Here is a 72089-nt window from a genome sequence, read left to right as displayed (position 1 = left end):
CATGCTGGAGAAGAGATACTCATCAAGACAGTGGCTCAAGCAGTTCCTACATATACAATGAGTGTTTTCAAGCTACCAAACGCTTTATGTGATGAGATGACAGCCATGGTTTGGAAGTTTTAGTAGGGCCAATCAAACTAAAGGAACAAGATGGTTTGGTTTAGTTAGGATAAGATGTGCCTTCCAAAAGTGGAGGGGGGTCTTGGTTTTAGGGACTTAATGGCTTTTAATTTAGCTTTGCTGGCAAAACAAGATTGGCAACTACAAAAATGTAAAAATACCCTTCTTTATAAGGTCTATAAAGCTTGTTATTTCCCTCGTGGAGACTTCCTTACAGCTGAACTTGGGAATAATCCATCTTTGCATGGCGAAGCATCTTTTCAGCTCAAAGCATAATACGAAAGGATATTGATGGTAGGTTAGGAATGGAGCTTCAACTGACATCAGAGGGTATATATTGCTGCCTAGCTCGGACACTTTCAAACTCATCAGTCCTCCAGTGGCCTTACCAGCAGGAATGACAGTTAGCAACTTATTTGACCCACACCATGGCACTTGTCAAGGAGATATGATCAGACACACTTTCTCCCCAAATGATGCACGGTTAATCATGAGCATCCCCTTAAGCTCTAGGCTGCCACTAGATCAACTAATATGGGCATACACTTCCAAAGGCAATTTTACTGTTCGAAGTGCTTACAAGATTGCCTTTTTATCTTCTTCAGATTCGAGACCTGAAATTCCAGCAATGGAAATCATAGTCAGTTCTGGAAAAATCTCTGGAGATTAAATGTCCCGAATAAAATCAAGTCATTTGCTTGGCAAGCGAGTCGTACATGATCCAGTCTATGAAGCTTGTGGGTTAGACGCTGAATCCAGTGGTCACCTATTCCAGAGTTGTGACCAAGCGCGGGAAGTATGGAAGCTATCAGGATTTCCGTTTGATAACCGTGGGGTACACTTTCGAGACTTCATTGATCTCTTGTGGCACCTACAATTCGTTCAGCGGGTGGGTAATGATTTGTTGGAACTTGTAATTATAGTTGCTTGGAGTATGTGGTTTAACAGGAATACGGTACGACAAGGGAAAGCAAGACAACAAGCAGTAACAATTCTGCAGAAGGCACGACTGTTGCTTGATGAGTTTTAGATAGCCTACTTCCAACCTTCGAAGCCGGTGATGCATGACAGTGGCCAGTGGACCAATCCTTCTCTGCCATGGTACAAGGTCAACGTGGATGGTGCAGTATTTGAGTCCCAACAGGCCTCGGGTGTGGGGGTCCTTATCAGGGATCACGGTGGCCTGGTAGCAGCGGCCGTGAGCAAGAAGGTGTACTGCCCTTTGGGTCCATTAGAGGCCGAAGCCAAAGCTTTGGGGGCGGCCGTGGACTTCGCTTGGGACGTTGGTATAAGGGATGTTCATTTTGAATGTGATTCAAAACTGATTGTAGACATCGTGCTTGGTGTTAGGCTGTTAGCAGTCCTCAAGTGTCCATCTATAACATTATCGCAGGCTTTTGTTAGAAGTTACAAGCATTCAGGACTTCACAGGTCTCACATGTTAAGCGAACAGGGAACCAGCCAACTCACATCTTGGCTCAGCATGCCAAGAGTATTGAGCATTATGTAACTTGGATTGAAGAAAATCTAGCTTTTATTGAGTCCGTTTTGTGTCAAAATTTATTGAATTTATCTTCTTCTTAATAAAATTGTTGTCTTTTCATAAAAAATTAAAAAAATAAAATAAAAAATCTATGCATGACAAGCATTTTGAATTTCAAATTATCACTTGGTCAACCTCAAACTTAAAAGTAATGAATAAAAGATGATAAAACACCGGTCTCATAGATATTTATATATACATCTATATATACACACCTTAACTTGCACTGCAAGCTTGACGTAGCCAAACTAGATACAAAAATTTCTTCATTCATAAAATGTTACTATACGTCCAAAGTTGATACTTTGAGATAATTGGATAGCATTCCAGATTCTCTAGTTGTTAGATGGAAATACTTGTAATTTTTGGGGTGTGTCAATTTGAATCTTCTTCAATGTGTCAATTTGAGCGTTCTTCAAGCTCAACATATACTTTTTTTAAGTTATGGTTTTTTTTTTTTTTTTTTTTAAGCATTCATTGTGAAAAATTTTATTGTTTGTGCAGAGTTTTTTATTTTTTTATATAGTTCCAGTTGATATAATGCCTTATTGTTTGCTTTGGTTGCAACAATAACTTATTTAAGAAAGGGGTTTAGAAAGAAAAAAAAATAAAAAGGAAAAACATTAAAGAATTTAGTGATTCCTTGAAACAAAAGGCAAGAACTAGGCTGCGCAGTGCCTAGATAACCAGGAAGAAAAAGCATGGCTTGGCATAGCCATTGGCCATTGGCTGCAAAATAAAGGACAAGCATGGCTTAGCTTAGTTTGTTTATTTTTATTTTTTATAATAATTCAATATTTATAATATAAGAGAGGAAATTTGAACCCTAAATATCTCTATTAAAAACACTAAAAGAATTTAATTAAACTATAAGACTCTTGGCTAGTTTGTTTATTATTATTACAAAAAATATTTTATTTTATGTTAATGTGATCCCTTTCTAGGCCTTGTCCACCGGTTGCCTATCAATTTCTAAATTTCGTGCTAAAATGGGTGCGACCTTTTCTCATGGTTTAAAATGTACCCATTTTCTTTTTTCTTTTGCTGAGTATGGCTTAAAATGCATAGGTCCTATACAGGCATTCTATTTTTATTTTTATATATATTTTTAATTTAATCAAAACATGCATCTCAATTCTCAACCCATTCTTTTAGGCTTTTTCAGATAGTAAATACAGAATTAAGAAGAAAAAATTCGAAACCGTGTTTCGTGGGGAAACAAAAATAATGAAAAAATTGGGTGACAATGTCAAATATTTTGGTTAATGCTGACAATAAATATTTATCTCTATTATTCCCTCTTATTATTCTCTCTAATATTACATTGTACAACCGTTCAAGACCTATATAATCTGGTTAAATATTGAAGTCTAAATAAAGACGTGCGGCTTTTAAAATTGCCCATCACTGTTAAGCCTCTAACATTGACATTTACAAATTATGAGAAGAGAATTATATAGCATAAAGTATAACATACATAGACCTGGAATATTTCAAGATAACTAGAATACGCGTTTCTTTTTTTTTTCTTTTTTTTTTAAAAAAAAAAAAACTAGAATACGCGTATAACCAAAAAAGAAAAAGAAAAAAATTTAATCAAAAAGGATAAGGGATAAAAGATTCCAATACTTGGAATCTCCCGAGATACAGAAAGAATATATTGACATGCAACCTCGAGGTTTTTGCCTTGGCTTGTCTTTTATCACATTTATAACTAAAATAATAAGTGTAGGGATATAATTTTCTAGAAACATTTTTCATGAATGTTACTGTGATCATGATCCGTTGTGATTTGCGATTGATGCATAATAGAAACAATATCAATAATAAACTTGTGTGTTACACTAATCACAACTTATCACTTTAGTATGTTATGAAATGTGTACACCTCTCTCATTGTGACTCTGTTTTGTACGGATGATCTCTCAAGAGCTATCACGCGAAGATGAAGCTGAGCTACGGCATAGCACCAAGAAAGTCAAGGAGTATCATTCCTTGGAATCAAGACAAGAGACAGTTCCTCACGGGAATGATCTCTTTGCTCTAGCTGGCTCCGATAGAGTGCCTCCATCCTTTAAAGACAAGCTCTCATAGGGGAGATTCCTAGGGCCTATGTTCAAGCTTTTGATTTCTCGGAGTATATAGAAAATGAAATGGAAGCAGAGCCAGTGGTAGAAACACTCAGGGAAGGTTTTGCTGCTGTTAAGATTTTGAAAGAGCTCAAGCAAAACATCAGAGCTCCTAGGTCAAATGCCCTTATCATTAAGGTGTATGGTAGGACAGTGGGTTTCAACTACCTAAGTTCTAAGATTTTGGCCCTATGGAAACCGAAAGGAAAAATCATTTGTGTTAATTTGGGATTTGATTTCTTTTTGGTTAGGTTCTGAATGAAAGATGACCATGATTTGGTGTTAAAAAAAGGCCCTTGGTTTATTGGAGAACACTTCCTCTCCATTAGGCCATGGGAGCCAAATTTTAGGCCAGATACTGCCAACATTGCCTCTGTAACTATTTGGGTCAGATTACCACTCCTGCCTATTAAGTATTATCATCCTGAAGCACTCAAAGAAATTGGCCAAGCCATTGGAACTGTCCTCCAGATTGATACCCATACAACATCGGAAGCAAGAGGTTGCTTTGCTGGATTGTGTGTGCAGGTGGACATCAACAAGCCACTAATATACACCATTCTTATAGGAGGTTTCCAACAACTGGTCACCTATGAAGGGATAAGTAAGCTCTGCTTCTCATGTGGCCGCGTCGGACATCGGAGAGAGGCATGCCATTATACAATCAGTCAGCCAGCAACGGATAAGCCACGCATAGACAGTACAACACGAGAAAACAATGGGAATGTGCAGGTGGAGGATATAAACGACAAGGCCTATAATGTGGATGAAGACAAAAATACTACTAGCCAAACTAACGAGGACACATATGGTCCGTGGATTGTAGTGGCACGTAAAAAGAATGCAGCTAGGAATGGCAGGAAAGATAGTGGTGTCCCCTAAAGCAAATACGGATGTTGTACATTGGCAGTCCAGTGAGGTGGCTTTTAAAACCGACGTGGGCCAAGTAAAGGAGGGGAAAAGGAAGTCTAGTGGGATGGAAGAGCCCACAAAGGAGAAACTAGTACAAGGTGGGCTATCTAAAAGCCCAATCCATAAACCCCATGACATGAGATCTAACTACGGACAGAAGGGAAAAGCAATAAAGGGCCAAGCAAAGTCTACTTTTGGACAAAAGGGTAAAACAAATAAAGGTCAAGCTAGGGATTCAGCACTTTCAAAGCATTACGCCTCCTCATCCAAAAATCCTTTTGACACAGACACAACAAACTCTAGCTTTATCACTTCGCCAATGAACTTCACTGATCGAAGTTTCAAATTCACCAGTGAACCGATTATAGAAGAAAGAGGATATCAGAGCACACAGCAGGTACAAATTGGGTTGGTTCAGTCCCATCCTAATAAAAGCTTGGAAAATCATCCTTCCATCATTGGAGAGCAGTGTAAGGGTGGGAACACAATCACGGTCAGGATTGGTGTGGCAATTAATGGCGCTAACTTGGAGGAGGTTCAAGTCAGAGAGGAAAGGGAAAACTGTGACAGTATGGAAGAGTGTGCCACAGCTTTCGTCGGTGCCAATCTTAGACAAATTCAACCAAGGTCCAACTCTAACGAAAGGGAGGATGAAGGAATGCAGCTCAAGGGAGATGATGATGGGGGTAATCCTGCAGTGGGTTACTCTGATGCTGGGGAGAGGCACCTCCAAGGAGAGGATGCAACAGTCCAGATGGAACTTGAGGGAGGTGGCGTGGTCCATCCATCATGTTAATGAGCTCCCACCTCCTCAATAATATCTCATGATGAATGCAATAATATGGAACTGCAGGGGAGCTTTGAAGCCCTCCTTTAAATCCCATGTGCAAGATTTGGCTGCTGATCACGACCCGACAATTCTCGTCATCAAGGAGACTCATATAGGGGGAGTCAGAGCAAAAGAAATTTCTGACACTCTTCCTTTCCAAGGAGCAATCCACACAGATACCGTGGGTTACGCTGGAGGTCTATGGTTGCTTTGGAACACATATAGGATTGAAGTTACAAATCTCGCTAGCACAGAACAGGAGATCCATGTCGTTGTTAAGGTAAGGTCTTCTAATCTTAATTGGATATTTACTGCCATATATGGCAATCCTAGGCATAGAGAAAGATGTATGCTTTGGGACAATTTGTCTGTTGTTGCAAATTTACATAATTTACCTTGGGTCATTGCTGGAGATTTTAATGAATTATTGTCTAATGATGATAAGTTTGGTGGTATACCTGTTAACCTTTCTAGAACTCTTTCTTTCAAAGAATGTATAGATGCTTGTAATATGGCTGATCTCGGATTTCAAGGGCCAAGATTCACCTGGTCAAATGGTTATGGTGTCAGTTCTCTCATCCAAGAAAGGCTTGACAGGTTCTTTGCAAATCCTAATTGGTGTATGCTGTATCCGGAAGCCCAAGTTTCTCACCTTACGAGATGCTTTTCAGACCACTACCTAGTGTTGCTTGATTTTCATCCTCAATCAACCTACAGACTAGACAAACCATTCAGATTTCAAAGCTTCTGGCTCTCGGATAACTCTTTCCCGGATTTAGTGAGGAATGCTTGGGCTAACCATGCTGGGTTATATGATTCCATAAATAAGTTCACAACAGAGGTCAAGCTCTGGAATCGTGATCACTTTGGAAACATATTTGCAAAGAAGAAAAGACTCTTCGCTCGACTGAGTGGTATTCAAAGAGCCATGGAAGTTAGGCCTACTTACTTTCTTGTCAACTTAGAAAAAGAGCTTCGAATAGAGCTCAATTCTATCTTGGAACAAGAACAGGAGCTCTGGGCTCTCAAGTCCCGTATCAATTGGATGATTCAGGGGGATCGTAATACTTCTTTCTACCATGTGTCCACTTTGATAAGAAGGAAGTGTAATAAAATTCTAAATCTCAAAAACAGCCAAGGAGATTGGATAAATGACACTGCAGAAGTCATGGAGTTTGTTCGTGATCATTTTATTAAGCTTTTTTCCTCAGAGCTCACCTTTTCAGCAAGGACCACACTTTTAAGTGATCCAGTTTGGCCCCACATTTCTGAAGAGGAGGCAACTACATCAACATCCCTGTGTTTGATGAGGAAATCAGACATGCTCTTTGGTCCTTGAAGCCTTTCAAATCCCCTAGTCTTGATAGGCTACATGTTGGGTTCTTTCAAAGATTCTGGCTGGTAGTTGGTCACTCTGTCTCAGAAGAAATTAAAAAAATCTTCCAAGATAAAAGGATCCCAACTTCCCTAAATCAAACCCACATCGCTCTTATTCCTAAGATCAAAGGCCCGGAAACAGTGGGAAACTTTAGGCCCATAAGTCTCTGTAATACTGCTTATAAAATCATAACTGAGATTATAGTGGCAAGAATCAGGCCACTCATGGAGAAGCTAGTTTCCCCATTTCAATCAGCCTTTGTACCGAGGCAAAAAGGTGTGGATAATGCTATAATTGCCCAAGAGATAATATACACTGTCAGCAGAAAAAATGGAAGATTGGTCACATGATAATCAAAGTTGATCTCGAAAAAGCATATGATAGGCTTGAATGGTCCTTTATAAGGGAAGTTCTTCAAGAGGTCAGATTTCCTTCTGATTTAATTCAGGTGATTATGAGTTGTGTTTCCACTACCTCCAGTTCTATATTTTTTAATGGTGGAGTTTTAGATCCTTTTTTCCCGTCAAGGGGGATCCAGCAAGGCGATCCACTATCGCCTTATTTATTCATCCTTTGCATGGAAGTTTTGGGCAAAATTATTGAGGAAAAAAGTGCAAATGGAAGCTGGAGTCTGGTTAAAGCTTCAAAAAGTGGGCCAGCTTTCACCCATCTTTTCTTTGCCGATGACCTCCTCATTTTTGCCAAAGCGGATGCTGCAAATTGCAATAGTGTGAGGGAAGCTTTTGATGAGTTTTGCACAAGGTCCAGAAAGAAGATAAATTATAGCAAGACCAAGGTGTTTTTCTATCCAAATGTTAATAGTGATCAAAGAGAAGAGTTTTGTGATATTCTTGGGTTTCAACCTACATTTAATCTGAAATCCTATTTAGGCTTTCCGCTAAGACATGCTGGAGCCTCTAATCAAGACGTAAACTTTCTGCTTTGCCTAGTTCCCGTACTTGGAAAGCAATGAGGAAGGGGTTAGATATTTTTGCAAAAGGCACTAGATGGAGTCTAGGCCGTGACAGTAACATCAACTTTTGGTTCGATAATTGGACGTCAAATGGACCTTTGAGAGCTACTATGCAGGGGCCTCTCATGAGAGGGGAAGAGGATTTTAAAGTCAAGGACTTAGTCTCAGACTTGGGTTGGGATTGGGGGAAGATTTCTATTACCTTGCCAAGTCAGATTGTCATGGAAATTTGAGCTATGCCTCACTCATGTATTGCGTCAACAGAGGACAGGTTGATATGGGCAACAACCTCCAATGGTCAGTTCAACCTCAGTAGTGCCTACCTTTTTGTCCTTACAGCAACCCGAACCTCTCCACTCCTTCAATGGCATTTGGGTTTGGAAATTAAATATTCTTCCAAGGGTCCAATTCTTCATCTGGATGTGCTTACACAACAGCATTGCCACCCGTGAATGCCATGCAGCTAGAGGAATCCCTATGAACATCTCTTGCCCAATATGTCATCAAGCTCCAGAAACTATTATTCACCTCTTAAGGGACTGTTCTTTTGTTTTAAACTGCTGGCAAAACCTTGGAGCAAATAGTAGAGTTGATTCTTTCAGTATGAACCTTCAAGATTGGTTGAAGTTTAATTATAAGGTAAATACAAAATCTGGGAGTATGGGGTTGCCTTGGAACGTGGTTTTTGCTTTTGGTGTTTGGATCATTTGGCAACATCAAATCAGAGTAGTTTTCCAGAATCACAGTCCAAACTATGATATTCACGCCGAAGTCATTCATAGAACAACTGAGTTTGTTTTTTGTGCTCAAGGAAACTCTTCCAAGAGTCCTCATGTCGAGAGAAGCATCAGATAGGATAGACCGTACTGCAACTGGTTCAAGCTGAATACAGATGGTTTAGCTCTTGGAAACCCGGGTACAGCAGGTGGAGGGGGCATTCTTCGATCAGATTATGGAGTGTGGATTCAAGATTTCTCCAGAAGCATAGGAAAAACCACCAGTTTCCTAGCAGAGCTTTGGGCTTTAAGGGATGGGTTAATTATGTGTTTGAACTTGAGAATTAGTGCTCTTGAAGTAGAGATAGATGCACAAGCTATTGTTGAATTGATGAACAATGACAAACCTCCAATGCTACTAACTCATCCCTTGTGGCTGATTGTAGACTTCTTATTTCTCAAGTTTCGCAAATTAAAGTGAGCCATTGCTATAGAGAAGCAAACGCTTGTGCAAATGCTCTTGCTAGAATAGGATCTCTTCAAGATTCAGATATGTTGTATTATGATTCCCCTCCATCTAATCTGTTGGAGTTTTATCTTGCTGACCTATATGGTCTTTTTCATTTCAGGTTTTGTCCTGATTCTGATGTAATTGTTTCTGTTTCTTAGTTCCTTGAATAAAAGTCCTTTTTTACCCAAAAAAAAAATTTATATATATATATATATTATGAAATGTGTTGCGAAAAAAAAAAAAAAAAAAAAAAGCTGCTCCTAAAATCATTACCATCAAGTGTGCCAAATGCCAAATATTCGGCATTTGGCACACCAAATACCAGAAAACTCTTCCATGAAGTGTTCTAAATCCTATCAATTTTGACGCATATGAACAGTACCGTTCTATCTTTGAAACAGTACAGACAGATGTACTAAAAAAAAATATTATTCATTTCCTCTCTCTTCTTTTATTACTTCTCTTTCTTCTCTCTCTTACTTTTTTCTTCTTTCTTCCTCTGCCGGTTCCTTATCTCCTGTCACTCCCTCTTCCCTTTTTTCTTCTTCTTTCTTCTCCAGCATCTTCACCGCATGGCTTTGAGTTCTTTTTTCTTTTTTCCTTTTTCTGTTCACTCTCTGCGCCTCTTTCTCTCTCTTTTTTTTTTTTTTCCCCAGTCACTATCTCTCTCTTTCTTGTCCACAGCCTTCGCCGCCGACCTCCACAGCCCTCATCCAATCCCATTTATGATGACTCACCTAGTAATGACCGAGTATTCTTCCGCATTGACAATAACCCCATCTCCGTCTTTGCCACCTCCGACGAGTACGAAGAAGAAGGCAATTCTGATTCGATATTCGCAGATGTGCTGGAGGGACTCCGACAGCAGGGTCAAGGAAACCATTGCTAAAGAGCGTGAGGAAGGAGATTTTGGAGCTAGATTGTGGATTTGTTTGATTTGGGATAGGTTTTGAGGCTTGTGAATGTAGTAAGTTGTTGTGAATTTTTTTTTCTTTTTCCTTTTTTTTTTTTTTCTTTTAGGCAACATTGGTGAATGTAGGTTTTTGTCGGTGATTGCTATCGATGTTGTTACAGCAGCGGTTGTTAGCAGCCGTTGTTGTGGCAATGTTGGTTGTGCCATTGTTGTTGTTGATGGCGGTGGGAAGAGTTAATATATTATTCTAATATGTTGTAAATATTATTTTAAAGGATATAATTGAAAGATAAAACATGTGATAAATGAGATATTGTAAACTGATGTACTAAAATAATAAAGCTTTTAGTGTGTCAAAATGACATTTTTTACAAAAGAGCTGATTGGAATGCTCTAACATGAACCAGAAAGTAGAAGAAAGAACAGATTGGGTCGCTGGACCTGAAATGATGACAGAAGATATCATGATAACAAGGGTAGCCAATCACCGATTGCAATTACATCAAAAGATCCTACCCATACACCTGCAGAAACCTACATAATTAGCCTACAAATCAGATCTACCTCATAAGAAAATGTATAATCCTAGTTGGAAGTTCAGTACCTTTACCCTACTTCCTCTTACAATAATCAATATCATTTGAAGACAATTTTAGTTATTCGAAGCAATACTTCATACATATAGAGAAACAAGATCAGGGAACAATATAGTCAGCAAGACTTTTGAGATAATAATCGATTGCAGCTTATCATGTTAACCTCCAGGTAAAGATATATTGATATCAGTTCCAGACTTTCTAGAGTCCTGCATGTGCATGGCCACCCAATTTTCTCTTCGGAAGGATGATGAAGAAGCAAGGTTTGGTCTTGGTGTGCTTGAATTTTGATGTCCGTTTCCTCCCAGTCCCTCGTCATCTTCAGCACCAGAAAAAGGTATTACAGCCATGGTAGTAGATGGTGTAAAAATAGCAGGGGTGGACTCATTTTTCAGCTTCTTTGGTTTCTGCTCTTGCTGGTTGCTTGGTAGAAAACTCCCTACAACAACCTGACTTGCTCAAATAAAAAGATTAGAGGTATTCCAAGCCATGGTTCACTAAAGTAAAAAACGTATATAACTAGTGTTTCTAAGGTTGTCATCTTGCAAACCATAACAACCTTGGTTACTTTAACTTCTGTGGTTCTTGACAGTCAGGCCTCTACATTGATGCGAGAAATTAAGCCCTAGAAAAGTTTTGCAGCATCTTAAGCAGGCCCAATGCACTAGTGGTAATTCTTTAAGATGTATAGAAAGAAGAAGAATAGTGGTAAAGTATTCTATACATCTTAAATGAGCCATGTTCCAATGCTAGTGAAGGCAAGTAGACAATCAACCATACGCTCCCAGTTGCTGCTTCTAAGCTAATTTAACCCACCACACCCAATTGAAACATAAACATAAAAAGGCTTACCTGCACAGGACTCGCAGCTACCAGGAGTCCAGCAACTCCTCCCCCAACAACACGGCCATCAGGGCTTGCCAAAGAGACACTCATCCCACCTGACCTGCTCCTTGTCCCTTGAGTCTCGGTCGGCATGAAAGATCCGGACAATGAAAGTATCTCAAAACGACCCTACAAGAAAACAATAAGAAGAGACCTTAAATACATAGAACAGAAATTGATTTAGTACAGCCAAGAAGATTTTATTCTTTCTTTATTTTGATTTCCCAATATACTGACAAAGTACTCATCAAGAAAAACCCATTCTCTATTTTCTTAAAAGAACTTCTGAGGGGCAGGAGTCATCGATTGTGAGGGTTAATCAATGTTTATCAGCTCCCTATTTCATTGGCTGTCAGTAGATGCAGAAAGACCAAGTGATATTGTAGATTTCATAGACTGCATTTTTCATAGTTTTGTTGGTCTTTCATAGCGTATACATCCAGAAACTCCCCATATTGAAGACCTGCTGTACTTCATTTTTTTTAAGACAAATTATTCTTTACCTATCAAATTACAGGTGTTTGTGCATGTGTGTGTATGCCTATATATATAATCTATTTCTGATCTACCTCTCAAATATGCTCCAGTTAATTCTACAAGCCTCACACTAATTCCTCAGGTCTCCTGTATATATGGGAGGAAGATATACAGGCATGCAAAACATAAGTATACAACATGCAGAAAGTTGGCAACTTTTTTTTAATTCATTATAAGATCAAACCAGTTTACAAAACTCCCATTTCTGTGAGGTCTATGAGAGGTGATTAGCAGGTGATGTCCCCCCTAAACACACCTTTTTTTGTGTGGAGAGGCTGATTCCAGCAAACCCACATCATTTTTTAATCCTCTTTGTCAAATTAAATAAGGGCTAAACACCCAACTCTCCTAGAAGAAGGATCTCAGGCATTTAATATATGCATCCCCTCTTACAAACGTGTGGACCCAGTCGTGAAATGGAGGATGCATATATTGGATACAAAATACAATTATTGTCTCTCTTAAGACCCTGCACAGGCAAGAGCTTAATGCATTGAGTACAACCTTCTCTTTTCTTTTTTTTCACTTCCCAACCATTTCTAGGACCCAACTTCCTATTGGGTTTTCTGATGATGATATTCTTTAAAATCAATTTCTATATGACATGGCACTAGAACATCTATTTCTGTCAAACAACCAAAATCTTTTGACCTTTGGTTTGTTTATTTGTTTTGGTTTTTTTTTTTTTTTTAAATTAAATTTTATGGTCTATCACTTGTTCAGTTACAATTTGAGCTTTGTTCAATCTCCAATCAAGATTTTGAAACCTAGTTCTGAGCCACTTTTGTCCTCATTACAGTTATAGTTGAGGTGCCTGCAACATAAAAGAGACACATACGGCAACTTCTAAACAAACCCGCATGACATGGGATTTGATTGGTTTTTGAAGTAGAAGTTCAAAAAATCTCTTAAACAACGAATGTAAATCAATATCCACCACTATTTTTAAGATACAAATAAAAATAGAAAGCGCATTGGAATAAATTAAATAGATTGGAGGATGACATAGAATGATCCAAGGATTTGAGTTTACATACAAACTCTTATAGTGGATAATATTCATATTCATATTCCATAGTTTACTTATCAAACTAACAGTATGCTCGAGTGATGCACAGATTAATTTTAATTTCACATGTAAAGTAAAGAAAAATTTTCACAAATATCATTGAAATTGAACAATAAAATAGTTAACAAAAATAAAAGAGAATTGGCCTTAAAGTTGTATAAGGGATGCATATTGTGGACAGAATTTTTTAATTAAAACTAAAAATTATGGTAGATAATTAAAATAATTTAGAATAAGTAATGAAATATCTTTTAAATTATTTCAAATTTTTTGTAATAGAATCAAAATAGTAATTTAAATTTCTTAGAACTTTGACAATAGAATTTCACCTAGAGTAAAGTTATTTTAATAATTTCAATGTAGCAATGGTACGATGAGGATCTTAAGCTAGGAAGCACCAACACGACTGGGAGGGTGCTGCACCGGAGTCTGACGCGGCCCGACGCAGGGTGTGGCAACCAACACCACTACCCACGCGTCGGTGCTGCATCTGAGGTTTTTTTTTTTTTTTTTTTTTAAGATTCACACCAACTCGGAACCAATTCGCGCCGATTTGGGCTGATTCACACTGAACCGGGCTGATTCAGCCTGAATCGGGTCATATCGACCGAATCAAATCGTATTAGCCAGCAGCCGAAACGGCCAAAATGGGCCTTGAATCATGCCGGAACAGCCGAAATCGGCTTTTAATGAGGCCCAAACATCCTAAATCTGTCTTTCCTCAATTTTATTATGAATATTTGTTGCTTCTTTCGTGTTTTCTTTTTTATTTTGCATTTTGTTTTGTGTTTCTTGCCTTCTTCTTTCTTTGTTTTGTAATCCAAGGCCATAGTAATGTGTTTTTTAAGAATATTTTAATAGTAAAAATATATAGAAAATATAAATAAAAATATTTTTGATAATTTTTTAAACACCGCACCCACACCCTGCTTTTTCAAAAATTGCCAAGTCACGAACCCGCACCCGCACCCGAATCCAAAAATGCACCCGTGCTTCATAGATCTTAAGTTAGTCAGGATTAAAAGTCCTTTGTTTTTAAAATAAATGGACAAAAAATGACGGACTATGCGGCAGAAGGGGAAAAAAAAAAAAAAAGAGGATTCCCACTTACACAACCACAACATGTAGGAGACAACTCTTTTATAGAGTTTATGATTTTGGGACCTGCATTTTCCATAATCTTTCTTTATGTTCTAACAATGTCAAGGTAAACGTAGTAAGAAAGGTGTTTATACATTGTCATTAGCCCTATTAAGTGGTTCAGGTGTGCACCTCACATGGTAAGACTCTAGACACTTAGTCAAAGGCATGCAGTTCATCTTTTTAGCACACAACTTATGATATGATGCTTGTTGTTTCAAAAGACCATGTAATACAACAAGGTGAGGGAGTTTTAAATGTGGAGAGAGAGAGATTGTTTCACAAGTGAACATAAATTATCACTGAGGTCAAATTTATGACTAATGTTTGTTTTCAACACTGAACATGTTAAGTCATGCCAACATAACAATTTCCGTTTCCATTTACTAGATGCAATAAACTGTGTATATTTTCAGTATAGATATTCTTGTGAATTATCCATATTGTTAAAATAATTATGCATATTGTTAAAATAATTAATGCCACCACAAATAATTATGCATTTTTAAATGCAAAAACTGATTGTCATTAGATGTTAGTACCACTATCCACCCTTCATGCATTCAAAATCTAGGCCATGCATCAAAAATTAGATTCGAAGATCTGATTAGGTTTGATTTCAGCTTGAGATAGATTGGATGATTCCAACCAACTAAAGAATAGACAAAAGAAAGATAGTTTCCACAGTTTTTTTAACGTTTAAATCTAAGGATCTAGGACTAGTTAAGGAAAAAATAATAAAGTAATTCCTAAAATACAAGATTCAAAAAGAGAGAGAAGACGAAGAAAAAAAAAAAAAAAAAAAAACCTTTCATGACCTAATGAAGGGTTATAAAATAATTAATTTTTTTTCTAGACACAAAAATTGTGTATGGACTTCTTTAAGAATCTAATTTTCAGAGATATCTAATATACACTTCCATAGAGCAATAAAAACTCTTTCAAGATTCCTACAAATCCTCCAATTCATCTCCGTAAATAAACTACCATATATTAATAATTATAAAAGTAAGTTTTGCAATTCCTACCGTCATAATTTTTTTATGCTAGCATAAACTAAGATACTGAACAATAAGACAATGTATCACCCAAGTATGAATAGCTTTGTATTTAAAAGACAAACAAGTAATGTTTTGCCTAGAAAGTATTTAATCAATCCTTAATACAAATGTTGAGGTTGCATTATACCATCTATAAGAACTGGGGTTATTATTAACTCCGGTGAAATTTGCCATGGAATTTGCATCAATTTTTTTCAAACATGGGTATAGTATTAATCATTTTGCATGAAGTAGTCTCTTTTCAATAAAATTTCTTACGTACCAAAAAAAAAAAGTACTTAATCATTTTCTTTTAAAAGACCATATTCTTCTTTTACGAATTTGCTTGCTTCTTCCAATAACATTGAACTGGAGGGTTAACACGTACAAGCACATAGTAAACCCTACCACCCACCTACATACAGATTATACACATCATCATCTTCCTTTTTTGTGCCTTCTCTTCTAAGAAATTGATGTGCCAGCATACCCAAATCAAGTCAAATCCATGTTATGTGCTCATGGGTCCATTTGGAATGGCTTATTTTGCTTAAAAAATAAAGTGGGTAAAAGTGCGACTGTACCTTGAAAAAGTAAGGCTGTAAAAGTTGTACCATACATAAGCTAGATTTTAAGCTTATCCAAGCTCACATCATGTATTCTAACATCAAGTATTTCACATCCTAAATCCAGAAAATTAGAACTGTTTATAAGTGCATCATAAAGCATACAAGTGTAGCCAGGTAAGAGTATAACAAAAGAGAATATATTTGAGATGGAGTTATGAAGTGCCACACCTCATATGTTAAAGTGCCCCCAGAAGAATCAGGCTGGCGAAGGGTAACATTTGAAATTACTCCATTAGCAGATAAAATGCAAATAGCTCGAGGTCCTTGTTGAGAAAATGATATAACCTTCATTGTAACATCCTGTTAACAACCAAAGAAAACCACAGTATAATTCACACAATGCATTCAAAAAATTGTTGGATATAAAATGAAATATCTTTATAAAGCAATTAAGAATTATGAGGGTGAACTCGAAATTAGATTACACTTCTTAGATTACACAATTAATGACATGAAAATGAACTTAGTGTAATTTAAGCCGTTGCCTCTATATAATGGGAAAACCTAATTTTGGTATAATTCTTGTAGGAAGAACTCCTTGAATTTTAGGAACAAAGACAAAAGAAATGTAAAGACTGCTATCAAGTCAAGAAACAGATTTCAAATCTCATTGACATTAATAGAAAGAGCTTAAGAGAAGCTACTCAAGAGGCTAGCAGCTCTAAATACTTTTTTTTCCTTAGGTACTTCCCCTAACGCCATATAAATCCCACCATGTCTTTCAAAAATACTAATTACCTTAATTATAACAGATGTAATATAAGATCTGAGAATAAGGGGGCTTTAGATGAAATACCCAGGCATACATCAAAATGTATATAAAGAAAAAAGATCTTCCTGCCCTTGCACATATTTGCCTCTGTTACCCAAATAGTAAGACATTGGACCATGACACCAGCAATTAGATTAAAAGAGCCCCTCCCCCCCCCCCCAAAAAAAAAAGAAAGAAAACTAAAAAGAAGATATAACTGTGGTGTCGATATAACAATAACCTTTTTGACAATCCTTTCCGTACATTACAAAGATGTTTTGCTATTTAAAAAGAAGAACATTTACAACCATAAAATTTTCTAGAGCACGTATATGATAGGAACAATGATGAATCAAGAAAAAATATGTCATATTTACTAAATTAAGCTAATTTATTTTTCCTTAATCAAACATACCTCACCAGCATTGACAGTGATGATATGGGGCATAAAATTTGTACCAACAGAATTCAACTCTCCTGCAAATTAATAAATTTGAAATTAACCATTAAGACTAAGCAAAAATTTGCTAATATAAATGCTTCAACACCATTTCTTTTGTACAAAAATACAATGGTGGCCAACAATTTTCTCTCTATGTCAAACAACTAATTAAGAAGTCACCACACAGTAGAAACATAAATTTTTAAGGACAATCATACAAAAGCAGAGATCCAGGATAACGAGCATAAGTGATCCACGATCTACTTTATTTGCTGAAAGTGCATATAAATAAGGAAAGAACACATAATTTTTTACATTCATTAAGTTTTCTTGCAATAAGCAAGTAGAGCAGAGGCCTTCAATCCACAATAGTTGAAATTTCAGCAAAACAGACCAGAAACTTCTATTATATTAGGTGTTGTTAGACATAAATTATATCTAACAACAACTATGCACCGTATAAGTGGCTGGGATTAAATTATTGGTTTGACCTTTACTAAATTTCCATAGTTTGACACATTTGATTTAATGCCCATAAGGAGGGAAGGTTAACCCACACCTTTTCTTAAACCACTGATGATCTTAACAGAGATTGTAATCCTAAATTCCACAATAAATGTAATAACCACACCTTAATTAGAAGCTTGGTTGGATCTGATTTCATATGGTAATTAAGTCAATGAAACTTATTGTTTCTTGATAATACTATAAAATCATAGGATGATAGGACAATGAATAGGAAAAGGTAAAATGTATACTAAGAAAAGCTTACAACAAATAATCTCTCGTAGATCTTTATCATAACAACGAATAGAGCAGAAAGTGTCCTAAATAGGAGACCTGAGTTGATCATCAGCTGCAAATTATGAGCTTCTGTGAAGCATTGATTGAGAGTACGAGATTTTACAGCTGAGTCAGGCTAAATGGCCTAGTTGTGTACTACAATATAGCTAAGTCAGCCAGATCACCAATGTGGAAGCAAGAGAGTATTCCAAACTAGAACTAACAGTTTTGACACAAATCTGAAGAGGGTATCTCATTTCTTTAGAAACCCTTTAGAAGAATCCATGCAGAAAAGCAACAAATCCTTTGATAAGTTTAGTGAAAACCCAAGAAGTTGACAGTTCCAAGTAAATCAGGATTTCAATATCTTGAGGAGGTAACAACATAATTCTCTCTTTCCAAGTCAAGCCTGCATAATTTATAAGTTTTACGAATCAAGAATGACACGCCTTATTAGGTTCCATTATATTCCTGTCATCTCATGGCAAATCCCATGCAAAAAGGCAAGAAGTAACAAACCAAAGCCACATAAGGAATATTCCCTCATAACACACAGCAACCCCAAAAAAACCCACCTTTTTATTCACAGAACAAGCATTTTTCTTCCATATTTGAACAAGAGCATCTCACATACTGTCCACATCATACTTAGACAAGTACGAATCAAAGAATCTCTTGAAAGAGAACTTTTTTAAAGGAGAACTTTGAATTCTTTAGAATAGTCAAGAGACAAGTTCCAAAATTTAAGTACAGGAACTCAATTATTCTCTAAATGGCAGTTATACTATATACAGCAAAGACAAACTATAAACATTCATCAAGAACCAAACAAAAACGAGCAGCATCCAAAGCAATCATAACATATTAGTGACCAGCATTTTGTTATAGTAAACATATCCACAAGTTGAATGACAAAAAATACAGCTATATAAAGACCCATTACCAAAATGTTCCACTCCCACTTTCTTATGTGGCTTATACTCCAAACCACTTGGCCGTGCTTTTCCCCGCTTCACAGCTGAGAAGTCACCACCGGGTGGAGCAGAAGCTGAAATTGGCATTGGTGACAATGCCATATTGACTGACCCCTCCGGTCCATACTTCCTCGGCCTACCTCGCTTCTTCTTTCCAGATGTTCCGGATAATCCCACACTCCCAGGTGGAGCAGTCACAGCTGGTGAACCAGCAGTTTGGCTCTGACTCAGGTTTTCAGACCTTGGCGCTACATGATAAGCTGATGGAGCTTCTGCTCCTATCACAGTAACCCCAGAACTCATAGCCTCTCTTGCTTCCATTCATAGACCAAAACTTTTACTTAGAACTACCACTTAGAGCTAACAAATTTTATATTCTACAAGTCAGACACACAATAGTAACTGCAACAAGAAAATTTATCAAGAATCAGATAACATGAATAACTGAAACAAAACAAAACTATGATTTCAAATTAAAACCCTTTATTTATTTTTTGGAGAATGCTAAAGAATTCTCTTCTCAACTCTTTTTTTAACCTTCAACTTCAATACGAAAATCAGCTAACTAAACCAGAAATCCAACAAAAACTAAAAGATTTAAAAATATATATACATGTCAAAAGCCAGAGATTTATCAAAAGAAAAATGGGAATTAACTTCAAGTTTGACATTTTCCTCAACTTGAAAATAAAAAATAAAAATAAAACTTGTAACCCAGATTAGAAAACAAAACCCAGAAAGAAAATACCAAAATGTATTTTTTGAACTCAAATTTTTTTAATCTTTGGAAAACCTAAACATTTTAACCCAAACCCAAAAAATAATCTATTCAGAATATTAAACCAGAAAAAATTGCAATTAAAAATTTTTTTTAAATATACTTTTTACTCCAAAGTTAAATCTTCTGAGATCAGAGCTTCAACCTCAAACAAAAACTCCTTGGGGGTAAATAAAAAATAAAAATAAAAACAACAATAAACAAAAACTTAAAAAAAAAAAAAAAAATTATTTTAGGAAAAAAAAATACCGAGACCTAATTTTAATTCAACTTTTCTCCTCTTTCTACTCCATAGCTCAAATCATAAAAAATAAATAAATAAATAAACTTATAACACAAAAATAAAAGGACAAAACAGAACAAAAATCTAATATTTAGCCAGAAATTTTCAAAACATATATTTAAAAACAAAACAAACTTCGAACTTAAACATAGTTCAAAATCCAAAGATCATGACCTGTGACTGTAACTTCCAGACTTCAACTAGCTCTTTCAACACTGCAACTTAGACTGTTCTGTGTCAGACCCTTTTCACATTTGAGCTCAGACAGTACTCTTTATACACTCAAAAATAAGAAGGCAAAAAAAATCACAATAATATATAATCTTAAAAACACAACAAAGTGTTTGTTTACTGGGAAAATTTAAAAAACTGCTTTTGAATTTCAAGGGGTCAGGAAAAAAAAATCAAAAATAAAAACCGCAAGCTGGTTTCCAAAGTTGTCTAAAAACCAAAGGCAGTTTAGAAAGCAAAAAAGAAAGTGAAAATAAATAACCCAAATTTTCAAAAAATTAAAATAATAATAACTTTGTATTTCAGTGTGAAAACAATTATAGTAAAAAATTAATTATTTTTTATAAAGTAGTATTTGCTAAGCCCAATAAAAAAATTACAATATAGTTAAGACAAATTTCACGTCCGTGATGGGAATTGTAGTTTAAATTTTGTGTAAATGTCTAATATGGTAAATTTGTGAAGAAAATTTAAAATTAAAATTAAAAAAAAAGTTAGTAAAATTCAAAATTGCTTTCTTTTTGGAAAATTAAATTTGTTTTTCCATTTAAAGCTGCAAAGGTAGTATTGGCGGGCCGACCTTTTTGTTTGCCGCTGACCTGCTTTTTGTCTTTTTCCGACAAATTAAAGATTATATTTTTAGCTATGCCCCTCAAAAAACACTACCATTTAACCAAACATGTCACGGTGTTTCTATTTGGTTTGAAAGTTGAAAACTGAAACTTCGGTTTTTTTCTTTTTTTTATTCTTTTGATAAGATTAAAAATTCAATCTTGGAAAGTGTTGTGTCTCCTTTTTCCATTTTATTAACAGCTGTCATCATCACAATTTGAAGCACAAATTACTTACTTTTTTTAAATAAAAAAATAGTATTAAATTCAAATATGTGAACACAATTACATAAATTTGTGTACATTCAATTATGTGCACAGTCAATAAATCATAAAGGGGTACTGTATCTTTTCTTTTTTAAGAACACGTTAGAAGAGATATTTGGTACATTCACTTAAAAATTAAGAGTATATGTATGAAAATATGTGTGAAGAAAAAAATATATAAAAATATATGTAATATTGTTTAAAAATTAAAAACATGTATTTGAGTAGGTGTACCAAACAATATTACACAATAATTGTGAATAAAATAATTATTAATTTTTTAGAAAAATTAAGATACACTTTTTTTGAGAATAGAATTTTTTTTTTTTTTTGTCAAATTTGAGAAGAGAAATTTAGATACACTTCTTTGTACAATACTTTACGCTCTTTTATTAAATTTAATTAAATTCAAATATATAGTTAGTTATACTGAATTTAATTATTCTTAAAAAATAAGCATTATTTGTGCTTTTAAAATCAATGCAACTATTGCTTTCAAAATAAAAAATCAATGTAACTATTTACTTAAGTTTAATCGGAAAATATAATGTATTGTACTCTAAAAACTGTATCTAAATTTTGCTTGTAACTTTTTATTGACTCCTTTTTATGTTTGAATATTTCTACAACTCCATAAGAAATTTATCAAAATTTTCCCACCCACTTTTTAGCATTCCTCTCACTTGAGCCTCGTTGAAATATAAAAGCACTAGAATGTGAAATATTCGGTGCATTTTTTTAAGTACTTCTAGCAATTTTGTTCAAAGTTATAGTGTACAATTTTAAAACTTATGTTTTTTCACTTCTAACTGTTATAATATAAGTAAAATATGACTATTTGGTGTCCACATTTTGTTATTTGTAAATATTGTTGGCCATCTATCCTTTATCTACATATATTTGGCTTTTTTTGGTTGGTATATAGATTCATAGAATAGGCTAGCAAATTACCATATTATTTAACATTTTTAAAAGTGTACTCTTGCTTAGGCTTATTTGAATTTTGGACAGTGAGAGAGAGCCTGAGACTGCCTGAGTGAGAGGTGATGATCACTTCACGTGGAGGTTATAGTTACGGAGATGGACCTCTGTGATTTTTTACATGACATGAGAACAGGCATGCAGTAGTTTCCTTTGTGGGAAATGACTTCACCTAGAGGGTAATTATTGCATGATAAAAATAAAATCAGAAAATAGGTGTTGGTTTCTTTTGGGCAAATAACAGATGTGAAGTTGAATCATATATATTTACACTTTTTCAGTTTTTTGTACTCTCAGAAAGACCGTATAAATTTGATTACAAATTTGATTTGCTACTTCTATTTATGCACAAACACAAGTGTTAAGCATCTTTTCATGTTTTGTATGCATGAAAATTGATTATATCATAATTTCCTATAAATTTAACGTCTTTTAATTATAATGTAGCCTATTTTAAATCAGCTTCACTAAATATTTGGCTAATTTGATTATGCAATTCATATCATAATGAGTGAGTCCTCCTATAAAATTATATCTTACACTCTTTTATTTTTTATAAACATAACATAGCCAATGCAGCTATAATTTCTTTGTACCTTAAGGGATATCGTAATTGACAAGAAATACCGTCTCACGAAGCAAGAGTCATTGATAAAAACATAGTGTATTTAATATTTCTTAAAAACCAGCATGCATCATTGGTGTTATGATCATTCTATAAGTATAAATGTTTGTGGGATGTGAGAAACAAGGATCAGGATTCAAGTCTCCATAAAGGAACTTCACACAAATATACATTAAATTAAATGGCGGTGCTTACTTAAGCTTATGCATGCATCATCCGTTTTTTCCCATTCTAAATTGATGTCGACAATGATTGAATTACTAAATATAAACAATGTTCAAGCTTTAAAGAAGATTATCTAATATTTACCATTAGTAATATTTTTATTAAGATCCTATATTCTTAATTAGCCAAGCAATTCCTTGGAGATAAAATTTAAGAATTAAGTAGGTTTTTTTTTTTTTTTTTTTTTGGGTTAGAATGCTTGTGTATGTTGCCTAACAAATTGTTGTGAAATACTCCAAAAGGTATACAATGAAAAAGACCAACAACATTAACCATACATTAACAGTTCATTTGGTTGGGGAGATTTGAGGGAGGATGAAAAAAGGAGAAGAGAAAATCATTTTTCATGTTGTTTGGTTGAGAGAGAAAAGGGAAGGAAAAAGGAAAACTGGTGAGATCCACGAGTTTTCTCTTAAAGCCCACCAAAATACAATTACCTTAAATTGAGAAAAAATTTGGAGAGAAAATAGGAACACAAAAGTGACTAGCCTTTTAGGCAAAACTATCCGTGTGCAATAACGTTCTTCTTTATTCTTTCACTATTTGTCTTTCCTCCCTGGTTTTTACTTCTCCTCTGTTTTGGTTTTTCTTTATCATTTTTTCTTCACCTGTTTTTTTTTTTTTTTTCTTCTTCTTCTTCTTTTGTTTTTGTCATTTAATGTTACTTCTCATCCAAATTTTTTCCCCATCAAATCAACTGTTTTTTTCTCTCATCTCTTTTGGGTTTTTGTAGTTGTTTTTAATATATGAAGTGTCCATTCATACACAATTTTTTAATAAAATATATTTAAAAATTACCTAAAATGAGTATGAGAGTAAATTTATACAATTTACATTTTTCGTCCTTTCATTTTTCTTCTCAACTGAATAATTGAAGTTCTCATCCAAATACCATAAGAAAAAACAAACAAAAATATTTTATATCCCCCCCCCCCCCACTTTTCTATCCCCTAACTAAAATGGATTGTAAAAGTGATTGGCCAAAAGCCTTATAGATAAACTGGCTGGCACATTTTGGTGTTTCCAATAGAAAGATTTAGGGTTCAATTCCCTTTAACCCCAACTATTGAATTATCAACAAAAAAAAAAAAAAAAAAAAGGTAATTGTGTGTATGTTGTAATTGTTCCACGTGATTTACGTTTTTTTTTTTTTTTTTCCTAACTTTGTTTTTTTGTTTAATTTCAATAATCTTATTATGGGGGAGTGGTCTAACTGGTTCGCCTCCATGGGCCATGGATTGTAGGCCCACAAAGGGACTAGGTATCAACAGGGTAGGCCCAATCCAAAATGCATAAAATACCGAGCCTAACGACAAACCATGGGATCCACCCCATTGAAGCCTTGTACAACAACACAAAGACGAGCAAACGATTTGTACACCTTGGTTCGAAAAAGAGGAAATATTGGACCAAGGTATAACCGACTTAGATATCCAAGAGCTAAGGATACAGAAAATGTGGTATCTAAACTCAACAACAATCATCTCCGTATTAATTAGATGTTCCCAATTGACATGGACAACATTTATTACTGAATGATTAGTCTGAATAGTGTTTCACACCATTAACTCATCTATTCTCCTCAAAAGAGGGATGAGACCCCTGATGGGACAAATATCTCCAAACCTATATCATCATAACCCACCATTGAAAGAAGGATCAACTAGTATAAATAAAATCCCGCTCCCCTCTAAATAGGGGTTCGGAAAAGGAGAGAGAGGGAAAATCATTAAAAGCAACATTACACTCACCTACCTGAGAAACTGTGTACTCTCAGCAGTCCCATTTTCTGTATTTATCAATCGTATAGCATTTTGATTTCCTTCTTTTAGCCTTTCCATTGTAAAAATCAGCACCCGTATATAATAAATTAATTGTGATGGTCATATATTTTTCGTGAACTCATCTGTCTTGGGAATTTAGACCCGCACAATTTTGGAGACAAATGAATTATGTAAAGAAATTTATTTTTTTAAGAAACTTCTTATAACAAGTTAATCACACATTGTGTAGAACTACACACCAACTATGCATACTCGCACAAAAACCTTAAAGAAATAAAAATTTAAAAAACAAAAAACAAAAACAGTGAGCAAAAAATGTCCGTACTTACCATGGCAGCATATTAGGAGATTAGATATGTGACATGTGTCCCTTATTTAATATTCCAACATTCATGCTGAAAGCATATCTGCAAAGATCTTAGTGGCAGTTGAAGTAAGCAAAGGTTCTTCGTGGACCATGTGTGTGTGTGTGACTGACGCCAAGATGGTCCTAACACTCCTTACTTCCTAACAAAAAGTTTGGTAAGTGAGCGGTGAGCCGTTACACTTGTCCGAGGTTGCGTGTCTTTCAATTCAGATTTCAGACTATTATATATATACAAATCACTCCAATCTTGCGTATTAACTGTACCGCACATGTATTCATCAAAAAACTGTACCGCAACTTCTTTTCTTGTGGCAATGAATTTATGTTACACATCCAAAAAAAAAAAAAAAAACTGTACCGCACATGCCTCTAGTACTCATAGTCATATCGAATATTTTCTTGGGCCCCATGATCCCATCCCTTGCTTGAATTCCCAAAAACACAAACATCAAATTAATATTCTGATGCTCTCTAAAGTCCACACTTAACTATCTAATCACCCTGGCCACTTTTGAATTTGGACAAGGACCCCATAATTACTTCTAGTCTCAACTAAACTTTCCGACCATTTTTACATTTGAATACAGATAGAGGGTTTTAACTTATTGAAAACAGGAAGGAACTTAGTTTCTACTTTTCTTTCTTTGTTTAGACTAGCAAGTGTAAATGGTCCGCTAAACATATATCTGGTCCACCTAAAAGAGTAGAACATGCTTCGTTTTTATTTCCCTTTATGCTCCAATAGTTGAAATTAGGGTAGACTAATATGTCAAGCATTTTGAAAAGAAAGATCCATTTGAATAAAGGCTATTGACCAAAGCAAAAGAGAATTACTTTGAATTTATTTTAGGCTTTTGTTAACCGATGTGCAAATGCATTCTCGTTAAAAAAAAAATCGGGTAGATTTCACTGTATCAAGAAGTAACAGAAAACTAATAGACAAATAAACTTTTAATTAAATATCGTGCAATTTTTTTTTTTAAAAAGCTTATCAATCATAATAAATAAATAAAATTTAACAAAATCGAGCAAATTTTACTATAACAAAAAATAAAAGAAATTAATAAAGAAATCAATTTTTAATTGAATATCGTGCAAATTTTTTTTTTTTAAAAAAAGCTAAACTATCATAATAAATAAATAAATAAATAAAATTAAGCAGAATCAGATGGATTCCACTATATCGAAAAATAACAGAACTAATAAAGAAATTAATTTTTAATTGAATATCGTGCAATTCTTTAGAAAAGCAAATCAATTATAATTAATAAAAATCAATTTTAGCCTATGTACTTTTTCTTTTTTTTTTCTTGAGAAGAATCGCTGTGGTGATACAAAAATTATTATTGAATCCTTAAAAAGATCTTGGTTGTAAACATCAAAGATATCCGATGGAACATCAAAGCCGGTGCACTTTGACACTCATTAACCAAATTCATTTATTTTATCAAAACGAAAATACACCGGACGGTTAAACCTTTAAACTACCACCAGATGTTCAAAAGCAGCCAATTGGTCAACAAACAAATCCTATCTCAAGATTTGGTTAGATTAGAACTGAAAAATAAGGTCAATTGCAAGAAAAATTAGCAGAAAGGAGCGGTTGAGTGGAGACCACAAGGTATAATGGTCAAAGGAAGAGCAATTAAAGTTCAATTGTTATCCTGCCCTTTTTATCAGAAACCATCATTGATATGGTGATGATTATTGAGACTGATTCCAACACATATTAAATTCCTTTTAATGGATCATCACCCCCCCACCACCACATGGCCCAGTTCCTTTGGGAGGTACCAGGTCCTATCAGCAAAAGACAGCCTTTCAAAGCAGCTTATGTTTGGCTTCTGATTCGGATTGAGATCTGGCCATACCACAATGCAATTGTGAGTGGAACAAGTTCATAAAGTAAAAAGAACCCAAAAAAAGAAGTTAAAGTTAAAATTTTGTAATCTAACGGTTGAGATTAAAAATAATTTTAAAAATTTTTAATCTTAGTCATAAAAAATACTATTGCATGATAATATGTTCAACTCCGAATTTGGACATCTTAAAGATACTTTGTTTCACTTAAACTCCCTTAAAGAGTTGGTCTCTTTCTTGTAATTTAGGTAAGGTAATGCAATAGTAAATGTCTTAAAAAAACCTAGATTTTCCTTTTCGCTTTGGAAATGATTTTGTTACATAACAGGAGTATGTGGCAATAAAAACAAAAGGATGTGTTCAAGGGTCATGACTCATGTGCATTGTGCAATTAGATCTTAGACACTTGTCTTTTTCCTTTTTGCTATCACATACCCCTATATGCAACAACAATTATTATATACAAGTATGTAGCAAAACTTTTCCCTTCACTTTTGATTTGGAAGGAGTCTGCTCCTTCATACATCATTAATTTTGTAAACGTTGATTTACTAGCTATTGAGAAGCCGATCTTTTTCTGGAAAAAAAAAAAAAGAAAAGAAAAAGAAAAAGAAAAAGGAGGACTGAGTCCCAAATGGGTCACCTACCAAGATCATTGACTTGTTTCAATTCTTTTGTTCTATTTTTTATCTTCTTAAACTTTAAAATTTTGCATATGTCCAAAAAGAAATATACTGACCTAGATGCAGAGGATTCCTCCCAGTATGACAATTATAATCTATTAATCAATTATATTTATATTATATGCCTCGTAATTCTATCTTCATCTATAAAAAGCAAATACGACAATTGATAAAGGTTTTAGTATTGTAATAGACATTATGATATAAGAGTTTAAATTTGAATTCATAGTCATCCGTTAAAAAGTGAGCCCCTACATTGATAATCACAATTGACGAAGAAAAATAAACGTGTATAATCTATAATAGTGTCTAAAGTAATCATTGGAGGCCTCACAATTTTTGGCATACCATTATATATAAATTGAATTTAAACTATTTACTACAAAATTTCCTATATTTACATCACCATAAAAAATTGACCAATCAAATATTATTTTTAAACAATAGAATTGATAGTTACATATACAAATACAATCATAATAAATATCTCTCGATAGCCTACAATAATTATCGACTTGCATATTTAGAAGAAAAACATAAAACAGAGATAAAAATTTCAAATTTCAAACATCCTAGGCATTATCCTATGTCTGTTTATATGAGCAGAAGATTTGGGCACACTAAACCAGTATAAAAATTAGAGAATACATGTATAATAAAACACTATCACTTTGCAGGAAAATCATGAACTTTGATGGAAAATGCAATCATGGAAAGAGGTGTATGTCAGAGTTAAGTTTTTATGAACTTAATTGTCATCTTATATTGCCAAGAGCTTTGTAGCTTAATTGGCACCTTCTGGTATTTCCAATGGAAACGTCCAGGGGTTCAAATCCCTCCTCCGCTGTAACTATTGAATATATCAAAAAATTGTCATCCTATAAACCAAAAAGTGTGACTGTCAACACTAGAATACCAAATTCCTTTTCATATTGCAAGTCATGGACCAATATGTCAAACTAGCATCAGTGACTATAGGTTTTAGGAAGAATAAAACCAGCTCTGACCTCTTCAAATGAGTATTCGATTGGTTGATGATTGTCTTGAAAACTGTTTTTACCTACAGAAACACATGGGGAAGTGGGTGTCATTGCTGTTGTCATTGGAGCTGACACTGTTGAAGGAGTAGTTGGCATTGGAATTGACATTGTCTTTGGGGTTCTGTTTTCTTCATCACCAACAACAGCCTTTTTGGAAGGTGTTCTGACTAGTGACTCGCTATTTGGAAGAGGTTTTTGTGATGACATAATATGTGAAGTCTTCTGATCTTCTGGGAAATTTGCAATGTTGGCCTTAGACAACACATGGGAATAAACAGGAGAAAGGGGCTTCCGAATCAAGAATAACTGGTTTTCATGTGCCTTTGGAACACTGTGGGAATGCTTCCTTACTGAATGACCAGGAATCTCTGAGATTCTCCTATCTGCATAAAATTTTGGAAACAAAACTTTGTAAATAAAGCATTCACAGTTAAAACTAAAACCATTGCAAATGATGACTGAATAACTTTAAGCAATGTCAGTTGTATTGGCTGCAGCTATCCATCCGAATGATTAACTGGACCCTGCCCCACTTAATGTGCTATTTCCACAACACAATTTTAGACATTATTCTATTACTATGTTACATGAATGGTGCAAACTATTTTAGTATAAAGAGATGAAGGAATAAAACTCAGATGGCTCAAATTGACTAGCTGTAGGTTTCAACAGTCTTTTGAATAGTTAGGGAAATAGAAGTAAAAAATATTTCAAAACTTTCAGAGGAAAGGGATGCAAAACCACCATGTTGCTGTTGACTCGGAGAACTGTTCTGATTAAAAAAGGCAGCCTTCTTACTAAGATGCAGACGGCTAGCAGCTTTTTCTGGTTTTGGGTTTTGAAGCATTGATCCACCAATGGAGAATTTTCTGTTATCTGCAACTCCTGTGGGAGTTCTTGACGCCTTCTTTCCACTCTTTGATGGGCTGGGTTTTGACCCAAAAAGTGCTTCCTGCTCAACTATCAGCTGCCCCTGGAGTCGCTTCTGGTCCTAAAATAAAGAACCAATTCAAGCACAGGTAATAAAGAGAAGCAAGATCCACAAAGAAAACTCCACACTGACTATCACATAATTAATTTTTAAAAGAAATGGTCCATACTTTCAGCCTCTGCCTTTCTTGCTCTTTCTCTTGCCTTAACATGCTGTACTGTTCAAGCATAGAAAGAAGTCGTTCCTACACAATAGATATCATAACAGAACTAATTTGCATAGTCAAAGGTAACAGAAATATTCATCAATGTGCACAACAACTTGAAATTGAACGGATCAAGTTTTTACTTGGAGCAATATGTCTCACATTAAATATTTATTTGATTACCAGAAAACTACTTACACCATCATAAAAGAATACAGTCCCTCTTTGTTCCTCCCAAGCTTTGATTTTTGATGACAATGCCTCCATCATTGCTGCTCCGATACAATTCAAAGGGTAAAATAAAAGCTCATGAAATAGACCAAAGAAGGATATGAAGACAACAACAACATATTATATTAATCTGAAGATAATTCTGTAACAACATATTTCTAGCGCCTATGACAACCCTGCTTCCCTGCATCACTGTTTATACACATACAGCATACTGAGTACAACAGCAAGAGCTGCATATACAAGTAATACTCACCTCTGCAATAGTGTATATTAATCAGATTATATATCAATAAAATAACTGGAATTCAAAGTTGTGATGTTTTCAACTCTATACCCCAACATTATGAGATGTATGGTTTAGCAAGATCCATACCAGGAATTTTGTTTACCAAAGCACGGGCTTTCTCAGCACGTTTCAAAGTAAGATGCGCACCTCTTCCAGCATTATAGCGATTGTCATCCTGAAATCCACAATAAGAAGGTGAATAAAGCAAGATGAGGGGAAATGGAAATATGTTTAAAAATAAGAAAAAAAAGTTCAACCCGTTTGTACTCCTCAAGCCAGCTCTCTTCTTGACATGCAGCTAACCACTTCTCAACCTTCTCAAGTATCTCTTTCCTGCACAAAGCTTCGTCTTTTACCCTTGAAATTTGAAGCTCAATTTGTTCTAAGAGGTACATTGGATCCACAGCTCCTGGAAAAGTGTGATAACATTTTTTAAAATTAATAAATAATGTGATTATTGATTATTTATAATTTATAATTTTTTCCAGCACACAATTGCACAAATCATATAGACTTCACTACATAAAATTCCTTGCACACTATGAACTGAGATTTCAAGTCAATAAAAGATTCTGATAATATCTTTTCCCACAATGAATGAGGTCACATAGAGAACGAAGTGCTTCCTTAAATAAATAATCATCATAACTTGCAATAGCCTTCTAAATAACTAGCATTAATAAAATTCTTACCAGATTCCATAGATTCAACTGATTCTTCCATTATACCAAGTGTTTTTGTGACCATGTGTATCCGCCTGCATATCTCCTCTAGTTCCAACCTCTTCTTAATAACAAGCTCTTTCATTTTACTTGATTTTAGCTGCTCCAGCCTCACCACTTCTGCCTCAACCTGCCAGAAAAAGCTCATAAAAATAGTTAAATACGTTAATTCCGCACATAAACTTTGCATATATTGGGATCATAAAAAATGCAGAATTAGTTCCCCACTCATGGGACTCTAAACTACATACATGGTTAAGGAAGATTACAGAAAGCATGTTAGGCTCGGTAATTTCAGGTTCTGAAGCAGAAATATTACTCGTTACATTCAGAAACAGCTGTTGCTCCTCCATCGGTGTATCCATCAAGTTCCACATCTCCAACAGGGCACTTGCAAGGTCTTGAAGCTGGTTAAATCCCATGGTTTAGGAAGGTCAAGCCGGAGGGGAAAAAAGTTTTCACAAGAGGACAACAAGAAGTAACTTATGGAAGTACTGACCCTTTGCATTCTCTGGATTTTGATCTCTCTTAAACTTTGTATTGCAGCTGCCAATTTCTCGAGTGTATGGTCACTTATATCTCTTGTTCCATCAGTTTCTTTTAGAGTGGAGTGGATTTCACCAGCTATGTGTCTGAAATCCATACCCAGGACCAAGCATAGTGAGTTCAGGGTGTGCAGGTGGTCCTGTACCTGCTTCAAACGGTTTCTCTGCAGGTGATGTAGGACAAAATCAGAAGAACTCATAAAGGCAACACAACCTCCAACTCTTCATATACGAAAAAACCTAAATTATATATGTCACAAATTTCTAGAACACAATTTAAATATAATGGGCATAATTCAAAATCCAGCTACATTTATTTATGCTTCAATGCAATTAATCCCAAATTTCTAGAAAAATAATTCTTCTTAATTCTACATTCTTCATAATTTATTTTAGACAGAAATAATTTCATTTCTTCCTTGCTTTTCCCCAAGTTTTTACTAAATTACGCATAAACACTGGTCACCCAACCATTTCATAACATAGTTTTCAAACAATCCATAACACAAACCCCAAATTTGATATTGTCTTTATGAGGGAACATAGAATCCAAACAATTCACAAAACAAACCCCAAACTTGCAACCATATACAAAATAGTAAATTTAAATAACCTTCTGATTCTGAAGTCCAAGCAAATGTTTACGTAATTCTTCTAGTCTTCTTATGGACAAATCAGTCTCATCCAGAACCACCGTATTATCTTCCCAAAATTCAATTGAAATATCCTGTATCTGATGCAAAACTTCAACAAATTGGTCTGTCCTCTCAATTTTCCGCTTCCGCATGTCTTCTAGTTGTAAAGTAATGGTGTCAAGCACTTTTTTGAAGCCTCCATCAGGCTTGCAATCAAACTGAACATACAAACCAATCATCAAGAGCTCCACCCATTAAAGAAATCCTCACAGTGACCAAACCCACCCCCCCCCCCCCAAGGAATAAAACTATGAACTTAATTTCATTCATAATAGACTCACATGTAGTGGCTGCTCACCCATTGCAGAACACATATCTGCAAGTTCTGCTTCAGACTCGGCAATTTCTTGCTGCAGCTGAGCTCTACACTTCTTGGCCTCATCTACATTTCTCCTATATACCTCCAGACACTTTTGTTCAATTTCAAGCAGCATCACATCCCTATTAACTTCAGACTCTCCAACTTCATCCCATATTTTCTAATTGCAACATTCAACAATAATCAAATGGAAAGAAATTCAAAACTGCTATCAGAAATACCATATCATTAAAAATTTAAAAAAAAAAGAAAAAGAAAAAAAGTTGCAAATACTGAATCCAACAGGTTATGGTAATGCATAACTATATAGAACTTATCCTACAAAAGAATTTGAGGAAAACCTGCATTTCATCTAGCAACAATCCACACGTTGTTTCTATATGTGCAAACTGATCAATACGATGAATAGACATGGCGAAGCAACTCTCACTGTAAAGAACAAAATTTCTGTAAGACACCTCTGAGTACTAACACAAAATCAAAGAATGATGTAAAAATTCACATCTCACATCAATCATTCTCTTTTCTCTTTTACCCCAAATTCTTTAACAACAACCAAGCCTCATTTTGGGGTCGGCTATTATTGATCCTCAACAAAACTAGTTAGGGTCAGCCATGTATATTCTTTTCCACAATTCTAATCTATTATGAATGGATTCACTATAGATACATCATAATTTCTTTAAGTATTACTATTAGCAAAACCCTAGATCAAAAAAATAATAATAATAACTATTCAATGAACTAATGATGAAAATAAAGAAAGAAATGCAAAGCAATTAAGGTGAAATGTAATAACAAATAACCTTCAAAACTATAATGCATTTTCTTTTTCTTGTCCTCAATTTTCCTACCAAACAAACAGCCGTAAATATCAAATTGCAGAATATTTTAAAAAATACACACAGAGTTCTTATTATTGCTATGTTTGGTTGGCAAGAAACTGAACACTAACACTCAAAATCCGTTTTCTCTGTAAGAAAAATACAAAATAAACACAAAAAATGCGTAAAGTAATGCAGGTAAATACAGGACGAATGTAAATTAATAAATTCCACGATTTTTAGTTTCCCTTCCTGTTTTGGTTGATTTTCTAGTGAAACAAACATAACGTGAAGAGTGAAAACGAACCCAATGATGAGAATGGAGAATGGTTAAGCTGTCGCTGAATTCGTTTTCCAGAGAAAAACAAACAGACTGGGGATTTGGAATTTGAATGGCAAACAAAACAAGTGAAAGTGTGTTTTTTTTTTTTAGGGTTAGAGAAAGGAAAAGAAAGTGTAACGCATGTAATTTTTGGCTGTTTTTGAGAGAGAGCGAGAGAGAGGGAGGGAAAGGAAAGATTGTAAAGGGAGCCGTTATGTTGGGGGGAAACGAATTGGTTTGGTTTGGTTTGGTGCCTGCCTGATCTTGACACGTCAGCATATAGAGAATCGTTGATGACGTGGTGAGATCGGATTGGGGGTAATGGTTAAGGAGTATTGGAGGGGATTTTGAATTGTTTACTAGTATTTTTTAAGGTTGGGGATGGGAAATATTCAAAAATTTTGAAATTCAAAATTTTGATTTTGCTTGTAATTAAAATAGGTTGACGGAAATAATGTGGTTTTTAATTTCCTAATTGATTAGTTGCACAAATTTTGTTTCATATATATGAGAGTAGAATAACAAGATTGCGTTTGGTAACGATAAATTCTCTTCATTTTATTTTTAAGGTAAAAAGGTAAGGCACGAAGATTTTTTTTTTTTTTTTTTTCTATATATAAAAAGCACGAATGCACAAACAGTAATATTGTACAGTGCTTTGGTTTGTTAAACCTGTGTGCACTATTCATCAAGCCTTTTTTTTTTTTCTTGGCCGGTGTTGTTTGTGCTTTTTTGTCTTTCCTTTTAAATATTTATTATTTATATGTGCATATAAAGTTTTTTTTTTTTTAATGTGCATATAAAGTTTTTATTTTTATTTTTTATTTTTTATGTGCATATAAAGTTACACTGACATAACTAATTCTTATAATATTTTCACAATTATTTGACAATCTGCACTGTTCATTAGCCTCTTTTTTCTTTTTTTCACAGTACACCGGTTTTGCTTGTGCTCTTTTTGTTTTTTGTTTTAAATATTTATATGTGCATATATAGTTACACTGACACAACACATTCTTACAATATTTTCAAAATTATTGAGTTATTAACTTTTTAAAGGTCAAAATAGAATAATAAAATAGGAAACTGAAAATTACTAATGTCTAAAACTCAAAATATGTGAAGAAAATTTTTGGGATGTTAAAATTTAGTCGGAGTATTTTAGATGTTACAAAATAAATATTTTAAGAATCATAAACTTTCATTAGGGTTTAACTGAGAGAATAACAATATGGCATTTTTACTATTTTCCAAAATATTAAAGGAAAAATTGTTTGATTTTAAAGTTTAAGGAGTAATGATATGTCCACAACAGTTTTCACAATAATTCACAACAAATTTTTTGTGACAAGGTATTTTTTATGGATAAAAAAGTGATATCCGTAGTGGGCTCAGTTTAAAACCAATAACAACTTATCACTTAGAATTTGTTTTAAACATATTATGGATGTAGCATTTCTTTCAAATAAAATAAATATTTATTCGGATCCTAAAAATGAAGGTATTGTGAAAATGTTGTGATATTTTATTGTATTCTTAGACTTCTTTTTTAGTATAGTCGAATTAGGTGAGCCAAATATCACTGTTTCACACACAATTTTTTTGTCTTGTCATTTTGTTTTTTTTTTAATGCATTATTTTAAAACCATTAATAAATTTTCACCAAAAATTTGTTGTGAAAATGCTATAGATGTAAAAAATAAAACAATAGTATCAAACTGAGACCTACTACAATTGGAAATTAAAAAATATATATATTGCAAAAATGTTGTGACATTTTGTTGTGTTCCTAGGCTTCTTTTTTTGTTTAGTCAAATTTGGTGAGCCAAAATTCATTTTTTTAGGAACAATTTTCTTCAATTAGCTTTTTATTTGTTTTTTGTTTTTTTAATAAAATACATAGTTAAAAGTGGTTAGCCAAATTTAAAATCAGTAACAATTTACCACCTAGGATTTATTATGAAAATGTTGTTAAGGTAGCATTACTCTAAAATAAAATAATAAAATATCATATCAGAACCCACCATAGCTATAAATAAAGGTACTGTAAAATATCGTGTCATTTTGTTGTGTTCCTAGACTTCTTTTTTACTCTAGTCAATTTGTTGAACCAAAATTCATTATTTTATGCATAGTTTTTTAGGATGATTTTTTTTAACACATTGTTTCAATTTTAAAGAAAAAAAAAAAAAGAACACACATTGTTCTACACACATACACACACACAAATTGACGAAGTAGCACTTTCCTCCTTTATGTTTGAGTTAGTTTCATTCCCCCCTAAACTAAAGTTGAATAATCTCCTTCTTTATATTTTATAAATGAGCATATACTCTTATTGTTACTCTCTTAGTTAAACCCTAATGAAATCTTATAATTCCTAAAATATTCTATTGTGCAATGTCTAAAATATTCCGACTAAATTTTAATGTCCGAAATTTTTTTTCGTGTATTTTGAATATTATGTGTAGATTGGTAGTCATACTTGAAAAATTAGAATGATAATATATGATGTTCTATTTGTTACCTAGAGAATACTAATTTATTAGGTTTAAATCTTCTAGACTTATAATTTTATCTCATAGAAACTTTGACGACAAATATCTTTTGTTATTTTGTTCTTTTTAAAATTTCTTTTTCTACTTTAAATGGTGTTCATTAAAAATAAGTAAGTGAAACATCATAGTTAGACTCATAAAATAAGATAATAAAAAAATGAAGTATGAAGAAAAAAATCTTTATTGTAAATGGTTACAAGTATTTAATTTGATTAAAATCTTCAAAAAAATTATAGCATATATCATTATTCATTGCGAAAATTTAAATATTGTGGAAAGATGATGACATTCATTATCATTCTTTGTAGCATTTTTGGTGAGTAGATATTACATTTAGTAAATAGGCTCTAAGAAATTGTCATAGTAAATAGATATTCAAATAACTATTTTAAATTTAAGTACATGATTTCATATTTCTTCAAAAAATAATCTATATTAATTTTTTCACTAAAGGGGCAGCATGTGCCTTGCACGTGCAACCCACACTACTTTTTATAAAAAAGACATGAGGAATTTGATAATTAGATAGTTACAATGGAGTAATGGGGTTTGAACTACTAACATATTTATTGGAAACAACAAGATGTGTTAATTTAGTTATAAAACTCTTAACAAATATAATGAATTCTAATATAAGCTATTCTTTATATATATATATATATGTAATTACATATTCTAATAAATGTCTCTCCCAAAAAAAAATTTCTAATAAATGTATTATTATGTCATTATTCATTAAAAAATGTATTTGATATTATACTAAATTAAAATAATAATAATAATAACTTCTCTAAATGAAATTGTGTTTGGTTATGACATTGAAGAATGCATTTTTTGTATTAAATAATAATTTATTTTATCTAATTAATAACTTTAAAAAATATATTATCCATGACACAAAAATAATACAAACAACTAATTCTCAACAATAACAAAAACAAAAAATTCTCATCATAAATTTCAAAAAATAAAAATAAAAAATCCAACACAAGGCCAAGATGCATCCGCTATTAACACACACACACACACACAAAGAAAAAAAAAAAACACACACACACACACACACACAAAACAACAACAAAAAACAAAACGTATGATTCCTACCAATTATAACAATCAATTTACTCATCCAAACTTTAACACTCACTAATCTTAATCATCACCACAAAATCACACCACATATTGCAAAATTTACAACAAAAAAAAAACAACTCAATTAATCTCATACATAATAATAAATTAAGGGGAAACAAAAAATCAAAATTTACAAGTAGGGGAATTGAGGTTAATGAAGAACAAGGCAAAGGTAACATAAACCAAAATTTGTAACTATCGATATAGATTATTTAAAAACAAACAATTTTTTTTTTTTGGATGAAAATGTCGCTACTATTGTTAGAGGAGAGAAGATAATGAGTAGAGCTCAAACTAAGAGAGGACGCAAAGGCGAGGCAGGATGGGAGGTAGGGCTCCTATTTGGAGATGGTGGCAATTGTCAATGACAACAGCAGAAGCCATGACAAAGGAGTAGGGGTGTACGGGTTGGAATTGGGAGGGTAATAGCTAATATTTTTATCCAATCCGCCACTAGCGGGTTAAGAAAATTCCAATCCGCCACCGACCCACCAAAGTCTAAATCAGACGAATTTGTTACAAATTTTGGTATAAAAAATCCAACACAAGGCCAAGATGCATCCGCTATTAACACACACACACACACACAAAGAAAAAAAAAAAACACACACACACACACACACACAAAACAACAACAAAAAACAAAACGTATGATTCCTACCAATTATAACAATCAATTTACTCATCCAAACTTTAACACTCACTAATCTTAATCATCACCACAAAATCACACCACATATTGCAAAATTTACAACAAAAAAAAAACAACTCAATTAATCTCATACATAATAATAAATTAAGGGGAAACAAAAAATCAAAATTTACAAGTAGGGGAATTGAGGTTAATGAAGAACAAGGCAAAGGTAACATAAACCAAAATTTGTAACTATCGATATAGATTATTTAAAAACAAACAATTTTTTTTTTTTGGATGAAAATGTCGCTACTATTGTTAGAGGAGAGAAGATAATGAGTAGAGCTCAAACTAAGAGAGGACGCAAAGGCGAGGCAGGATGGGAGGTAGGGCTCCTATTTGGAGATGGTGGCAATTGTCAATGACAACAGCAGAAGCCATGACAAAGGAGTAGGGGTGTACGGGTTGGAATTGGGAGGGTAATAGCTAATATTTTTATCCAATCCGCCACTAGCGGGTTAAGAAAATTCCAATCCGCCACCGACCCACCAAAGTCTAAATCAGACGAATTTGTTACAAATTTTGGCAGTTTCAAGGGGGGTTCAAAGGGTTGGCATTGACAATGTTCTTTAAAAAAAAAAAATTTATCACAAACTATAATTTGTTATTAAATAATCTCAAAATATAACTAATGCACACAAAAAATTAAAGGTAGATTTCATTGAATAATCTCAATTCCAACACAAACATAAGGTCAATGAAAAAGAGATATATCATTTCTAATAGACCTTGTCTCCACACACACACACACACACACAAAAGTAGAAAGTAGGTTGCTGCCTTACAATTGAGGAAAATTCAATCAACAGACTCAAAGTCTTAACATTCCCAAAGTCACACCAATGATTCAAAATAATAACATACCTACATAACAAATAAACTTCAAAATGGTATGCATGTTCTTAAAAACAATTATCACGAACTACAATTAGTTACTAAATACATAGTGTGTGTATATATATATATATATATATACTTTTGATAAACTATAGAGCATATATAACCAACCTTGGTGCCTAAACTAACCATATTACAAATTATAAGAACCACTAAGAGTATTACACGTGCACAATAGTATAACTAACTCTATTATTAGAAACTAATGGGCTTTTTAGTTTTAAAAAAACCATCGCTCATCACTCCTAACTCAATTTTTGTCACTCATTACTTATCACTTATGACTGAAAATACCCCAATTTCCTAAAGCCTACACGTTTGGCACACTGTTTTCAAGTGCTCATCACTCAAATATTTTTACTTTTTTGTGGGATCCATACCTGAGCACTTGGTCAGAGACACCTTAACCCATACATGATTTCTGTTAGCCTACCCGCCTCACCCTCATTCCCCACCATTCTCTTCACTTCTCATTCTAGTAGCCCATTCTTTCATTTTTCTCTCTAAAAATTTCAAGCAAGGAGAAAGGAGCATTAGCTAAAAAGAAAGGAAAGCAGATCAAACACAAGTAGATCACACACACATCTCAAGGCTACAGTTTTTCTAATACACACATATACCAATTTTGAAACAAACCCAAAACCCAAATCAACCAAATCCCCAAATACACAAACAATTCCAAAGGAAGGAACTTTCAACTCAAAGAAAAAAGAGAAAATTGATCAAATAAATAGAAAGAAAATAAAAAAGAAAGAGGGTTTCAAAAAGAGGGTGGAGCTTAAAGCTTAAACCATGGTGGTTCGGTTTAGAGAGGAAAGCCGAACGTGAGAGAGCAAGGCCCATGGCAGGTTGAGCTTAAGAGTTGGAAACCATGGTGGTTCGAGATAGTGAAGGACCCAAGAATCAGAGGTCTGGTGATGCTGTGATGCTCGTGGTGGCGATGAGTTATGGGTCTGTGGAGGCGGCATGTGATGCTCATGTGGCGGTGAGTTATGGGTCTGTGGAGGTCTGGTGAAGAGAGGAGATCAAAGTTGTGTGTTTGAACTTTGAAGAGGAAAAAAAAAGATGAGAGAGAAAGGGGGAGAGCATATGCTCATGAAGTCAGATTGATGAGACAAGGCATAAGGCGGGTCCCATCCGATTGAGTAAAATTACAAAAATGTCACATAACTCAGTTTTCCATAACTTGAAAACACCTAAAATGTATTTTCAGTTTTCATAACTCATCACTTAAAAATCAGAGAATTAAGTGGATGGAAACCAAAACTGAAAACACATCGAAACAAACTACTCAGCTGTGGGACCCACCAGTTTTGAGTTATGGGTGATGGAAAACAACAAATCCAAACACCTCCTAAATGACTCCAACTTTTCAAAAAGGTTAAGGAAGAAAAAGACAGAACAACAAGAAAGAGGGAGGGAGAGGAAGCGGAGTGTAGTATATGGCTGAAGTGAGTTTAAAGTTTCAATGTTGACCTTTTATATTTTGTTTAAGAAATTGATTACTGATTAGCTGTAAAAACTGATTAGGTGGATTGATTAACTTTAAATAAAGAATATACGGTTGAACAATTTAAACTAATACACACACACACACACACACACACACACACACACATATTATTTATGTATAATTAAGCGAGCAGGTTGGCAACTTTTCAATTCATTACCCAACCTAATCTGCTATTTTGGGGGTCTAACTCATTCAACCCAAATCGCTTAACTCGATGACCCGCATGGGACAAGCGAGTCAGTTGCAAGTTGGTGAGTCAAGCGGATATTTTGCACACCCCTACATAGAAGATGGAGAGAGTTTAAAGAAAAATGAGAGAGAGAGAGAGAGAGAGAGAGAGAGAGAGATATCCAATTGAGATGATTCAAGTTGCACTGGAAATGTGACTTAAAGAGCTACAACTTTGTAGTTTACCAAAAGTCATAATTCTGAAGTTAAATAGGCCGAAAATGTCAGTTAAGTGAAGCCTAAAAACCTGAGATTTTCTCCAAACGGGAATTCAACTTGTAATAGGATTTTTTGACCCATTTAAAGTATCTTTAGGGAAAAATTCAAGAGATTGCTGCCATAGAACATGATTTAGGTTTTCTTAAAATTTCTTTACAGTTTTTAGAGTTTTATTTGTGTTATGGCTTGCAAGAAGCCTTGCTAAGGTAAGGGGTGAAACTCAACCGTTTGTTGATATGTTCTTAACAATTATTTTATGGTTTTAATACTTATGTTATTATGTTTTTGATTGATTTACTCATCTAAAAAAGTGTTTAGTTTTATATAATTCTTTGATTTATTGTAGACTTTGGGCACGTTAAATGCTTAGTATTCTCTGCGAACTAATTCACTAGTTTTGTTTTGCCTAAAATCAATCAATTTCATGAAACTACCTTAGACTATCAATTCTTGAGTTTTTATTGTTAAATCATCCGACTAAGATCATCTTTCGTATGAATTTTAGTTAAGTTATAAAATAAATATTATTAAGACTACCAATAGATGTACATGTGTTGTGTGTGGATTCCTAAACCTTAGTACTTTAATATATTGTTATTTTTCTCTGAATTTAAATTAACTTTACTAAACCATAAAAAATCTCTTAAATTAAACTTTATTATTTTAGTTTTATTCTCTTGTGATTTGCTAATCAATTCCCTTTTCCTTGTGAAGTCAACCTCAGACTTACCGAGTTATTACTTCGTGACAATCCTGCACTTATGAGCATTATTTAAGTCATAGCAGTTTTATCTTACCTTGGGTAAGGCAATGCACAATGAATGGAAGTTTAAATATAATTTTCAATTTTGATCTGGTGTTAAAACACCAAGAAAGGAATTGTTTGGTGTGTGGTAGTTTGGTAGTTTGTGTAACTAATGTTGACAATTTATCACGTGAGAGATTGACTTACTAAAATGAAGGCTCGTGCCGTTATGGAAAATTGATTGTTATACATTTGTGTATATATATATATTGTGAGACAATTTAATATTTACTTGTGTTTTGTATAACAAAAAAAAAAAAACATATTTACTCATGTTGGATTTTTATGGGTCCACTATTTTGAGAACTTTCTTATGGTTAGAGGATAATTATAAAAATAAAAAATTATGTACAATCATTGATTTGTTATGTGCATAATTTGAATCTCACCTAGATACAAACTTAAGAAAGCAAAAAACAGTTGTAGAACACTCTAAAAACAAGACTAAAGTACACTTTTTATCCTCAAAATTTGAGGTTTTTTCATTTTGACTATTCATGTTTGATTTTGTTTTCATATTGGTTTTGCTACTCATCTCCATTAGTAATATGATCGTTGACTGCCAAATGCATGCTTAGTAATATGACCAATAATCTCGCTCTTAATAGTCAAGTTAGATTACTCATAGGAAAAAAAAATCCCAAAATTGAAGGCCAAAACTATACTTTAGTCTAAATCAATAATCCAAAATCATAAAACGGTCACCAAACACTACCTCACTTTTATTTTTTATTTTTTAGAATACTAAGTATTTTAACACACACACATATGGGGAAAAGGGAGAAGGTTTTAAAGAAACTGACAGTGGTGTATATACAAAATGGCCTAACTTTTGGATACAGAATACAAACTTTAAACCTCTTTAACTCACACTCATTTTCTAATGTGGGATTAACCCATTATTTTTTTCTTTTGAGAATACTAAGTATTTTAACACACACACATTGAGAGATGAGAGAAAGTCTTAAAGAAATTGAATCTCTTTATCTCACACTTATTTTCCAATGTGGGATTAACCTAGTGTTTTTTCTTTTGAGAATACTAAGTATTTTAATACATTACTTCACTTTTGGAACATGGAAGTTTAGTTACACCAGATATATTATTATAACTAGCATGTACCCCATGCTACCGCATGGGAATGAATATATTATGAATCATGAGTTTATTCATGTTTAAAAGGCTTAGTTAAGTCTAAATTCATATTATTAACCATAAAATNAGAGAGAGAGAGAGAGAGAGAGAGAGAGAGAGAGAGAGAGAGAGAGAGAGAGAGAGAGAGAGAGATGGATTGCTTAGCGTGTGGCTATGTGGGTGATTTTGTGGCTAATGTTGACAATCTGATGTATGAGTGATTGACTTACAAAATTTGAAGTCTCAAGTCGTTTTGGAATATTGATCATCAACAATAATTTGGCACACTCACTCTTGTTTTCTTTTAGTTGAGTGTTCCAATTGCGTTGAACTTCTATTAGTCCACAATTTTAGGGGCTTCTTAGGTATGAGGGATAAAGTAGATTACCCGTCTATGTTTTTTGTTTTGTGAGTGTGTGTTTTTATAAATAATTTATTTTCTCTTCACCTCTTAGGCTCTCCTGTCGAAACCAAATATTGACTCAAAATTTTACTCCCTTTATCTAATGGGGATCTTTGGCAATGACCTAAGTGGTATAGGTCTAGAGCCTGCCTTGGATGATGCTGTTGATAGCGATGTGTAAACTGTATTACTAATAGAGATACCATAAAAAAATAAATGTGGGTATTATAAAAAAATGTTTCCTAAATTTTCATTTTTTTTGGAATAGAAAATACTATATAAAAAAAAAAGATAAATTAGTATACATACAATTATTACTTTGTTACTGTGCATATTGATATCCCTTAAAAAAAATTTAAAATGGTTATTATTCATAATTGAAAAAATTGAAAGATGTTCCACCATAGTTTCTTATTGTACTATAGGCTGATTTAGACAATTTTTCTTAATAATCGTTATTTTCTTTTTCTCAAAATAAAAAAGGAAAGAAAAACTTGGAGCACATAGTGGTACGATAAGTACCAACTTGTAACAAAATACCAAATATTAAGATCTCTCTCTCTCTCTCTCCCTCTCTTGCTCTCCCTCTCTCTCACAATTTAGAACAATATAATATAATTTATCAACTATTGCAACTTCACCTAACAATACAATCACCCAACAATCTCAACCTATCCAAGCAAAGATGGATTTAAAAACATATCTCAATAAATTAATACTAACCGCACCATGATTAATTTCATATAGAGAAACAAAAATAATGGTTATAGATAAATTTTAACAAAAACACATGAAAATTGATTTTTTAAAAAGAGTTTTTGATAATAGCTTAATTTTGCATATTTATATTATTATTATAAAGTATTATCATACTTATTTTGAGTAAATTCATGCATTTTATAGTTGGTTTTGGATTAATGCTGAATAATCAATTTTGTCTTTAATTGAATTTTAATGAGTGAATTTGTCTTTTGTAGGATAATGAAATTAAAAAAGTGGGTTTGTGCAAAGAAAAAAGCTAATGGACTTTATTTTACAAAGGCCATGATAAAGTCAAAGAAGGTCAACCCAATTAAATTTAAGTCTAATTGGAGCAAGGAAACAATGAAATTTGCACAAAATCCAAGTCCAATTCAGATTAGGATTCTAGCCTGTGCATCACTTAGTATTTGGAGCATAACTTTCGGCTCAAATATCCAATTGAGATGATTCAAGTTGCACTGGAAATGTGACTTAAAGAGCTACAACTTTGTAGTTTACCAAAAGTCATAATTCTGAAGTTAAATAGGCCGAAAATGTCAGTTAAGTGAAGCCTAAAAACCTGAGATTTTCTCCAAACGGGAATTCAACTTGTAATAGGATTTTTTGACCCATTTAAAGTATCTTTAGGGAAAAATTCAAGAGATTGCTGCCATAGAACATGATTTAGGTTTTCTTAAAATTTCTTTACAGTTTTTAGAGTTTTATTTGTGTTATGGCTTGCAAGAAGCCTTGCTAAGGTAAGGGGTGAAACTCAACCGTTTGTTGATATGTTCTTAACAATTATTTTATGGTTTTAATACTTATGTTATTATGTTTTTGATTGATTTACTCATCTAAAAAAGTGTTTAGTTTTATATAATTCTTTGATTTATTGTAGACTTTGGGCACGTTAAATGCTTAGTATTCTCTGCGAACTAATTCACTAGTTTTGTTTTGCCTAAAATCAATCAATTTCATGAAACTACCTTAGACTATCAATTCTTGAGTTTTTATTGTTAAATCATCCGACTAAGATCATCTTTCGTATGAATTTTAGTTAAGTTATAAAATAAATATTATTAAGACTACCAATAGATGTACATGTGTTGTGTGTGGATTCCTAAACCTTAGTACTTTAATATATTGTTATTTTTCTCTGAATTTAAATTAACTTTACTAAACCATAAAAAATCTCTTAAATTAAACTTTATTATTTTAGTTTTATTCTCTTGTGATTTGCTAATCAATTCCCTTTTCCTTGTGAAGTCAACCTCAGACTTACCGAGTTATTACTTCGTGACAATCCTGCACTTATGAGCATTATTTAAGTCATAGCAGTTTTATCTTACCTTGGGTAAGGCAATGCACAATGAATGGAAGTTTAAATATAATTTTCAATTTTGATCTGGTGTTAAAACACCAAGAAAGGAATTGTTTGGTGTGTGGTAGTTTGGTAGTTTGTGTAACTAATGTTGACAATTTATCACGTGAGAGATTGACTTACTAAAATGAAGGCTCGTGCCGTTATGGAAAATTGATTGTTATACATTTGTGTATATATATATATTGTGAGACAATTTAATATTTACTTGTGTTTTGTATAACAAAAAAAAAAAAACATATTTACTCATGTTGGATTTTTATGGGTCCACTATTTTGAGAACTTTCTTATGGTTAGAGGATAATTATAAAAATAAAAAATTATGTACAATCATTGATTTGTTATGTGCATAATTTGAATCTCACCTAGATACAAACTTAAGAAAGCAAAAAACAGTTGTAGAACACTCTAAAAACAAGACTAAAGTACACTTTTTATCCTCAAAATTTGAGGTTTTTTCATTTTGACTATTCATGTTTGATTTTGTTTTCATATTGGTTTTGCTACTCATCTCCATTAGTAATATGATCGTTGACTGCCAAATGCATGCTTAGTAATATGACCAATAATCTCGCTCTTAATAGTCAAGTTAGATTACTCATAGGAAAAAAAAATCCCAAAATTGAAGGCCAAAACTATACTTTAGTCTAAATCAATAATCCAAAATCATAAAAATTTTATTAATAAAACTTAGCAGTATATATATATATATATATATATATATATAGACATTGGATATTCTTCCCATGTGCTAAATATTGTTTTAAATAAGGTCACGCCAAATATGTTGAAAGCCATCTTCGTGCAAGATTGATATCTGCAAGAGAAGTCAATCATCAAGCAAGGACCAAAGGATTTCAAAAAATGTTAATATTGACTCAATGTATGCGAATACACACAAACCCATCACTATATCAATTAAGAGAATCAAAACTAAATAGAAATATTACACAGAAATATGAACCTTGGTGACGATGTTTATCCAAAAGATCTATTCACGCTTTTGAATTTTCAATCTCTATTAGTGATAGAAATTTTCATAGCTTAAAAAATTTAAAATTTTTTATAAAAAAAACCCTCAAAGTTGTACTCATGTTATAGTTTTACGATAGGTCATTTTGTAACATGATGGGTATTTGTGTGAAGAAAAAACCTTTGAAGTTGCATGGCTGATAAAAGAAATTTTCTCCAATCTCTTTTTATAGAGAGATGGATTTGTGCGTGTTTTTATACATCATTCATAGTTGTATTATTACAAAGCAAGTCCAATGGATTTAGATTGGTAATACTGATTCCCAAAGCATGAGTGTTTAATGTGTTATTAATTTCATCTCATCTCATTACCAAGTCCAGTGAATTTTAATTGGAATTCGATCTTTCCAAGTGGTGCATCTCTTGCAATATTCTTTCATTTTTTTTTAATTAATTTTTTGAAATTTATTTTCAATTCCCATGGCCACTTTCCATATTTGGCCTCCTATTATAGTTCCCTAGGCACTTTGAAGTTTGAACCAAGAGAACAATGAACCTACGTAAAAATAAATAAAAACAATGAATAAGAGTAATGGTTCTCTCGAAAACAACCCCAAATCATATTATATTCTTTTGATTATTTTCTTTGTACACGTGTATAGTAAAATTAGACTCCAATTTCAAATTTTAATTGAACAATTGGAATGACACATGGCACAAAATTGAAACTCTAATTTGGAATTCTATTTGAGTTTCTCTCTACTTCACCTATTATTATATATAAAGATATATAGATATATAGATTATTCTAATAACAAAATATTATTATAATTATAATTTGTTTAAATTTAGAGGTGCTATTATTTCCAATAATTGGGAAGGTCAACTCTACAAAGACAAAAATTTCCAGGTCATTCCATTTTGGTTTGCATGCCGAAACAGTATTTTCCAATCATTCCAGTTAGAACGGAACGAAATTAATAACTTTACTTAGATTTTCCCTTAAAAATTAAAACAAAGTTCCAAATCAGAAAATAAAAAACGATTACCAAAAAATTCTAGAACCAATTTCCAAAAACAAAAAACCTTTCAAAAAAAAAAAAAAAGAAAAAGAAAGAAAAAGAAAGCAATTACCAAACATTACCCAAAATTTTGGGGCATGAAAGTCTAGTTGCACAAGTGATACTATTATAATAATTACTACTACTACTATTATTATTGTTGTTGTTTTTAAATTTAGACTAATATTTGCAATCATAACAAAGTTCAAATCGTATACATTAAGGGGAAGATTTTTTTTTTTGAGAAAGCATTAAGGGAAAGATAGCACATCATTCAAACGCTTCTTGTATGAAAAAGAAATTGATATATACAATTGTCAGTTCGTTAGTGCACATAAAATTCTTCATAAAACAAATTTCCCAAAACAAAAAACGATTACCGAACGTTTCTAAAACCAATTTCCAAATACAGAAAACATAAATAATTACTCAGCATCATCCAAAAATTTTGAAGCATGAAAATACTATTATGAATTTATGATTATTATTAGTTGAAAATTGCGAGATAGTACTATTATTTTCATTCATAACAAAGGTAAACTCATGTTCAATGAAAACAAAAATTATTTATTTATTTTTTTGATGGGAGAAAATTTTTAATTTAAAATTTAAAAATACTTAACCCTTAATCCATGCATGTCTTAGTCTTTTATTTTTGTTATTTGTTTCTCTATCACATATCACGACAAGAAAACGATACTCCATCTGTAATTTCAGTTTTATTTTCCTTTATTTCTTTATTCTGACTAAAACAGGAAATGAAATCGTGTCTCAAAACGCATTTTCCTTTTTAAAATTCACATTAAAAATGATAGAAAACGACAAGGAACCAATAAAGAAGACGACCCAAAAACCAAAAACTAAATAAATAAATAAAAATTAAAGGACTTTTCGAGAGACAAAGACATAGGAAGCAGAGAGAGAAACCCTTGAAAAAAATGTCAGAGACAAACTGAACCAACAATACAAGTTACGCAACACAACACTCTCACCTCAGAAAAACAAACCTTATTTCAATTCACTCACCACTTTCCCTCCAATCCTTTCCTTTCCTTTTCTCCCATGAATCCCCACAAAACCGAACACCACCACCACCACCACCACCTCTTCTCTCACCTCAGCCCTCATGATCTGGACCCTCCATCTTCCCAGATCCCCCAATCACAACCGTCCATTCACCCCGAATCCCAAGACGACGACCCGTCTTCCTTTTCCCTCCCCGAAATCGTCCTCTTCCGTTCCTCCCCGTCCTCTTCCTCCTCCTCCGACTCGCCCAAAACCCATCCCGACCCGAACAGACAACCCGACCCGACAGCGCAACCCAAGTTCCACGTCATCAGCCCGGAGCCCCACATCTCCTCCCAATTCTACACCTTCAACCCGGAATCCCACTCCCTCATGATCCGCTGCCTCCTCGAGCACCGCCTGGCCACGCCGGCGGAGATCCGCGCCGCCACTCCACGCGCCGTCCTGAAGTCGTGGCGCGCCGTCTGGAAAGACCGCAACGAGGACACCGCGTACCTCACCGCGTGGAAGCGAATCCAGGACAAGCTCGCCGCGCACGTGGACCCGAACACCGGTAACGAATTCCTTTGCTTCAAAAACAATTCTCAGCAATGTGTTTCTCATGTAAATCAATGGCAAGACATAGTCATGACTTTCCATTCCGATACTGATATCAAGCATTTAGGTTTAAAAGAAACTGTTGACAGAATTAAGCAAGTTTGGACTGTAGGTGCTAAGTTTTATGGCATTCCAGAGAGTTACATTAGGGTTTGTGTCACCGCGTGTCCCGTGTGTAGTGCGGCCACGTCGGGCTCCTCTGCCGCGAGAACTAAGCGGCGGAGGTTTGAGTATACTGAGTCTTTCGATGTTCCGGCTAAGGAAGTGCCGAGTAAGTTGCAGCAGTTGGCTGCTAAGTATAAGGTTGTGCTTTGTATTAGGCAGAAGTATATTAGGTATAAGCCGTTTATGGCTGAGGTTAAGGATTATGCGTGTCATAGGGCGGGGGAGCCTGCGGCTAAGAAGTCGAAGATTTTGAAGAGGGAGCCTTATGCGTCGAAGAGGTGTGGGTGCGGGTTTCGGATTAGGGCAATTGTGCCTATTGCGAATTATAATGAGAAGGAGAAGACTTTTGTGTATCAGGAAGAAGGGATGGCGGTGTTTAAGTTGTATGCTGTGCATACGGGGCATGAGCCGGGGCCGTTGGATGGGAATGCGAGGATTATGCATCGGGTTGTGGGGCATAAAGGCTCGTTTTTTATGGACCAAGATACGGTGTATGGGGTGAGTGAGGAAATGGAGAATGATGGGTTCGGGTTGTTGGGGAAGGATGATGGGGATTTGCAGCTTTCGGTTTTGCAGCAGGTGCAGGAATTGAGAGCTGAGGTTGGGTTTTTAGAGGGGAAAATCGCAAAACTACCGAGGGATTTGTTGGGTTCGGTGTCTCGAGAATTGTTTGATATTGTGAATAAAGTTAGAAATATAGGGGAAGAGGGTTTGAAGGCGATGGATATGATTTCGGACAAGCCTCACCATGAGGATGATGTGTTGGTTGGGGAGAACGATTTGGCGCATTGGAGTGACCATCACCATGACCGAATATATGGGGATGGAAAGGACACAGAATTGATTGAGGACGATGAAGACAGTTTTGGGCGGACTCTTGGTGATGTTGTTCCTTGGGACCAGATGAGGGAAGACTGTAGGAGTCAGAAGGATCTGTTGAGTGAGCCTTGTAAAACTGATAAGTGGTTAAAATGCAGTGACTTTGACGAGAAGAGCATTCTTGATTGTGAAGATACTAAACTAACCAAGCCCATTAGACATGATGACGCTATAGTCACAGATGTTGGTCTTGTCGGCATACAGGTTGATAGCTTCTACCAGGAGAATCCTAAGTGGTACGATTCTCCTTGTGGGTTGGACACCAGTGCAGATTGCAGTGATAGCGGATTCAGGCATGGGGAGATTGTTTAGAGTCCTCAACAGCCTGGTTAATCTACTCTAACATAGTCATGGATTTTTATTGTAGCCATTCATCCCTTCTTACTGTTGGAAGTGGGTTGTACATTATTGTATACAGAAGAATGGAGCTGCTCACATGCTTTTTAGGTGTCTTTGCTGGGAGTGGTTCTGTAAAGTATTAGCCCAATTAGGCTTATCTGCACATACTTTTTCTTTTCAATTATCTGTTAATGATGTTCTCAGCCTTCAGGTTTTTTAGCTTTGTTCTCCTTATAATGCACGTTAGTGACTGTTTCGATCTGTTTTTTCTTTTTCTTTTAAAAAAGTTCTTGTATGTATTATATGTCTAATCTTGCTGCCTCTATTCTTGTGGCATGATGAGATATATGGAACTTATTTGTCATGATGTGGATGTAATTTGCTTTTTTCCTTGTATCTTCATCATTGTTTGTCACTCTTTTATGAAAACTCAGTTCCAATCATTTTATTGGTTATCTGCTTTACTTGGCTCTAATGCTTTACAAACAGCTTGGGGCATTACTAGGTGATTTTGTGCATATATTCTGGAGTTTGCCCTTGGGTCAAATGGTTTTGAAGAAAGTGGTCCTTATAAAACTTCCTCGCATTGTTATCATATTTTGGTCATGTGTTTCAGATAGAATTTGATAACGATAAATCAAAGGGGACGTTGTGGTTTTATAATTAAAGCTTTGTATTCATTCGTTATCTATTTTTTGATGATGCAAGGACACGACAACATGGTAATTATTAAAAATTAGGATGTGACACAATGGTAATACGACAATTAATTAATTAATTACTATATAACTTTAGGTATATATTATTTATTTTTAGGCATAGTTTATTTTAAATTTTAATTAAAAAATAAAATAAAATATTTAAAACATATCTAAAATGAAAGAAATGTTTTTAAAATAAAATATTTTACCTTTTCCTCTTGACGCACCGATGACATGCATGCAAGAATGCCCCCTGCATGTTCATGTCCGATTCTGACACGCTAGGGATTTTGGGCCTTTGAGGTATCCGTGCTTCTTAGCTGCACACTTTTGACTATCTTTTCTGTAATGTTGGGGATGCTGGTTTTTCGGTTATGGAGTGATGTCAAAGTTTATATGAATGGCTTTTTGCTGTCGTCCTTTATCATGAGTTGAAAATCTGTGGGTAATTTTGGCCTGTGATCATTGCCTTTGGGTTTAATGGTTTTGTTCATTGTGCTTGCTAATAAGAAATTAAGATATGGAGTTCTACCAAGCCCCTATTTACTACCAAGTTAAGAAGTGATCCCTCGCTAATGGTAGTTTCTCTTCCTCTCTTGAAAAATTTTACTATCTGGTTGTTTTGAATCTTTTGATTGTTGGGAAGCTTTTAGACATCAATCACTTTACCATATTTGTCTTATCATTTCTTTTGTTGAAAAAGAAATTTCTTATTTCTATAGGGGTGCAGTTTCTGCCCTAGAATCTTGGGCTAGGTTGAAATAGAGTCATGTGTGGAGCAGGGTTGCTGCTTAAGATCTTTAAATCCTACTGTCACCCTTGTTGTAAAAAAAAGTAAAATTTTTTGCATGATATGTGCATGGACAGGTTACAAATCCAATTTAGGTGGTGTTGCAATTATCACTAGATTTTAGAATTTGAGTAGGTTGAAGTTATCATTGTTGATAAGTACTTGTTATTAAAATTTTTGGCATCCTGTTTTGCTTTGATCTTGAATTTTTTTGGGGGTCCCCCCATGCCACCCCATATAATTGGTAATACAGTTGTAAGTTTTATTTTGGTTTAGCTTGCCTAGTTTGTATGGAAGTTATTCAATGTGAAATTTTAAGTTTTAAGGAACTTGTAGAAACATACATTCTCTCTCTCTCTGGTAAATAAAGGAGGAACATCCAAACACCATAAATTGAATGTTTTTTTTTTCTTGTCTCAACATTCTGAAGTGTAAATTGGGTATTGTGTATCTCAGAGAAAATTAAGATACCATACATAGTTGTACGTAGGGCGGTCGAAAAAAATTCATCCTTGCAGTATCAAATTGTTTTTAATTTAAAACTTGTTTGGACCATGAACAGTTTTATGCACTGCATTTTGTGAAGCAGGGAGAATTTTAATGAGCAATAGAATGTATTTTGAAGCATATGTTTCCATTGCATATGATTGTTATGGTTCATTTGCACTCTTGATTGATATGTATCTCCTATCTAATTTGTAGATCATTCATGATGGGCTTTGTCTGATTAATTGCTAAAAGAGGAAACTTGACTCCACCTCCCTTTTTTGCTCTATATCATTCATTTGTGTATTTGCATATATAAGAATTGAGATTCATGTTGTGAGACCTTAAATTTTTGTGTTTTATTATATGAACAAAACTTTTGCAGAGATTTTATTGTTATGTCCACATGAGACCTTCTGTTCTTGTTTATGTGTTTTCAGAAGATACTTGTTTTATGCTGACCTTGAGACTTGCAATATAATTGTACCCTTTGGAAGGTTCATCATAATAGTTTTGTTGAACAAGTTCAAGGAATTTCTGCCATAGCTTTGCCAGAATTTTGGATTGTGGTTCCACCTTGAGATCGACTGGTAAGTCCATAGTTCAAATTCTACTTATTCAATGCATTATGTACTTATCAAGAAATAGTTTAAATCCAACTTATTTTTGAATTTACTGTTTCTTAGGCCTGTTCAGGTCCCACCTCCCACTCCCATCAATCCCTTACAATGGCCAGGGTTCTTAAAAGACCCACATGCTAGCTTGGAAGCTTATTGTCAACAAATTTTGGGCAAATTACATTTTAAACTCTGTACTTTAGTGATGGTTTAAAATTAAACCCTATAGTTTCTAAAGTTTCAAATTAAGCCCTGAAGTTTAAGATTGTTACAAACTAAACCTTATAGTTTTGTTAGTTCAAATTGAACATGGGACTTTTAAAATCGTATCCATTTAAAGTTTTAAACCCTCAATCAAACCAAAATATAAAACCCGAAAAGTCCAAGGCTTAAATTGATACACTTTTGAAAGTCCATGGTATAATCTAAAATTATTGAAATTATAGGGCTTTGATTTGAAACCACCCGTAAAATATAGGGTATAAAATGTAATTTACCCAAAATTTTTGGAGATCCCTTATCTGAAATTGTTTATTCCTGGAATAATGTTCAGTTTTGTACATCTTGTGCATTACTTGTTTGTGGTATCTCTGATTTGAAGGTCATTGTATCTCACAAAAGATGCTGCAAGCACTATAAAATAAAAAGTACAGTTCATTTCAAAAACCAAAGGGTATACTTTTTGACATTAGAGTAGGTTCAGAGTTCTCTCAACAGAAGGTACATATATTCTTTTGACAAGTATACAAAAATTATCTAAATTATATATGACATGCTCCTTTAAGGCTTGAATTTTATGTCATTGCAGTCTCTTTGCTACAATTCCATGTAATCTTGTGTAATTGTGTTCCTGTCTTGTCAATTTATATAATATGCTTTGTCAATTTATTTTTTGTCTTGTACCTAATCATGATTTGATAAGGTTTCTTGAATTTGTGTTCTTCCATTTCCCCCCCTGTGTTAGAATAAGGATTTTGTGACTTTATGTACTGGCAAATTATGAAAATATATGGCAACTGGAACATAGTGATGATTGAGGTCGAACATATTTAGAGAAAATGGATTACTAATTTATCAAGTCTTCATACAAAGTTTTGGAATTTATAAATATTTCAACATGTTTGATGCCCTATGAAATGCAGCTGCTGTTTTATGCTGAAAAACATTTGTCTGTTGCTTTTTTTTAAACTATTCATTATTCGATTGGCTGTAAGACTTTTTGGTGTTTATGTGTATTGATATGTGATACCAAGTCCAAGGGCAACATTATTTAATGTGTATGTTCTGCCAGTAAGTTTCTAGCCGATGATGGACGGCAAGTCCTTTATTTCTTTCTGCACAAAATGTATGTAATGCACTTGAACTGAGTCCTATGCCTATAACTTGTGAATTTGCTATATTTGGCAACCGAATTTGTGTTTAAACTTTAAATATTTCAGCTCTGGAGTTTTTTTTTTGGATGAATTATTAGCTCTGGTGTTGATGTAATTCAACTGTGGATCTAGAAATAATCTGATAGAGCCAAAGCCTTGTTTGGCAACAGAGCAGTCATTGGTTCAGAAATGTTCTATTTGCATGGGACGGTGAGAAACCCAAAAATGTATTAACTCCATATTAGCAGGTGTAGGTGACACTTCCGTCTTAAATGATGGGTTTGCTTCCTGTATTGAGTTCTGTCTTATCTTCGCTGGGTCCTCAAAAGCTTTGGTTTTGGTTTCACAGACACTTTGAAAGTGTATGCACTTGTGTTGGGCACCACATGACATGGATATGTGCAACATGCCTGCAATAGGTGCGTCTGAAAGGATGAGTGATACACCTAGTTTGGCAGAAGTGCACAGTTTTTATGGGGATTGTCTGTGGGGTTGGAGGGGAGCAGTTCACCAAGGAGAAGCAGCCTAATATCTTACATGAATTTTCCGAATGTGTGAGATACCTTTCTGGATGTGGCTATCAAGGCCTTTATGAAGTTTATGTAGAAATAAGGCATGTCTGACCCAGTTCTAAAATTTGGGGTTAGATCTGTCTAGAAAAACTTGTTCCTGCCCCATGTTCTGAAGTCTATGTCGTATAGGATGGAGCTAATTGTGCTACAGGCTTTGGAGGCCTTTTTCCGCTGCCAAGGCTATTCATGATGCGAAGATAGGATGTAACTATACATAGTTGTTAAAATTATGGTTACATCTTTAGAATTTTATCAAAGATGATTTTAATTTATTAATGAGATACTCCTTGAAAGCCAATATTAATTTAATTGGCTCTTGGTTTTGGTCAGAATTACTCTGGAAGTATAATTGAATAATCGTATATTTAAGATATGAAGTTTTGCAATTTGGTCTTTAGATTAGTGGCAAGGCTGGATGTAGAATTGCCATCAACTATAAGCAAAGCTTACAAGCAATCGAGGTCATTCTTATCTGTCTAAGGCATTCCTCTTTGACAAACTGCTGCCATAATTTTTTCTTCATATTTTTACGGGTATCTCTTATCTGTTTTTTATTTATTTTTCATGATAGGACCATCTTAGTTTTCATTCAAAGGCTGATCAGCTGCTTGAGAAAGCCTGATTCCTGATTCTTATCTGTTTAATGTTTGTTCAATGTTAGAGAAGCGACTGACAAATTCCACCATAGCATTTGTAAGTACGTTTTTTTTAGCTCTGACAACTAATTCCAGTTCTGATGCAAATAAATTTTGTTTTGACACTACTACTTGGAAGCATACGATCTGTGTAGCTTTTTTCTTCTTCTCAATATAGTCCATGTTACCATTTATGACAGCATGAGTATGGGTTATAAATGAAAGTGAACTTTTCGTTCTATACTGGAGTGCCAATTTACACTCAGGTTGTACTCACCTGAAATTAAAATTCTATTAGTGGTCCATGAACCAACACAGAGTAATTTGTAATTTGTTCTTGGTTACATATTGAAATATAATAGGGTGGCTCAACTAAGGCCTCCTAAAATAGAATATATTATATCTTTTTGTCTTATAGTATTGCACCCCAAAAAAACAAGTTTGGTCTCACTTAAGGAAAAAACAAGAAGAAGAAGAAGAAGAAGAAGAAGACATATTTTATTTGTTTTAGGATGTAAAATTTTTAATTAAGACCCAAAAATTTAATACATAATATATTTTTTAAAAAAAATGTTATACTCTTTTCTGAGTGTTCAATATTTTATTAATATGTTTTACTATATTTGTGATAGTTTAAGAATGTAAATATTGGGCCCTTCTTTTCTCTCTCTATCAAAAATAGTTCTCGAGACAAATTCATTGTTCAATAACTGAAGTTCAATATTGCCAAAAGAAATAAAAACCATCTAAAATATGATATTGATTCTGATACTTGATTGTTTTAATATTTTTAGAATTATAAGTTTTAACATTCTTTTTATAAATATATGAAAATAGTCATTAATGTATTAAATTATATAAAAAGATTGGATTTTTTTTTTTTTAACACCTTGTTTGGATTAAATTTTTTAAATTGAAGAATTTGAAATGTAGAATTATTTAACCTATCGTTTAAATACTATAACAATTAACAACCCATGAATTTACATGCAAAAAAAAAAAAAAAATGAAGGTAGAAGAAAGAATAAGAAGACAACCCATGAATTGGACGAAGCAATGGATAAATTATGCTATCACTTGACATGCAATGTCCAAACTCCAAAATTCCTTGGGTCGGGTTGAAATGGGGCTTTAAAAATTCGGGCTGAATTTGTATCGCCCTAAATCCAAAACCAAATCCACCTTTTATTAAGTCCGAATTTTAAAACAGCCTAGTAGAATCAAAAGGGTGAAGTTGGTAAAATCAACACAACAATAGTCTTTTCATTTTGTACTTCTCCTGACCTGAGATCATCTCTGTTATATATATTCACCGGATCTTCCCAGCCCCTTAATTTCTTGGCCGACCCGACCCGGCCCGCATTAACGTCACTAGCTGCCAATCTCTCTCACCAAAGTCTTGAGTTTTCGTAGGTGTTCAAATCTGTTTAAGGACTGTTTATTTGATTTGATTTGATTTAAATCATTAATACATATTTTGATTGCTTAGATTTTTTTAATATTTTGTGTATTGGCGAATTAGGCATTATGATTTGCCAAATGGTTATTAGTGTGAGAAGTTAAATACACTGATTTTAGACATGGTTGTCATGAGTTTGATTAAAATTGACGAATAATTCATTAAAGGAAGCTTTAAAAAAAAAAGTATGGGGCACAGTGGCTCTTGTTCTTGTTGATATTAAATTAAATTTACTTAATCAGCTTTTTAAAGTTTTATTTTTATTTATATTTTTTATTCCCCTGAATTTGGCACACTATTATGTCTAGTTTATTTTCCAAAATCCTTATCATTATATGAAACTATCAAATCCAATGTTGTAAGAAATTTTCCCCGGATTGATTGATTTAGAGCTTTTATCTCGACCTCTAAAAATAATAGCTTGCAAGAAAAGATGTCGGACGACATCAATTATAGCCTTCAATTGCAGTTGATTATTTGCAAAAATTGTCAATTACTCTATCTATATGTTGAGACCGATTCATCAAATCCTCACACGATGTTTGAGCAACTCTATGAGTTGAGTTAAGATCTTACCCTATATGATTACTAAAATTACAATTTTTGTCGTTTTTAACTTTCTTCCAACCCTAAATCCATTAATTGTGAATGTATTTTGTTTTGCATGGCCGATTGGCTTGTAAAAGAGAAAGTTGGGTAAACAAAAAAAGACATACTTTTAAAAGAATATTCAAGCCATGACTTAAAGCATCATTCTTTGAACCAAGAAACTTGAAAGTTATGGTAATGACATTGACATTTACATGAATGAGATCTTTACTTTAGTGGTTGGTAACGTTGCACTACTAGTATTGGCTTTTGAAATCATTTGAATATTTTATTTAGAAAAAAAAAAAAATCAAGCATTATAGTTGATTTTCTCATAATCTACAAACCAAATAAAGTTTTAAACGGATTTGATTCACATTTGACTCATTTGAGTGTTCTTTTTAATTTATTTCATGCGTGCTTATTGTATTTGGTTAAGATTAATTCCTGAGTTTAGTGGATTTTGGGGATTTCCATTTTGTTAATTAACTCAAACTAATCGAGAACTATCAACGTGCACTGTTTGCAGTTTAAACTAGCAAGTGGTGTAGGATGGTAAAGGATTCCGTCCCATTTAAAATCTAAAACCTAATGTAAGACTGCTTGTATTTAAAAAACCTAAAAGTCTTTTTAAAAAAACCTATGTGTGAAATCCCCCACAAAATCAAATAACTACCATGTCTCAAAACTAACTCAAAAAAATTAGAAGATTTAAACGTGAGAGTGAGAGGTTCTTATCCCATTTAGGGCTGGACATAGAGCGTTAAGAAGGACAGCCTTCCTCACTGGGCCTTTTTGAAAACTACAGCCCAAACATGGGCCCTAAGCAAGTTGCGCGAACTAGTCATGTAGTAGATAGTCCAACCAGTCCAGCAACCTCCGACAGAGACTAACAGGTGCAAGGTTTTAAGAACTGCAAGTTCAAATTAAGCACTATAATTACTTTATTAGATTAAAAAAAAAAAAAATGTAATCAGACCCTAAAATGAGGAACTTGCTTAACTACTCTCTCACTTGAGCTTTATATAAATAGCGGAAGTGGCCCAAGTTGTTTTGGATACAGACAAACGTTAACACACAATTAGATGGTTGCAATTTTTGGTCATAACATTGATAATGATAGCTGCTTAAGGCTGAGAAAAGTAGTAGTAGCTAAAATCTATCCTAGTAGCATGACTCGCACATTTAAACTTATAGAAATTCAAGTGCAATTCCATTAGACATTAGAGCGCCAAAAAAAGAAGCACTAAATTGCCATGCATTAGAACATACAATAAAAAGAAGCTAGACATTTAGTGAGGACTTGAAGCCCGGAATCTTACTCCGGGCAAGTACCTAGAGATCAATTCTCGAGCCAATGCTTGAACATCCCCGTCTTCGAGTTCTTCAGCCAATGGATCGAAATAACTTGTTAATTCAGTTGATGTTGGCTGGGGTTGTATAGGATCAATCTGCATGGATAAGCTGTGCTGCAAGTCTGAACTCGTAGCCAAATCTGACGTGCAATGGTGATGATTTGTAGGTGAGGGGCTCTGAGATTGAGGTGGAGGAAGTGGAGGAAGGCGCTGAAACGTTGAAAGATGGGCCTGAACATAGGCTAGCTCAGCCTGCAAATTCACTACCTACAACCATAAAATAAGTTCTGACAAGTTATTTTGTCATGACTAATATAATTTGGGAACAATCAGTGTAGGTACGCTTATCATAGTAATCGTGTCATGGTGGGATGGGTGTCAAATTTTGCATATGTAGTTTAAGCCATGTTCAGGTGATGTGATTATATGACATAAATTATATGGTTTTGACTATGATGGGGTTGTTTACCAAAAAAAAAAAAAAAACAGGACTATGATGGGGACTAGGAATAACATTTATTGCAGATTGATTGGCAAGGTCATATTTCTTGGTGCTTCACTTGCTATAACTAATGCTTTGGCTGAACTTCTCATGACATGACTTGGCAGATACATGCCCTTTTTTTTATTGAACCCAGGATAGGAAAAGTCTATGCTTTTACTTTGTAGATTATATTGAAAGAAGTTTTTTCTTCAAAACTAGCTAGCTAGTAGCTACTATAGTAATCTCTGTTGGTAAGCAATATTATGTTTCTTATTCAGATACTTTAGACAAAAATTATGCCTCGTATGGGGTGAGAAGGAATTCTATATGAGACTTAGGTAAATTTTCCTTGGTACGTAGTTCTAGATGTGGTTAGGTAAATTTTGGATGTACGGAGAGAAACACTAGAAGTAGGTATAATAATATAGTATGCAACATCTTCTTATTTTAATTGTAGGTGACATGATATGACATGACATGATGATATAATAAGGAAAGAGAAAATTTAATCGGCAAAATCACAAACAGCTCAGCTAGGTGAAACCTCAAAGTTCATTGGCGTAAAAATATAATAATAGTTCCATCTTCATCAAATAATGCAGATACAAAGAATGTTTATCAGTTTAAAAGTATACCCATTAATTAGTACTTCTTCTTCGTTTATAATGTAATCTTATCCGTAGATATGAAAGCTTTTTCCCTCTCTAATTTCTTTCTATATGAGAGAGAGAGGCTGTGTGTGCATAAAGTAGCAGTCAACTCTTCCCAATGTGATCAGAGGATAATGGAATTCTACCTAATTAAAGCTAGGAAGGCTGATAGTGCTTATCTTTCCCAATCCATGACATGAACATTAGTAACAGTAGTAGATATTCTAATTCATGAACCAGAATAGCTACCGAATATATATAGTCAATAGATAAAACTTGAAATCATGATTAGTTATCTGTGCAAGAAAAAGGTTGTTATCATATCACGCATAAGATAATGCAACCTCAATCATCACCAATAATGCTTGCCATATAACTGTGATTGTAAACAAAAGATTATGATAGATCTTTACCATTTAAAAAAAAAAAAAATTTCTTTTACCCAAAAAAGAAAAAAAGAAGAAGAAGAAGAATGGTACAGTCAAGTATTTTATCAAATTCGAACCTACCTACATATGGTACAAACACAGTCTTTTCTGCGAGGGAAAAAAAAAATTGTTATGGTTCATTATTATTTATTTGATGAAATATTATATATACGAGTATACTATAGATGATTTTTTATTTTTTTTGGAAAGAGCATGATAGAGAAAGTCATTTCTATATGTAAGACTTCTAAAATATAAACACTAATAGAGAAAGTCAAACTAAAACATGTTTTTTTGTATATTTCTCGAGCTGCTAAGTTTACTTGGAAGCTCCGGCAAGCAACAGTACCCCATATAGTCAGCCACCCAGCTCTTTCTCTATCTCTCTCTCTCTCTAGCGCAAGTTAGCATGAATTTTACAAAATTTTTTCTTTGAAAACTAAAAGCAGCTAGCTTGCTACCCAAAGAAAAAACCCGAATATTATTCCTCTTCATAAGTGCAAGTTAGCATGGATTTTATGCAATTTTTTTTTTTTTTGTTGAAAATCTAAGATCGACTAGCTACTTGGGCCTCAAAAGGAAGAAACCATACATATTAAGACACTGTAGTTTTTCTTTACACAGAGAAAACTAAACCCTAGATGGGGCACAACTTAGCATGTTGATTATTTAAAATTGCAACCAAAGACTGACAGATTGACAAACGTGTCAAATAGAAAGTCTTATAAGTGTGAAAGTATTGACTAAATAGCTTTAGTCCATATGCAGTGTAAGTTGTTGTCAAATTGGACAGGAAGAGTACACCGCGGGAGCAGTTTAGCATTATTGCCATGGAATATACAATTTTTAACTTTTGTTTTAGAAAAAAACGCAGAAAAAACTGACATTCAAAATCTTCTACAGCAAGAAAATTGTCCTTTGGGTTACTTCTTTCCAAGAAGCTACTACTCTGCACATACCAGAAAACTTAACCAATCCCACCTACAAGCTATATATTATTAATTTTACATACCGAGGCGCATGTTAATTAACATGACCTGACCTCAGATCAGCTTCTTGCACTATTTTTTAGGAATGAAGGTTGTACTCAGTGCAGTAAACTTCGATTTTTACCGGGTTAGAAGAGGTGATTAATGATTTTATTACGAACTTAGAATTCAACAGAAATTTTTTTTTTTAATTTTTAAATGTTTAACATAAAAGACACTTGATACGCTAAGGGCCCGACCTCTAAGAAATGAAAAGGAGTGAAAAATTTAACCCCAAAAACAACCCAAATTAAGAGGTGTGCCGAGCCAACTGCCAACCATAATGCTTAAATTAAGACTTTGGTTAGATAAGTGGGATTACTTCAAAATTGTGATTAAAAAAAAGAAAAAAGAAAAAAGCCTAGTGCAATTATATATATTTAAAAAAAAAAAAAAAGAAATAAAGAAGAGAGGCCTTAAAAAACGTAGCCACTAAAATTTACAAACTGAAATAGCCCTTTTTTACCAGATCGATTTTGGATTTAGTTCATATTTCCTTTAGCAAGCTACCCCTTCTTCAATTACTCAATGCACACACGCAAAGGAACACATACTGGGTACGTTTGCTTAACAATCAGTGACTAGGAGCTAAGAAGAATAAGGCAAATAAGAGCAAGCTAGCAAGCAAAGCTGACCTGTTGTTGGAGAGTAAAGATGTGACCAACACAGCCATAGACAGGGTCTCTAACCCTAGACAGAGCCTCATAGCAAAGCGTGACCACCGCATCGAGTCGCTTATGTGCCGGAATGCGCAAGAGGAGCTTGGAAGCATTGCTAGCACCAAACACCTTGTGCACCGCGGCAAAGTGAGCCGTCCCTTGCTCTGAGTCAAAGTAGGGTGCAAATACACAACCGTTTACGCACTTTCGCCTCAGGAACTTGCAAGCTCCACAAGGCCCACCTCCGTTACTTGCACTCATTACTACTCTCCCACACACCCTTTCTCCTTTTCACAGAAATCAGCTTATGTTTGTTTTAATTTGTGGGGTACAGAGAGAGAGAGAAAGAGAGAGATGGGTATTTAGGGACACAAGGGGGTTGGTTTGTTATTTATTCTTCTTCTTCTTATTTTAAATATGACAGTATCGAAGCTTTGGTGGTGGGTCATTTGAAATCGACTAGTTGTTTCATTTTAAGTTGGGGGGCAAAACTTATATTATATATAATATATTAGGTGTTTTTTTAAAGCTAAAGTTAAATAAATTCTTGTATTTTGATCACTAAAATATAAACAGTGTTATATATATTTTATATTAATTAAATTTAATACAATTATGTGTTTAAATTTAACCGGTGAGTAACATATATAGTTGTTCCTAAGTTTTAAACCTAACCCTTTAAATTTTTTTAATCAAAACTATTGAAATAGTGTATATTATGAGAGTGACACCAACGGTTATGAAAACATATTATATCCTAAACTTATTGTTAAATTAAATTTTAGTGTTTGGAGGTGAAATTTGGTTCAAACTTTAAAGCCACGCAAGTGAGACTATGAGAGTGAGAGAGAGAGCAAGCTATTGGGAGCAGCTTGCGTGAAGCAAACATAGATGCGGTGACAGTATCAACCTCCAACCGCCGCAGTCGAGGCCACGTGCGAATCCCACCCCACGCGTGGGAAAAACATCCTATCCTATCTTTTCGATCCATCTATTCTCTTGTCATTTCCATTTCAGCTATAGCTTTCAGTCAGAACTCTGCAAGGTGAGTTTGCTTCTAGATCTAGGTACGTGTGTGTGTGTGCGCTTCTACATTGAAATAGGTATGGCCTTAAGTTCTTTCATTGTTTCACTTTATGCATATATATGTGAAATGCCCATGCAATGATATATATCCTCTTGTTTTAGCAAATACATATCTTCGACTGGTTTTTTGGTTTACACTTTGGGTTATCATTTATTACTTGCTGCAGTTAAAAGGATCGAGTTGTCTTCCCAAATCCAGCAGAGACGTGATGGCAAAGTTGAATTGACGTTCTTTATTAATCTTTTAGCAAAATGGCAAGTGAGGTGGAAGCTCCTTCTAATTCAAGATAAGTTGCCTCATGACAGATTCGGGACTCAATAATTACTAATTTATATGACAATTACAATTTTGCGTAAGGCTCATAGAGTAACATCAATGACCTTTATTCATTCAAAGGCACATTTAACAATAGAAGAATTGTAAAAATGAAAAAATCATACAATTATGATGGTTGAATAAGAGATTTGTGATTCAATTTTCACCTACACCAAAACCGATTGATATCTTAGTCAAATAATAAAAAACTGTCATTAAAAGCATACATTATAAGTTGAAACTCTCTCTAAAAAAAAAAAAAAACTTCCTAAAGTCCTTAATAATTAATATACCCCATGAGAAATAATCTAGGAAAAAATCCTGAAAAAACATCCAAAAGCGAAGAACATGAGCGGCCCATTAACACCTCTATCTACCCAACAAAAACTATTGCTTATAAAACTCTTTTTAGAGAGACAATGTTTGGTTTGCAAACAACAACTCTATTTTCCACGAGGGAGAAGACTCTATTTACCCATATAACATTAACACAAGTTCATATACTCTTTTAAAAACCTCAAAATCAAAAATTTCGACCTTAACAAATTATATCGGGCCTATCAAATTTTGGAACTAGTCTAGGAAAACCCAAAAAAAGAAAAGAAAAGAAAGTAAATTGGCACAAAAACCTCAAAAAGAACATTACCCATCTAGCACATTCTTTGATATGTGGCCCCTCCAAATACAAAACCTATTTTTCCTCTGACAAATCCCTAATTTCCAATATACGTAAATTTAAAATTCCAAACCTATCTTGCAGTGACTGTGCATACCAGTCCCGATCATGCTACCTCGCCATACCATCAAAGTGCTAGACTTGACGTTGTCCTCATGCCTTGAGATTAGCCCCCGACGACCATCTCTGATTCGCCAAGCCTCTTGCTTGGTGATTCAGGATCACCAAAAGTCAATCGCCTAATTGTGACATTGTTCGCTCTGGCCTCCAATCCACTTAGCCGGACCAACAACTATTGGTCACTTTCTCTCTGAGCATTAGTGAAGAGGTAAACAAAAATTATTAGTCATGGTACTTACTAGATATAAAGAAATAATAAGTTAATAAAATAACTCATGAACAAATTTGATAGCGTTTGACAAGAAAATGAACCAAAATTTAACTTGTAATTTAGCATAGTAATAAGTTAATTTTTGGAACTTATCCCTGTCATTAGGAGATAACGGCCCAAAACATAACATAATTCAAATACAAAACTCAAGCACAATGGCAGAGAAATCCATTCCTTACAAAAGTATAAAAAGGGGATTAAGGCCTTTGTGAAAGGTATGAACATCTAAACCCAACAAAATATCTCCTTAAAATTCTCTTTTACCCAAAATATTTATTTACAAACTTAGAAATTAGAGAATCTCTCATTGGTGAACCTCTAGTGACTACCCTAAAATTTTATTTTCTTTACAAGTGTCTATGGTTAAGGTTGTATTGATCGATCAACTACATCATCATATTTCAATATCTCTTTTACAAGTTTTAAAAAATAAAATAATAATATATTTTGTATTCAATTCAATTAACTAAAACAATTTTGGAAAGTGCACAACATTATACTTACACATACATACATACATACATATATATATATATATATAGTTTGCTTGAATTGAATGAATATATTTTATCTTATTCTTAGTATTTTAATTTTAGATATTTTATAAGGAAAATAGTGAATGAGTACAAAATAAAATATTTTAAAACATTTAAATTGGTTCGCGCAAAAATTCCTTCCAATTTGAGTATAAGAAATTACATTTTCTATTTTATATATTTACTTTTCACAGCACTTCACGTCAGATTATCTATTTTACAATACATCATTTCATTATAATATCAAATTTTCTTTATTTTTTAATTTATTTATCCTTTTTTATAAATAATAACAACAATTTACTCTCTTCCTTCATCTTGAGGTACTTAAAGAAAGAATAAGCAACTAAATACAAAATGAATAATATTAGTGAAAGTTTACAACACTTACTATAACAAATTTGTAAATTTGTGTTGTGGGGCCTGAAAGTCTGATAGTCTCAGCCCATTTTACACCCGGCCCAAGGCTCATGCTGAGGATGGAGAATCGCCCGAGGACGTTGTGTAGGGGCCTGGGCTGTAAGGACCCCGTTGAGGATGACCCTGTCCTCGGTGGACCGAGGACAACACCAAGTGGGGGAACAAGCCCATGATAGGTTGTCATCTCCACAATAAATGTGCTCACCTAATCCCCTGACCGCACTAATGAAGATGTGACTCCTGGACAGGGTAACCTTCGCCACTACAAATCATATGATTACTGATAACACAGCTGATGGGACGGATGGTTAGGAGGGGAGCGCACGAATGATCAACAGGTGAAAGAAAGAGATGGTGAGAAGAGGGCTATATAAGGGGAACCAACATAACAAGGAAGAAGGGGGGGTAAAATGCTAAAAGCTAAAGTTTATCGCCAATACACAAAAAAATTCATTTCATCAAAAATTTTAAATGTCAAAAATTTTGACACACAGTTACAATGAACTGTTATCAATAACAGTTCACTATAGCAAATATTTTAAACAAAAAATTATTTTTTTATTCTCAATGGTAACTTCGTGTATTTCTTTTTTATTTTTCTCTTCTTTCTTCTCCCTCCTCTCTCACTTTCCTCTTCTCTTTTTCCTGTAGCTTCTGTTTCTCTCGGGTTCACGGTTTGAGCTCCTCCCCTCCAAGGTTCGTTGGTCAGGAACTTCAAAGCCCAAATGCCTTCGGAGTGTTGAGGTAGAGCTTGATGGCGGGGTGATTTGATTTTGTGGGTTGTGGGTTTGTGATTTAGAATTGTGATCGGCATGGGTCTGGTTGTGGGTTTGTGATTTCGGATTGTGATCAGCATGGGTCTAGGTTGTGGGTTTTTGATTTCAGATTGTGATTAGCGTGGGTCTAGGTTGTGGGTTTTTGATTTCAGATTGTGATTAGCGTGGGTCTAGGTTGTGGGTTTTTGATTTCAGATTGTGATTAGCGTGGGCCTAGGTTGTGGGTTTGTGATTTCGGATTGTGATCGGCATGGGTCCGGGTTGTGGGTTTGTGATTTGGGATTGTGATCGGCGTGGGTGGTGGTGACAGTGGCAGGGTGAGAAGTGTTTTAGGCCGATGGAGCTTGATGGTCAGCCATGGAGCACGGGTTTGAGAGCAGATCAGAGAGAGGGAGAAGGTTCTAGTCTTCTACAACTATTGGGTTTTGAGAGAGAGAGAGAGAGAGAGAGAGAGAGAGAGAGAGAGAGAGAGAGAGAGAGAGAGAGAGAGAGAGAGAGAGAGAGAAATGAGTAAAAAATAATAAATAAATAATATTTAAATAAAGCGGTAAAAAAAATATAAGTTTTGATGTAGGGTGAATTGTAATGTGATGTGTCAAACGCTATAAAGTTGGTTTTTGAGATGGTAAATGCTAAAATTTTTAAAACCCTTGATAGGAATGCTCTTAGCAAAATAAAAATGTAGAATTGTTTGAAATTTTAGAATATATTTATATTTTATGCCAAATAGAAATAATATTCTCACCTTTCAAAATTTTAATTTAAGCTAGTTTATTAGTGCTTACTCATTCCTAAATTGTTAATCATTTATTCTATTTAAGATCATCTCAAATTGAAGTCCACTTTTCAAATGCCATTAATTTTTTATAGTTTAAATTAATGTGAGTAGTCTTAAAACCTTTTTTTTCATATATATAGAAAATACATTAGATAATGTTCCTTTTAAAAGTTGAATTTTTATAAGAAAAGTGATACGTCCATAGCATTTTCACAACAATAATTTGGGGTGAAGAAGTACGATATTTTTAAGGTGTTCTAGACTTAATTGTTTTTTTCAAAATTAAATAAAGTAACAACATGGAGTTAATAAGTTATTGGTTTTTTACTTTTAGAATATGATAATATTTTGTAACAACCCTATAAATGAAGTACTTGACTAATAACATGGCCACGTGGGGCACATGGAGCATTATTATATGGTTGAGGAATTATGGGAAATAAATAAATTGCATAAATGAGACAAGTTATTGATTATTATCACACAGAGAGAGAGAGAGAGAGAGAGAGAGAGAGAGAGAGAGAGAGAGAGAGAGAGAGAGAGAGAGAGAGAGAGAGAGAGAGAGAGAGAGAGAGAGAGAGAGAGAGAGATCAAAGAAGGAATAGTACATTGTAAGAGCATTCACAGCTGGAAAACTCATCCCATCCTATTTTACCATCCCAAAAAGCTATTTTATCACTTATACCATATCAATTTTCAATACACCCAACATCCCAACTTTTATTTTCTTATTCTACTCATTAAAATAATATTTCTACATAATAAAATATATATCTTACAATCACCATCATTTACAATACAACACATTATTTATTCTTTCTCTCTCTCTTTCTTTCTGTTCAAGAACTACAATCACCACCACCGTTGCACTGCACACACCTGACATCACCACCACCACCACCACCATCAACCCAATATCTACTGTCAACACCAAAAAAAAAAACCCAAACCATCAACACCACCCTCTTCGACCATCAACGCCACCAAANAGGGGGGGGGGGGGGCGGGGAGAAGAAAAAAGGAGGATCCTCGCCGAGGAGAAACTTGAGGAGTAACCATAGTGCACCGGCCTTCAACGGGAGGGGGCAGTCCTGTTTTGGGCGTTGTCCGTTTGTTAGGGCCTAGTCCTTGAACTCACCCTCTAAAAATGTATTGTTTGGACTTATAGGATGAATTTTCTTTTTATTTATAAGAGCTTTTTCAAATTGAGCTCATATATGCGTAATTATACATAAACTGATGTAAGTTATTTTTAAATAAAATTATGTAAATTTTTATTTTTTTTTTATGAAAAATGCTAACGAATGCCCTTAAGGTATTGATTAACAATTCAGTTAAAAAAAATTTTATGAAAAAAAAAATATTTTGACAACCTATTTATTTTTCATAAAAATAATATTAAAATTCCTCTAAAATAGGTTGTTAATAAGCGTCCTACCCCGGTAGCATAAACTTTTTTTTTTTTTTTTTTTTATCGCCACTTGTCTTGTATTACCACTTCCCTACGCAAGCACAAATGAGAATGTGTATTTAGGGTGAGTTTGGTTCAACTTTTTAAAAAAGTGCATAATAAAAAAGTGGAGTTTTCAAAAAGTGCATAATGAAAAAGTGCTTTTTCAAAAAGCTGAGTGTTTGGTAAAAATTGCTAAAAAGTGCATAATAAAAAAGCTGAGCGTTTGGTTAGTACTTTAAAGTGGCAGTTTGAAGGGTAAATTACCAAAAAGGACAAGATATATATATATATATATATATAAAATAGAATTCTTTATTTTAATTATCTCTCTTAATACAAGTTATGGACAACATTTTACAAAAATTTCACAATAAAATCTATATGACAAGTTGTTAATGGTAGATAAAAAATAATAATGTCATTAGTAGGTTCAAATGAGAACCAATAACAACTTACAGTGTAAACTTTATTATGAGAAGTGTTACGTTTACAACATTTTTTACAATATTTTCACAACAAAATTTATGTGGAAAGTTGTTATTAACTTTAATTTGAACTCACCACTGAAATTATTTTTTTGCTAACCAATATTAACTAATAACAATCTGTTATTTAAAATTTATTATGAAAATATTGTGAAAATATTACGGTAACATTTCTCAATTAGAATTTTTATTATTTATATTATTTTTCCTTTCTTCAATTCACTTTCATCCATAAGTTACGTTTCATTTCTTTTTCTTTTTCTTTTTTTTTTTTCTTGTTTTTCCTCCTCCACACACGTGGCCACTATCTCTACCCCCTTCTTTTATTTTCCTTTTCTCCCTCATTCATCAGAACATTCCAGGGAGCTCCATTCTCTCTTTTTCTCTCCAGCTCTCTCTCTTTTTTTTTTTTTTTTTTACTTGATTCCAAAACTCTTTCTGCGTTAAGAAAATTTTCCTTTTCTCCCTCATTCAAGAACATTCCAGGGAGCTCTCATCTTCGTGCCGTTGCTCATCTTCGTCCCCAACGCAGTCCAGATGGGTCAGATGGCTTCTGTCTTCTGTCCACTTCTTTTTTCTTTTTTTTCTTTTTTTTTGGTTATGATTTGATTAATAAGATTGTTGTGTTTGCAGTGTTTGTTCTGTAGCACGGAGAAAGATTGTTGTGCTTGTTCTGTAGCAGAGCAGCACAGAGAAAGATTGTTGTGTTTGTTTGTAGTGTTTATCAAGGGTAATTTGGTAATTGACTAACCAGCCCAACGGATAGTTCCAACGCGCATGAACTTTTTGCTTATGGACCTCCAGAGCTCCATAATGTTGCGCGTTCATGGATCCGTTTTTTGCCTTGTCCCAAAACGCAACTTTTTTCAAAAAGTTGCGTTTTGGGCTGAGCCAAACGCAAAAAGTTCCTCAGCATTTGTAAAATGCGCATAAATGCTTAAAGTTGGCTCTAAAAGCCCAACCAAACGGGCACTTAGTATTTATCCCATGAAAGTGAACTCTGGTCAACATGGGTTGAAATGAAATTAATGGTGAGATAGACAGCCTAGTCAAGCCCACACGGACTGGCACAAAAAGCATGATTGATGTATTTACCTTTTATCAAATCATGACACGTGTCGATCTTATACGTGTCCCCACTTGTCGTCTCTCTTAAGGAAGCAGATGTCAGCAAAACACACGGAAACAGGGAAACGTTCTTTCTAACCTATAGACCCATAGCCATAGGGGAAACCAACCCAAAAAAAAAAAAAAAAAAAAAAAAAAGTCCTTTGGTCTATGGACATTATTTTAGGATTGTCAACAGTAGACCAGTAGAAACGTTGAACTGTAATTTAGAGCATTCCAAGTAAGGAAGATAAAAAATGCTAAAAGCTAAAGTTTATCGCCAATACACAAAAAAATTCATTTCATCAAAATTTTAAATGTCAAAAATTTTGACACACAGTTACAATGAACTGTTATCAATAACAGTTCACTATAGCAAATATTTTAAACAAAAAATTATTTTTTTATTCTCAATGGTAACTTCGTGTATTTCTTTTTTATTTTTCTCTTCTTTCTTCTCCCTCCTCTCTCACTTTCCTCTTCTCTTTTTCCTGTAGCTTCTGTTTCTCTCGGGTTCACGGTTTGAGCTCCTCCCCTCCAAGGTTCGTTGGTCAGGAACTTCAAAGCCCAAATGCCTTCGGAGTGTTGAGGTAGAGCTTGATGGCGGGGTGATTTGATTTTGTGGGTTGTGGGTTTGTGATTTAGAATTGTGATCGGCATGGGTCTGGTTGTGGGTTTGTGATTTCGGATTGTGATCAGCATGGGTCTAGGTTGTGGGTTTTGATTTCAGATTGTGATTAGCGTGGGTCTAGGTTGTGGGTTTTTGATTTCAGATTGTGATTAGCGTGGGTCTAGGTTGTGGGTTTTTGATTTCAGATTGTGATTAGCGTGGGCCTAGGTTGTGGGTTTGTGATTTCGGATTGTGATCGGCATGGGTCCGGGTTGTGGGTTTGTGATTTGGGATTGTGATCGGCGTGGGTGGTGGTGACAGTGGCAGGGTGAGAAGTGTTTTAGGCCGATGGAGCTTGATGGTCAGCCATGGAGCACGGGTTTGAGAGCAGATCAGAGAGAGGGAGAAGGTTCTAGTCTTCTACAACTATTGGGTTTTGAGAGAGAGAGAGAGAGAGAGAGAGAGAGAGAGAGAGAGAGAGAGAGAGAGAGAGAGGAGAGAGAGAGAGAGAGAAATGAGTAAAAATAATAAATAAATAATATTTAAATAAAGCGGTAACCATCAACGCCACCAAAAAAAAAAAAAATGGCAACCCACGGTTAAAAACCAGACCCACGTCGTTGCACCTATTGCCCAAATCGTTGCACCACCAGACCCACACTGCTGCATCCACTGACCACGCCGTTGCCCACCAAAATCACACTTATTGAAATCAACCCATCGCCACCTACAGACCCAAAACCCACTCCTACACAAATCACAACCCACCTGACCCACACAACCCACACGACCCAACACAAACCCATCGTGATCTCCATCGCTAACCCCTGTGAAGCCACACAATCTTCACCCACAAACACAAAAAAAAAAAATTATGAAAACCAGATTGCTCAATTCGCCGCTAGGTAGCTCGATTTTGTTGAAGCTTGAAGGAAGCAGATTCCTCGCTGGGAAGCTTGAAGGAAGTTGATTTTTTCGGTTTGAAGAGAGAGGGTCATCTACACATGCAAGAATGTCGGTTTGAAGAGAGAGTGATGGAGTGAAAAGTTAAATGGGTATCTAGAGTGTTGGGTTTATGAGATGAGTGAATTAGTAAAAGGAATTTGGAGATGGGTGAGGGTGAATCGGCATTTGGTAGAGGCTTGGTGACAGTGGCTTGGTGATTGGAGAGAAAGAGAGAAGCTTGACAGTGGCGA

The 72089-nt window shown here is 34.1% G+C and overlaps 5 protein-coding genes and 1 long non-coding RNA gene across 8 annotated transcripts; 3 read left to right on the top strand and 3 right to left on the bottom strand.

Annotated features, from left to right (window-relative positions):
* Positions 1–5531: 5531 nt before the first annotated feature.
* On the top strand, positions 5532–6872 carry LOC112022982 (uncharacterized). Its single transcript, XM_024055600.1, has one exon. It carries the CDS (start codon positions 5532–5534, stop codon positions 6870–6872), a length of 1341 nt encoding a protein of 446 aa, XP_023911368.1.
* Positions 6873–10471: 3599 nt separating this feature from the next.
* Positions 10472–20427, bottom strand: LOC112022975 (AT-hook motif nuclear-localized protein 1). The gene is made up of 6 exons (XM_024055594.2): positions 20106–20427; positions 18840–19272; positions 17087–17148; positions 16089–16220; positions 11473–11634; positions 10472–11069 (listed from the first exon to the last, which is right to left on the bottom strand). The coding sequence occupies exons 2-6, from the start codon at positions 19189–19191 to the stop codon at positions 10779–10781; spliced, it is 999 nt and encodes a 332-aa protein (XP_023911362.1). The 5' UTR covers positions 19192–19272; positions 20106–20427; the 3' UTR covers positions 10472–10778.
* A 5918-nt stretch (positions 20428–26345) lies between these two features.
* On the bottom strand, positions 26346–33910 carry LOC112022990 (65-kDa microtubule-associated protein 3). Of its 3 annotated transcripts, none has more exons than XM_024055609.2 (14): positions 33674–33910; positions 32884–32971; positions 32505–32702; positions 32142–32381; positions 31483–31692; positions 31235–31390; positions 30954–31113; positions 30519–30670; positions 30349–30436; positions 29940–30013; positions 29706–29780; positions 29350–29596; positions 28573–28988; positions 26346–26883 (listed from the first exon to the last, which is right to left on the bottom strand). In XM_024055609.2, exons 2-14 carry the CDS (start codon positions 32953–32955, stop codon positions 26854–26856), a joined length of 2118 nt encoding a protein of 705 aa, XP_023911377.1. In that variant the 5' UTR covers positions 32956–32971; positions 33674–33910; the 3' UTR covers positions 26346–26853. The 3 variants fall into 3 exon arrangements, 2 of the variants coding, with proteins under 2 accessions (XP_023911377.1, XP_065634990.1); XR_010631058.1 differs by lacking the exon at positions 26346–26883 and adding an exon at positions 27981–28360 and having other exon boundaries at positions 28474–28988; XM_065778918.1 differs by lacking the exon at positions 26346–26883 and having other exon boundaries at positions 28217–28988.
* Positions 33911–48326: 14416 nt separating this feature from the next.
* On the top strand, positions 48327–50877 carry LOC112022973 (uncharacterized). The gene has a single exon (XM_024055591.2). The coding sequence runs from the start codon at positions 48491–48493 to the stop codon at positions 50405–50407; it is 1917 nt and encodes a 638-aa protein (XP_023911359.1). The 5' UTR covers positions 48327–48490; the 3' UTR covers positions 50408–50877.
* A 7864-nt stretch (positions 50878–58741) lies between these two features.
* LOC112022988 (LOB domain-containing protein 19) lies at positions 58742–62701 on the bottom strand. The gene is made up of 2 exons (XM_024055608.2): positions 62236–62701; positions 58742–59277 (listed from the first exon to the last, which is right to left on the bottom strand). The coding sequence occupies exons 1-2, from the start codon at positions 62518–62520 to the stop codon at positions 58948–58950; spliced, it is 615 nt and encodes a 204-aa protein (XP_023911376.1). The 5' UTR covers positions 62521–62701; the 3' UTR covers positions 58742–58947.
* A 6768-nt stretch (positions 62702–69469) lies between these two features.
* LOC136069847 (uncharacterized) lies at positions 69470–69929 on the top strand. The gene is made up of 2 exons (XR_010631049.1): positions 69470–69717; positions 69810–69929. It is a non-coding gene; the product is annotated as an uncharacterized LOC136069847 (long non-coding RNA).
* The last annotated feature ends 2160 nt before the right edge of the window (positions 69930–72089 follow it).

The sequence above is a fragment of the Quercus suber genome, unplaced genomic scaffold (assembly GCF_002906115.3).
Source record: "Quercus suber isolate HL8 unplaced genomic scaffold, Cork oak 2.0 scaffold_193, whole genome shotgun sequence".
Taxonomy (NCBI): Eukaryota; Viridiplantae; Streptophyta; class Magnoliopsida; order Fagales; family Fagaceae; genus Quercus; species Quercus suber.
The sequence above is the reverse complement of the archived record's forward strand: the minus strand, read 5'-3'. Positions and strand labels throughout refer to the sequence as shown.

Coding starts and splice junctions, on each gene's coding strand:
- LOC112022973 (XM_024055591.2), top strand. CDS start 48,491: ATGAATCCCCACAAAACCGAACACCACCACCACCACCACCACCTCTTC.
- LOC112022975 (XM_024055594.2), bottom strand. CDS start 19,191: ATGGAAGCAAGAGAGGCTATGAGTTCTGGGGTTACTGTGATAGGAGCA. Junction 16,221..17,086: donor TCACTGTCAATGCTGGTGAG/GTATGTTTGATT, acceptor GGTTGTTAACAG/GATGTTACAATGAAGGTTAT. Junction 11,635..16,088: donor GGGGCACTTTAACATATGAG/GTGTGGCACTTC, acceptor GTTTTCTTGTAG/GGTCGTTTTGAGATACTTTC.
- LOC112022990 (XM_065778918.1), bottom strand. CDS start 32,955: ATGTCTATTCATCGTATTGATCAGTTTGCACATATAGAAACAACGTGT. Junction 31,693..32,141: donor TTGGACTTCAGAATCAGAAG/GTTATTTAAATT, acceptor CATCACCTGCAG/AGAAACCGTTTGAAGCAGGT. Junction 31,391..31,482: donor AAATCCAGAGAATGCAAAGG/GTCAGTACTTCC, acceptor GGATTTAACCAG/CTTCAAGACCTTGCAAGTGC.
- LOC112022982 (XM_024055600.1), top strand. CDS start 5,532: ATGAATGCAATAATATGGAACTGCAGGGGAGCTTTGAAGCCCTCCTTT.
- LOC112022988 (XM_024055608.2), bottom strand. CDS start 62,520: ATGAGTGCAAGTAACGGAGGTGGGCCTTGTGGAGCTTGCAAGTTCCTG. Junction 59,278..62,235: donor TCTTTACTCTCCAACAACAG/GTCAGCTTTGCT, acceptor TTATGGTTGTAG/GTAGTGAATTTGCAGGCTGA.